The sequence below is a fragment of the Poromitra crassiceps genome, assembly GCF_964638095.1.
Source record: "Poromitra crassiceps genome assembly, chromosome: 1".
Lineage (NCBI taxonomy): Eukaryota > Metazoa > Chordata > Actinopteri > Beryciformes > Melamphaidae > Poromitra > Poromitra crassiceps.
In genome coordinates, this window is record NC_139623.1 from 47,350,356 (window position 1) to 47,422,444 (window position 72,089).

The following is a 72,089-nucleotide window of genomic DNA, read 5'->3' on the forward strand; positions in this document are numbered from 1 at the left end:
TCAAAGTTGATCAAGTAGGGGAATCATAGCATACACAAAAAACATGACTGCTTGTTGCACATCAAAACAAATATCCTCTTTATGCTCTTTATGTATTACATACAATATATATTTTTAAATTGATGGTAACAAATTGCAATTCTTGCAATGTATTGTGATGTATTGCAAGACGATTATAATCACATTAGCATAGATTCATTTTACTCTATAATTGTCAAATACCCATTTAGGACTAAAATATTACATTCAATGTGATATCATGTCATTAAGTATACAGTTGCCCCATAGTCATCCATCTTTTTTCTTTTTTCGCACCTTGTTTTTATACCATGCTCTATATATCATGCACATATTTATAATGCCTCATAATATCTGATCATCATCATTGTGTTTAAAGTCCTCTTTCCAGCCGCCACTGGGTTGGACTGAAGCCTTGCAATGGCTTTCCTCCACTGGGGGACATCTCCTGGTCGATGCTGTGCTGTCATGTCAGTCTTACGGGCACTATTAAGTAATATGTCATTAAATGTATAACCTATTTGCATTGAAATTGATTTAACTTGCACACTTGGATAGCCTGGTAGGTAACCATTAACATAAAAATTCACATGGGCCAGCAGCAGTTTGGTTCTTTCTGCATGGAAAGCAACGGGGTCACACATAAGTTCAGAGGTAGACCTACAGGGAGAGGTCAGGGGTCACACATAAGTTCAGAGGTAGACCTACAGGGAGAGGTCAGGGGTCACACATAAGTTCAGAGGTAGACCTACAGGGAGAGGTCAGGGGTCACTCAGAGGTAGACCTACAGGGAGAGGTCAGGGGTCACACATAAGTTCAGAGGTAGACCTACAGGGAGAGGTCAGGGGTCACACATAAGTTCAGAGGTAGACCTACAGGGAGAGGTCAGGGGTCACACATAAGTTCAGAGGTAGACCTACAGGGAGAGGTCAGGGGTCACACATAAGTTCAGAGGTAGACCTACAGGGAGAGGTCAGGGGTCACACATAAGTTCAGAGGTAGACCTACAGGGAGAGGTCAGTATGCACTGTGCAGCACCCCTGCTGAGGTCGGCTGACTTTGTTTTGAATAGCCCACGAGCGGGACAGACATGAAAAAGGTCGGCCATTGCTGCGCCATTCACTCTGAGCGGCGGAGGGGAAGTTCCCTCCTAGCGCATAGCGTAAACTTGGCTCCAATAAAAGCATCCGTTTGCACCTCGGCGGACAACAGGAAACCTTTGTTTATCAAAAAACATCCTCTTGTTCGACCCTGGGGGTGTGACCCCTCTTGTTGCACGGAGGCAAATCGTCATGTACTAGCCGTGGTGGAGCCCCATATTTCAAGATTTCACTTGGCCCGAACAAAGCTGCCATAACTCCCAAAGATAAACAACTAAGACGCGGAAGATATGTGGACATTTACACCGCTTTCTGCGTCAGACCCGTGGGCCTGCGTCTGTTTGTCAAAGTGCCCCTTGGTATGTGTTGTTTCACATAGCTGTAGACTCACTGTCTGACACTCCCATGGGCACCAGGCCACAGCATCCTAAAGTTAGAAGTAGGCAGTGCAATACAGCGACAACGTACAAATACAATAGGATGCACACATACCCCAACCTGGGGTATGTGTACCCCAAGGGGTACGTGGAGGTAGTATAGGGGGCACTTGAGAGAAAGGGGAAAATGTAAAAATGTAAGAATAAATCATGCAATAAATGAAACACTCGAATAAATCTGCTCAGGAGACACTAATTGCAACTCTTGCACTCCATTTCTTATTTTGTAATGTTATATTCTTCAAAAAGGTGGGTTATCGTTCATTCATCGCATCATATGCTATAGGCTACAGTAGTTTTCTCTTGCAGTTTTCTAAGCAAAATGTTGTAGTCGGGTAAAGCCAAGGGAAATCAGGGGAAGAGGGTACCGAAGGCCAAAAAGGTTTGACAACCACTGCGATAGGATATCCATTTCAAGAGTCGACATAACTGTGTCATATACAAGCAAAACAATATGCCTTTACTTATTAGAGCTCAAATAAACTAAACAGGTCTACCCACAATAAAATAGATGCTGGATTTGTTTAGTCGACCCAATCAATGGGTTTTTATTACGTTTCCAGCAACAGATCTATTTCATTCACAGTGACAGTTCAAAACATTTACATACACGTTAGATACAATAATTATATCCTCACATACATTATGCACTATATCAAATACCACAGTATTGCCAGCCGAGGAGCAGAGCAAGGCAGCGCAGCATCCACAGCACTCACAGAGCAACTATGAAGACACATGACTGGCCCGAGTAAATACGCGTTAATAAACATCACATCGCGCTATAGATAATATTGCATTGCATCCGCTAGCAGTAGATTCCACAATTATTTGGAGGCATAAAGGCTAAAACGATTGAAGAAATTACATATTGAGCAGATCTTACACAAATGTAAAATAATGTAGATTTGGGTAGATGAACTGTATGTATCGACGGAACACTACAAACCACAATGCATACTTTTGCACAGAAAATTGTGAATGATATGCAGTCTGTTTTCACATTCCCAAAGAAATGCACATGTGGAGATGGATAAATGTCTTTAAGTCAGAGAGCATGTACAGTACGAGCAGTACCTGAGGTCAAGTTTATTTAAAATGGCTTTGATATCGCTGGTAACGACATTTGGTACAACCAATCTTTTGTCAAGGTGCGTGTAGCCTACATCTCATCGTTATTCACAGTATTTCTGTGACTGCTCTCCTTTCATTATGCCTTACATTTCCCTGTTCATCCTTAACGCTTCAAACATCCCCGTCAACAGCAGAGTCTTCTCTAGTTGGCTAGTCTTCTCTGTGAAATTTATCCACGTCTTCGCTAGCGTGCGATTGGCCGCCTTGAGCGCCGGTGTTCTTGGCGCTCGCCCTGCGCTGTCGTCGTCGCCTCGGCCGGTTCTCTGAGAGCCAGTTGGTGACGGTCATGGCGAGGCGGAGGAGGCCCAGGCTGATGCAGTGCACCTCCGAGGTGATGGGGATGTCGGAGAAGAGGGCGTGGTCTCTGCACAGGAGGACGTTGCTGCACTCGAAGTCTTTGACTACATTGAGGATCTCCTGCCGCTCCGCCTGCCGCATCATCCCCCGTACGTTCAGCAGGGTGGAGACATGCTTCTTCCTGTGGAGGGGAAGGAAACACGGGGTCGGGTGTTAATTGAAATTGGGTCTGTTTGGTGGAGCTGACAAAGTTCCCCCAACGCCTTTGAGAGATGACTCATTACAGGCAGCGCCAATGATATCAAATGGTACATGAGTGTGTTCACCTCTTCTCCCTTGTCTGAGACCGTTTACCCCCTGGCCCCGCCCCTCACGGAGCTTAGCCAACTTAAGCTAGAGATCATGACCTCTGAAACTGCCTTCTTAGCTCAATCTAGTTCTAACTAAGATATCCGCTGAATTTATTTTTCCAACCACAGATTTAACAACATCTGCGAACTTTACATGTAGCTTTAACTAACTGCTACCTGTTAGCGTTAGCTCTGGTGTCAAATCTCGCGAGAGTGTGTTGCTGAGACAGAGACAGGTCTCAAACAAAGTTAATTTTCTCCTGATTTGTCTGTCTGAAAAATGCCATTTAAAAAAAGATATATGGCTTGTGAAAAAATGGGTCCAATTATTTACTTTGGTGATGTGGAGCGAAAGAATCAGTCATAATCGGTGTTCACATTCGCTTCTCCCATTGACTCCAATAGACTCAGGACCTGCCACTAGTCTCCTGAAGGGGCGTGGCAGTGCGCAAAACCCAAGTGACACAGATACAGGAATTGAATGGCAGTTGAGTCATCTCGCTCTCGGAATTAATGTCCCTGTTCACATCTCTCTGAGTCACAGCATCGGTTTCTGGGAAGGAACAGAACATTTGTTTCCGATGTTTTTCGAGAGGTGGCATCCCGATATGCGGACGAAACGCGGAGGTGGGGAAAAAGCTGTGTGTGTCTGTTTAGTGCACGTGTGCATGAACGCGGGCTCTGCTGCTGCAGTAAGATGAAGTGTCCAGCAGGGGCCGGCAGCCTTTGATCTCCTAAAAGACCAGCAGTGGGGGGGGGCTGGCCCTGCGGGTAAACAAAAGGGGTGAGACGAGCGGTGAGTTAGCATGTCTCCAGGCCTGAAGCGCCGTGTTTTGCTCTCCTCTTCCACACCTCCCCCCGCTTTGATTCCAAGTGTGGCACCAGACTGTCTCCTGCAGGGTGGCAGGAACAGGAAGTACTCGGCAGCAGCTTCCTGTCTGCTCCGCTGAGGCCCCTGCATCACACGCGGCGGCGGCCTGCCAATCGTCACCCGAGCCTTAAGCGCCGCACAAACAGCCTTGTGGGCCCGGGACTCCCCCTTGAGGCCCCTGCAGCCTATTCCACTCTCAAAAACAGCGGACCCTCGCTCCACTCCCAAAATAGCAGAGCTAATGTAGATATGTTTCCGCGCTCCTTTTCCTTGTTTTGATCCATTGTGTCAACAAAAAGACCGTACACACTCTCTTAGATTTCCCTCGCTTAGGCAAAGTGCCAAAAACAGCACGGTGAATGTGTAGCAGTAAGCATAAAATAACACAAGGCCTTCGGGGGGGGGGGGGGGGGTACAGTCATGGCATTTTGTGAGATATGGTCGCCTGATTGCCAAGGGAAAAACTCTGAACTTTATTCACTTACCTTATATCTGGAAACTCTTTCACCAGAACCGCAACCTCCATCTGGATGGAGGGGGTGTCCTCCAGGAGAATGATGTCAGCTAGGTGGCAGATGATGCTATCCAACCAGGATGAGCTTGATTCCTAAAACAGAGCGAATCAAACAGATGAGCAACAATTCAGTTATATCACGGAACAACAATCAAAAAGTCTCGTAAAAACATAAAGCATTTTAAAACATTTGAAGTGATCGCTGCATTGGGCGTTCTTTGATAGGCTGTACCTAAATGAAATCTGTTCAGTGCACAGTCTAGTGAACAATTCAATCTCCATAGGAAGCACAGATTAATAGCACTAAAGTTCAGGGGCCAAATATTCAGGTCATGGAAGTGAATAACAAAACTCCGCCCCTGTTTTTGTACGTGATGTTTTTCAGTAAGGGGAAAAAGAAAGCAGAATGCTTTGCCTTGGCACTCACTAAAAATAACGCCGTCTTTTTTAGACAGCCATTAAAAACTCGTCCTACCCCAGTTCCCAGTTCCCCCAGACAATTCCTCCTGCTCTTCGGCGAAAAAGGCCATCAAGGCCATCCCAGAGCCACATCAAAGCCAGCCAGCTGACAGGAACAGGAAGTTCCTTCTGAACACAGCAGCTTCCTGTTGTCAGCCGAGGTGACGGACACTTGTTTGAACTCGCACACAGAGAGGGGGCAAATGCCATGCTGTCAGGCCTAGTTCCTCTCAGGCCTCTTCCCCTCCCTGGCTAGTGCTAACGTAAGCCCAGCTCATCCATCTCCATCTCACTGACGGCAGCCATTTTTCAGAGCTTCCTCCTGTATCAACACTGTCTGAGTTATTTCTGACCCGGGAAACCCAAGGGTCAGGCTCCATTCAGAGCCGGCCAGTCTCTGCATTCCCTGTGCCACTTTTGTTCAGTGATTGTAAGAATCAGCATTTTGGAATATTCTCAATTTTAAGCTATGGTGGCGTCCCACAAAAGGCAATTATTACTTGTGTTTTGTGTGCGCATTCAAAAAAAGGACTGGCAAAAGACCTTCCTTAGATCAATGATGTGTAGCCCTTCCCCAGGGCAACATGATTGAGGTGTTCTACAAAGGCTGGCCAGGAAGGCTGTGCTAATTGTGTAGAAGTAGTTCAAATTCAAAGACTTCACTGTCCTATTGGTTGAGGCTAAAACAGCACTTCATCAAGTGAGCACAAAATAGATCCTTTGTGGAGTAAAGTCAGTGACACCATTGTGTCCTCCTGAACACTCGCCCAATTCATTGAAAAATATTGAATTTGTTGTTTGAAGATCAGACTCACCAGATCTTTAAAGAGTCCTTTTAGCTGTTTGGCCTCGTCTTGCAGGCGAAAAGCCATCCTCTTCCTCATCTTCAAGGATGTGCAGATGACCCGCCCCCGCATAATGGCTCGGACATACTCCACCAGAACTCGCCGGTGCACCTCACCAACCAGGGTCTGTCAATCCATTGATAGAACTAATCAATAATCAATTAACCACTACTTAAAGCCCGAATAACATACAAGAACCACATACTGCAGTTCAAATGTTGTGGGATGAAAGCAGTAATACCTGATATGGTGGAGAGTCCATCCTTCTGAACTTCTTGAAGTGTTGTTTGATACTGGCTTCAATGGCCTCAAAGGCCTCTGTGTTGTTCAGCCATTTTCTCTTTATCAGCTTGTCAAAGAAAGGCTGGAACAACAGACAGAGTTGCGATTAACAGAGTAAATAGTGGCAAAAGGACTGGCTGACATACCCCAGGGGTGTGAGAAACAACACAGTTTCCAAAGTTCACTGCAAAAAATATCTTAACAAGTTATTTGAGTAATGAGTCTTAAAATTGTATTTTTCATTGTATTTTTCATAAAACAAGTGAAAACATCTACCAAAGGGGTGGAATCATTTCTTGTTCCCATCACAAAATAATAATAATCATAATAAAATTCTCTTGACACTAGCGCGCACGCACGCACGCATGCATGCACGCGCACGCGCGCACACACACACACACACACACACACACACACACACACACACACACACACACACACACACACACACACACACACACACACACACACACACACACACACACACAGTTATATTTCTCCAACAAATTGTGAATTGAATGCGTTAGGACAACTTATATACAATAGCCTAACTGTCGGCTATTGTGAGGTCAAAGAGAAAGCCATCAGAGTGCCTATATACCAAATGGCACACATTTGATTGTAAAAGGAGTTCTTTGAACACAGGCGTATTTCTGAGGTGGGAATCTGAATCACTTGCAATGGCCTGTTCTCCAACCAACCAACAACTTGTTGGAGGGCCTGCTCTCTCTACGGGTCCCCCTATACCTCATGGGCCCCCCAGTGCGACCGCACTGCCTGCACTGTTGATATTTACGCCCCTGAATTATAAATGATGTATTCCAAACAGGAACATCAGGGAATTTGACAAATGGGTGAGTGACTTTTACAGGAATATACTAGAATGGATTTTCTGTTTCACACATTCATTGATTCATTAGTAGATGGTGAACAACAACCTATGTTCAACTTTTCGAACGAAGAAAACCAGGAAGGAAAAGATTTTCTAGGTCATGGAAGTGCTCAGACTTAGTTACGTGAGTAGTTCTGTATCATTACAAGGACGTGGCATTTGACATCAGGGTCTTGGTGGGAACTGAACCCTTTGGAAGGGAAACAAAGAAATGACCTTGAGACTGACAGGCGTGCAATGTTCTCACCCTGATGTGCTCAAACAGCCGGTCAGTCAGCACCCTCACCGACTGCTTGATGATGCGGTCCAGGGAGGAGCTGGCTCTCTGTGCCGGCTCCTCGCTGCCCTGTGGGTCACACTGCCTGCAGCGCTGCACAAAGGACCTACAGAGTGCACACAGAGTTGAAGCATTATGTACGACTGCAATACATTTCCTTCAATTGGTGAAGATGAACCTTTGTCGAGATGAACGAGTATGTTTTTCGCTCCATCACTATGTATCTACTGTACCTGAGAGGAGGGCAGCAGTTGACCAGAGCTATGGTTCTGGAAACATATCCGTCTCCTCGATCGCCAAATTCCGCCTGAGTCTCATGAAACATCTCCACCTTTCTCTGGAAGCTGGAAACACAATATAGGTGGTGTGTTAATATCTGCTGAATCTTGATGCATTACAGCCAACATTTGGGTCCGTCCTTCCTTACACACACACACACACACACACACACACACACACACACACACACACACACACACACACACTGAAAAACACTTCCCTATACTATACTATACTATACTATACTATACTATATAAAATTGAGTATGTGGGCGATATTTATGTTTGTTTGTATGTTTCAATTCTGTGTCCGGCCACAGCTACGTCGTTTCAAGCGCGATCGGGCTGAAACTTTCAGGGGGTGTAAAGGGCACCAGTAAGACCTGACAGAGCCGGGTTTTAATTAAGCTAATTAGCTAATGATGTGATGTCATCAGTGATGTCATCAGTGATTATGTCAAAAGTGACACACACACACAAGCAGGCATTGTGAGAACACTGATCAGTGATGTCACACACACACACACACACACACACACACACACGCACGCACACACAATGAGGCATTGTGACAAGACTGATCAGTGATGTCATAGGGGGGCACAACACACACACACACACACACACACACACACACACACACACACACACACACACACACACTGATGTCATCAGTGATATAATAATATAATAATAATGTGAGTTCAGTGATGATGTCATCATCAGTGATAATGTTATCGGTGATGTCATCAGTGTGAGGCTATAATAAGTGATGGGAGTATAAGCAGGTAGAATTGGGAGGAACCAGACAGAGACGATGGCTGTGCGGGTGACTTGACGGAGCCGGATTTCTTAATTAGGTGATTGCCCTAATTATGATCTCATAGAGCAGGCGAGGCAGCGACACACAGTGGTCATCAGTGATGTCGTAAGAGCAAGTGAGCTACAGTACCTAGTACTATACTCTTCCCTATATATACTCTGTGCCCTGTTTTGATGCTTCTGATAGCTTGTACTCACTTATAGAGGAAGTCGGCCAGGCCAATGAGACTGCAGCGAGCCACTCTTGCCCCCAGAAACTGGTTCACTGCTGTGGATCTGTCCAAGTCCACCTTCAGCCTCTGGAATATAGTGACATACAGACATACAGAGACATATAGTGACATACAGAGACATACAGACATACAGACATACAGACATACAGAGACATATAGTGACATACAGAGACATACAGCCATACAGACATACAGACATACAGAGACATATAGTGACATACAGAGACATACAGACACAGACATACAGAGACATGAGCAATACATCATATCATCATTGTCAGGTGAAAGCCCTCTATCTCCAAAACGTCCACTTTTCAGGGATTAAGAAAAGCTTTCGTGTATTGTTTTAGCTTGAACAGAATGCAGAGTGTGTGTGATGTGTGTGTGATGTGTGTGTGTGTGTGTGTGTGTGTGTGTGTGTGTGTGTGTGTGTGTGTGTGTGTGTCATCATGGCCAAATGTGGTCCTAGAGACACCTATTGTAGAGGGAACTACCACAGGAACGGTTTTGAGTACTTTGCCAGGCGTTTGTCTGTCTGTGGACATATTTTGCCACCACAATAGCTCACAACAGTGCAAGATGCAGTCACGGAAACTTGACACGTGTGTAGTTGCGATCACAATGAAGGCCGAGTTTGAAAATGGGTAACTCTAGTTGACTTGATTTCTGCACCTGCGACCAAATGGAAATCCACTAAAATATCTTAACAATTGGTATCCTTTCCAAATGGTTTTCTACAGTAGGCCTAAACATAAATGTATGACAGTGTACCTGAATGACAGAGCGTGCCAGGTGGGACTGATACTCCTCTATGTGCAGAGTCTGGGCCCATCGCCTCTCCTCTTCATCCAGAACCTGAATCAGTTCTGTTGTCACCTTCTCCTGAAAATCACAACCTAAAATAAGCTCTCCACTGAGTCGGATGTAAAGATTTTCAAAGGAACAACCATGCATAAACTCTTTTCTTTTACCCTGACGATACTGAGGCAGTCTTGCTCCAGCCTGTCCGCTGTGTCTTGAGGCAGAATGGGTTCCAGGGGGGCATAGTTGATGGCCATGGATGTGCTAATGGTTCCTAGGACATCCCTGATAGAAAATGACAAAATGTTACCAAACCATTTCTGTACATATACATGTTCACTGTTCAGGGTTGTAATAGCAGTTTTACTTCATTTTGAACTCAAGCTCTCACTCTACTGTAGTGCCATCTCGCTGCGCACGCAGCCATTGGAAGAATATTATTTTTGCTCCAAACATTATCTTCATATAAAACCAAACCACCTACCGACAGGTGGCGTGGTAACCCTGGGACTGAGGCGGCCACCCACATTCCTTTCCCCCGTGACAACGTCACGTCCGCCCAGATCCCAGGAGGCCACTCCTCGTTTCTTCCAGTTAGACGTATTATTGAAAGCTCCGTGTGCTAACTTAGTTTGCGCTCTCAAGCCGAGCTAATTCCGTCTTATTCGTCGCGTTCGGTGGACGAGATTCTTCAGGCTTCGGGGACCCGTTCCTGCACCTTTTCACCAGCGTCACAGCTCATCAAAGCTAAGAGTGTCTCGCCTTTTGTTGTGTTAGCACATTTTGCTTAGGCTACCGCCGTGTAGCTTGCGTGCGCAGCGAGATGGCACTAGAGTGAGAGCTCTCGTTCTCACTCGTAAAACCCGGGTTGTAGCACAACCCTAACTTTTAGTATAGTTTAGCAGTTTAGCAGTTTAATAGTTTTTTCGATTTTGCATGAGACCACACCATTGGCAAGATTCCTTTTCTGATCATTTGAGACATACCTGTTGTAGATGTTGTAGAACCAGTCCAGCAGTGAGTAGACATCAGTGATCTGTAATGGGCCATCAGTAATGCTCCGTAGACGTACGGCCACGGCCCCATGGTAGCTCTCAACGTACACCTGGAAGGCAGCGAACTCCTCGGGGTAGATGGACACCGCGTTCCTCCTCGCAGCATCCAGGTCATCCACCATCCGACTCCTCAGGCGCTCCAGGTAGGAGGCCAGCTGACCTGCCTGGGTGTCCACCTGATGTGGCAGGCTCCAGTCTGCTGCCTCTGCCACAGCCTGCCTCCACTTCAGCTTCAACCGGCGAGGACGGTGGCTGCGCTGGATGTGGGGAACCTCACGCTGAGGTTTGGTCTCCTCTCTCAGGGCCCAGGCAGCATCGGCGTGCTCCTCTTGCTGGATCACCAGCACCACCAGCCCAAGGTTGGGACCGGCGCTGGGCTGACGGAGGGACTCCCGCACCACGTCCCACATCTCCTTCTGCAGGGCTTCGTACAGGAGCTCCACATCCTTAGCCTTTCGTCGGCTTGAGTCCAGCGTGGCGTTGGGGCTGAACGGGTCATCCAGGAGCGGGGGCGTTAAGGGGATCATGTCGAGAGGGTTACTGGGACCAAAGGGGGTGGGGGTAAGGGTGGCACTGGGTGTGGTGGGCAGGTGGGACAGCACTTCGCACTCTCGCTCCAGCTCTTGAATGTGTGTGTCGGCCAGGAGAAGGTCCCTGTGGTTGACCAACTGTAGGATCTCCAGTACTGTGGGGAGGGAGAGGAGAAAGGTCAGACTATGTTTTTTAGAATGGGGACAAAGGAAGAGGGTGGAGCAACAGAGGGGAAAGGCTATATTTGTTGTTATGGTTATTGGGTCGTTCTGCGTGTGCCTGACTGACATATTCAGAAGCATCAAACTGACTTATTTGTTGCTTATTGTGCACACTCTTCTATTCCTAGCCAGGTTCCCTGTGGTGCTGTGAACAGAAGCTTGGTTGAACTTCTATCTGGAGGAGCCTGCAGTCGAAGGAAGTGCGGTCATTTCCTGATTTCACAGTCTGCTGGTGATTGAACCCAGTGACTCAGGGGTCTGGGGACCTCTCAGCCTCATCACTGAGTTGTCTAGGATTGGGAGGAAATACTGCTGAAGCTGACCAGGAAGTGAAAAGCTCCCTGTTAATAGACTACAGTAAGGAAAACTCCCTATGTGGACCTGGCAAAGGATCACTCTTCTCATCACAAACTAAACTTGGTTGATTCTGGGATATTTTCCACCTGATGTCTCCATTGACTGGTCTGAGCATGATTACCTGAGAGAGGCTCTCTGGTTTTGACCACTGGCTCCTCCTCCACTGTTTCCTCCTCGGTCCCCTGGGAGCCCCGGTCCGACATGGATTCCCTCTTCAGCTTGCCCAGGCTGACCATCCTGAGGAAGGAGGGCCGCCTGCGCGCCTCCGGCTCACTGTCTGTGCTCAGGTCCCCACTGGGCAGGCTATCTCTGCGCACCTCCTTACGCCGACCTGTGAAGCTACAGAGCAACCAGAGCAGTACAGACTTATGAATGAGTTGAGAATCTACTGTACAGCCCCCTTTCAAACACAAAACCCGTCAAAGTGCCAGATTAAGTTTTCCGGTAATGGCAGCAGTTTCTGTTGTTCACACAAGACATGCCTTTTGTGTTGGAACCGCAACGGCGGATGCCTGGAGTGCGAGAGATCGCCGGATCGAAACCCGGTCGGACGCTAGAATACTGTTGCATTCCACTGTTATTTTCTGAAAACCAGTCACCAGGATCATGCAGCAGTTATTGACTGATTATCAGAATGTTCTGAGTAGAAAAGTGTGAATATGAATTGGAGTTATGAGCACTGGGGGATGTATTGTATGGCTTAACTGCACAATGTTTGGAATGTCACATATTCACACATCTGCTAAACTGTGCTGCTGCTGCTAAGCATGAGACAATGTCTCAGATATAAATAGTTCAATTCACAGAGCACAGCAAGCACACAAAATAGTACTGGCAAACAAAAGGAGTTCCATAGATCAACAAGTTGCTATAACACATTACATAACTCTTCAGGAAATAATCACACTATAAGTTATTATGAAGCACTCAATGTTCACTGACTGGACGGGTGGTGAGTCTTTCCTCTGGGAAACGGTCTCATACACTCCCCCAGTGTATCAAAATAAAGGAGTTGTATACCTGTTTTCTGTGGCTGTTACTTTACATTACTATGTTGCGAGATATCATTATTTTTTTGCTGTTTATTTCTATAAAATGTATGTAAAATGTGTGTATGTATGAATGAAATGTATTATCATTTACCATTTTATTGCATAGGGAACAGTAAAACTATGTACACACACAAAACAGTTGTATGCATACATGGTGTAATATAGTTAAGATGTGTAAAAAGAGAATCCTAAATTGCACCCTCCTCACCGTAGTAGGGTCATAATTTCTTCAGAGCTCCTGCGTAGTCCTTTCTTCTTCTGCCTCTCTGGTGGGAGTGTCTTGGAGCCTGTGGTGTTGCTGTGGTGGGGGAGTGTCTTGGAGCCTGTGGTGTTGCTGTGGTGCGTGCTCCCCCACACGTTGCGTCCCGACATGCGCAGCCCCTTGCCCAGCTTTCCGAGGGTCTTGAGGGGCGACACTCCGCAGATCCGCTCCAAGGTTCCCCGCAGGGGCCTCCCTTTGGGGTTCCCCGCCCCGTGCCTCTCTGCATTGAGCTCGTTCTCCTCCTCCTCTCCGTCGCGGGACGTCCTGAGCTGGAGGTTGCCCCTGACCTCCCCCATGATGAGACCCATGTCACCTCCGCTCCTCTCCTCCTCATCCAGGTCCACCTCCTCAAAGGGGTTCAGGTCCCTCTTCAGCTCCTTCAGATCATTGAGATTGTTCAGGTCTTTCAGGTCCAAGTCCAGCCTGGGCAGGATCAGTTCGCCATTCACTCTGGGGAACTCGTGGCAGCTCTTCGACCTCCCTGGGAGCTTCTTTAGAATGGGCATGGTTGCACTTAAGATTCTTAACAAACTGAAAAACAAGAACATTGGGTAAGAGGCTGTAGAAAAAAAGTCAACAACTCTTTTCATTGAACACCAGCTGGACTATAGTAAAAAAAATAATGCAGCAACTTTAACTTTCACGTGCCTTTTCAACAAATGAGCAACTGGTTATTAGATCAACTTCATAAAGCATTGCTTTCTTTGAGATTTACGCAAACACTATTTACTTTAGTACACAATGATACCTTAGATAAAATATAGGTAAAAGAAATCAGTAGCAATCTTAATACTATTATTTATATGCATATTGCTAAATAAGCATGCTGTATCAGTGCACAGTACATCAATTCTGACCACTAGCCACCTGTTTAATCTACTTTACAATCTACACAGGAAACGATGCTTTGAATGCTTAACACTTATTAATTTAAGTGTCTTATTATTTCAACATAGCTCACCATTAGGCTACAGCGATGATGTTATGAGTGAAGATTGGAGATGAAATTTTGTAAACTGTTTAATACAACAGCCGTCATTGTACACAACAGACGTTTACATAACTGGAGTCCAAAACATCCTTTCACATGTTGGTTATATAACCTTCTCCACTAAGCCAATAGGAAATATGGATTCTAAATATTGCTGCATTTAGAGGATGCTGTGTATGTTTCTCTGACAATATACATGAGCTGAACTACTACCTTATATAAATATTGCCATTTTGGAGCAAATACATATAAATGGATGTTGACTATAGGTAGGTTGACTGACATGCACCTTGTGCAGAAATACTAACAATATACTAACACTGTATACTGACACTGTATCCAAAATATTAACACTTGAATGGCAGGACTCATATAAAGCTGAATATTTGCTGTAAAGGGAGTCTTTTCTATCCTTGTCCACAACAATTAAATATGGGATGCACTCTTTTATGTATCTCTTCAGATGATAGCATGGTATTTCCTGCATCATTACTTGTTATTCTTCTCTAAAACACTGTGAAATAATCAAGGATCAAGGTTTTGCTTTTCCTTTCTCCTGTACGTTTACTAAAACACACCCAAATCTAAGTCTAATCAATTCCTTTAACTGCACCAAAATTCTAGGATGAATAATAATGTTTCACCAAAATCCTAAACAAATCTGCATTGCTTAATGAAAAATAGCAGCTAAAGGCTGATGTCCTTAGACCCACTGTATACAGTCAAAGTTACATGGGGTATTTTGTCCATCTCCTTCAAGATTTCAGGGGAAATCAATCCATATTCATGAATTCATTCCGTTACACCAAGTGAGGAAAGCTACCAAACATGAACATCCACACCAGTTTGAATGTTGATCTGAGTCTCAATGCCACTTGCTGTCCCAGAATTGTACAGACTTTTCGAACTTCATAGTTGTTTTCATTAGGACCTCTCACCGGGTTATCAGGAGGCTATAATAATAATTGAATGCTACAATAGCTATTCAGACTGACTTAATTGCTAGCTTGTAACAGAACGTGCTTTTTCTTCTCTATTGACTTTCATAGCAAAAACATTGGAAATGGCGAATTCATTGAAATGTTACATTATAGAGGTTTGATGAGTCCCGTGTTCTTTGTAACCTCGGGAACCAGACTTCAAAATCATCCATCATGTCATATTCAGTACTGTGCTTGAGTATTCTGATGGGAGTCTATGATGGCACGCACCCTGACATTTGGATATAGTGTTGACTTCATCAGTAATAGAAAGAATGAAAGACATTTTGAAATGAAAATGTTATTCAAAAATCCCATTCTCTAAAGATGTCATGTGCGAAATGAATGCATTATTGCTTGGACTTGAGCCCAAATAAAGCTAACCTGATTTTGCTATTACTGTATTTGATCTGTATACTTTCACATAATTATGTTCTTTTCATTTTAAAAGACGACACTATACCTTCCATAAATATCCCTCGTGTTTGAAGGAGAGCCAACCTGAGGAAGCCAGTAGGCTAAACGTATAGTTCGCTAAATGTCTTTTTTTGTATACTTTTTTTTAAAGAAGATGAATTAAAGTGAAGCAATTCAGCCTTCTTGTGTGCGTGCGGTGACTCTTCTTGTTGAACTACTCATCTGATGTTTCCTGGCATCACCTGCACCAGGAAGTAAAGGCTGACAGCGCGGTGCACAGGGCATCTACTGTAGGCTACTTGCAAGTGCATCTTGAAATAACTTGCCCCCAAAAAAGTTAACTTTGCAAAAGGGGTCAAAACCTTTTTTTGAGGGACTGTTATTAGTGTTTTTTTTTAATCTAGCTGTACATCTTTGTGTCTCTTCACTCTAAACATGAATACCATATCAATTCCATTATAGCAGGACAAAGTTGCTCTAAGGGGCATCTTGCCCTATAAGGTCAAACGTGTCCTTTTTATCATTTAGGAAACCAAAATATTAAATGTACAAGTTATTAGGGACATCTTCTGCAACCATCTCCTCCTACATCTTCTCCTTTGTGTTTGGAATCAATAAGGGGATAAGTGATCATGGCTTTTTCCTGGATTACATTTCTCGGTTGCTTACAATTTCCATTCACCATGCACAAGATAACTGAAATGAGTCATTGTTGCAGGAGCAGAAAATAGCATAATAAATACATATTTTTATGGAAGTCATGCAATCTGGAAATACATTTTCTTTATCTGTAAAATCAAATACAACTTTTTAAAGATGGGGTTTTAAAAGAAACATCAGACTATGGCCACCTTCAGGAACACTATAGTTTTAGTGTGTTATACCTGCAACTCCAAAGCCTCCTCTAAGTGCTTATAGCAACACTGATTTGTTAGTTGTAGGTATTAGTCTCTTTTTTTCATTGGTCAAACGGCTTCTCTAGCCTTTAGGCAGGGGTGGAAGAAACTAATTGTAGGTGATTTTCCATCAGGAAATGTACAATCTTTGTTACATTTAGTCCTGTTACTACTTAATTGAGTAGCTGGACTTGTATCTTTTTGAGTATTTATTTACATTTACCTAAGTATGCTTCTGCTGAAGTACACTGACTAAATGTAGTTAGATTTCAGTTCCAAATTTCAGCAAAGTAACAGTACTTCTACATAGGGGTGTTTTAGTACTCTTGTCATCCCACCCAACCTTTGGGCTAGCACTAACCATTTTAAAATGTCTGTCATACTGTCATCTCTTGCCTCGCTTAATCACTAAAACACAACAAGAAGAAGGTGAAGAAAGAAAAATGAAAATGCAAAAACAAAAGTAAAACTGAGACCGATTATGCTGAAAACAATACTCCTACTGAAGGCAAACTCCGGTCCCGGAGGTGCCGGTGTCCTGCATGTTTTTGATCCTCCCTGACATTTAATGAGCCTCACCTGTCGTTAATGAGCCTCACCTGCTGTCAAACCTGACCTCACACAGGTGTGGCTCATTAACAATCAGTGAGGGACAAAACCCGGCAGGACACGTACACCTCCAGGACCGGAGTTTGACACCCTGCCATGCAGCATGCACAGTATCTGGTGGCTGTTCGCCTTAAAAATAACTTAATTTAAGCACAATCTCTGCATTTTGTAAGAGGAAAACCCTCAACCCTAACCCTGTATACTACCAAATTGTTGTCATTGTTTGTGGTAATTCTTTGTTGACTGTGGTTCAATTGTCTTTTTTTTTTTTCATACCTTGGGTTTATTTATGGCAGTTAGAAACAACCTTTCCACAACTGGACAATAGCATCAGCATTCTTATATTTAGCAAAGTCAGGATCAAGTTTAACCATGAGGTTTCTTATCAATTAGTAGGCTATAGCAGAAATTCAGCTTACATAGCTTACTACTACTACTACTACTACTACTTTCCCCATTTCTGGCAGCTTTTCTTGTTGTTATTGCCGTACAGTGGTTAAATCGTTAAATCAGGCCTGCTTGTTTTAACTGTGGCTGCTGTGTGCTGTGAAACATGTTGACATATTCCTCTGGTTGCATGCTATATGAGAACCCTCTGGAGAGGACAGGAGGAAATGACAGTGGAGGAGTTGATGGCCCTTCGGCCAATGCACAACATTTTCTTGAGTTGGAGAACAATGCAGCATATTAAAAATGCAGACCTCATTCCGCTGCACTGTGAGGGGGAGTCTTGATCATTAGACAATAGTCCATTGAAATGAGTGATCAGCTCACATTAAGGACAAATAACTCGTCTGGTACACTGAGGTCATATCTACATGAACAAGAAATCCATTTTATAACGCATTGGTTCTCAAACTTTTTCACGCCAAGGACCCCTAAACTGACACAAATTAGACCACGGACCTCCATTTGATATGATGGTGTCCCAGGGTCCCCCATCTGATAAGAAATATGCTTTTAGAGTTTTTATTGCAGAAAGTGTATGAACTCATGACCAAAACAATCATGCATTCTGTCGTTGTGTTACTCGTGGATGGTAGGCTATAAATGTATCCCCCTTTTTGCTGGGGACCCAGTGGAACTCCCTTAAGGAACCCCTGGGGGTCCCCAGACCTTACTTTTGCTCTAATATAACTGAGGAAACAAGTGAAGATAATTGGTTTACAAATCATCATGTCATATTAGTCAGTTTACATAAAGTTGTGATTTTTTTTTCATCACTCTAATTATGAGATAAATTACAGAACAAGACAAACTATATAGGGTTTTTTGAATTCCATCAGTGATAAGATCTCGAACCTATGTGATTGTAGACAGTCAACAAATGGCATTCTCAAAATCAAAATCAAATCATGCATAATATGTGGATAGAGAACCAGAAATCAATGTCCTCCTACACTTTGATAGTCTACAGAGCAACCTGAGCAATTGACATGGGTCATCATCAGTGTCACCACAGCTGCACAAAGTAAACCCCTCTCCATGGCCACACTGACCGAAGCAACAATAAACATTCTCATACTATAATCTAGACTCGCGTGTATCTGAATGGAGTGAATATGCTGCTTACCTGGTGTGATTGTCGTGCAGTGTTTCAGGACAATGTCATCCTCCTGGAGTGTGCTGGCTGCCAGGCTGCGGCGTGTGTGCGTGTGTGCGTGTGTGTGTGTGAGTGTGTGTGTGAGTGATGAGTGCTGTGAGAGTGTGTCTGCGAGCACTCGCTGGCTCAAGAGAGCAATGTGGCTGCCTGTGGTTTCCTGACGGGCTCTATTGTGGTAGAAGGTGATATGTTTTCCTGAGGAAACGCCCAGCCCGTCCTTTCTCCCCTCCTCCGCACGACCTCCCCTCCGAACACCCCCACCTTCCACCCTGGGGACCCTTCTAATGACACTAATTGCATTACTGGTATGGATGCCTGTCTGTTACCTTAAAATCACAACTACTTAGACAAATGAATATTTGTTCAAAAATTGTAGGTAAACCACTGCATAGTCTATATGAGTCTACATATGTCAACAGTGTATTGAGGTTAGCTAGAAATATTGCCTCAAACACTAATCATGTGTTACATGAAGAATATGAACTCCTGTCCTCTGGCAGGAGATACCTAATTCCAACTTTCAAGAAGGTCAGACTAAGAAAGTCCTTTATACATCAGTCGATCCTGAGGCTTAATCAAGAACATGGCCGAGGGTCAGTGGAGCAGTGACCAGTGCTCTCTGTGTGCTGTATGTGTGTATGTATCTTTGTATTTTTTTGTTTTGTTCTCTTTGTCATGTGTTTGTAGCCTAGGTAAACCCAGCCCCCACGTGACCTGCTCTCTCAGTTCCCAGTCACTAGAGAACAGGTCTGAGAGCAGGTCACGTGGGGGATGGGTTTACCCAGGCTAATGTGTTTGTGCATGGGACTGCTGCTGTCTTGCAAGACAAATTTCAGTGTGAACTGACAATAAAGTATATCGTATCGTATTGTATCGTATTAACCGTATGCTGAAGGAGGATAGAGTGATTCTAAACCCTCTTTGTATCGAGGAGGCTTCATTTAGTCCACATTAGAGCAATGGACCCAAATCTGAAGATATTTTTCTTATCGTTAGATGTGATTTTGTCCAGAATTCCATGACTATCTGCAATGTAGGTGGAGAGATGTCAGTGAAAACTATACGATCACAATAGTCATTCCTATACATTCTCTACAATTTTACACGTGATTCATTTTCTGGGGACCCCCCTCAAGGACCCCTGGTGGTCCCCAGACCACACGTTGAGAACCACTGCCCAACAGTGCTTTATGTGTTTGTCAGCTCTGCAAACTGTGTGTGTGTGTGTGTGTGTGTGTGTGTGTGTGTGTGTGTGTGTGTGTGTGTGTGTGTGTGTGTGTGTGACTGTAAAAACAAAAGTAGAAAATGAACAAGAGATGACTCAGTGTCCATGGCCTTGAATCTAAATTCCATTCATACACCATTAACAGTGTCTTCTTCCTCAGCGGAAAGCCTCATATGAAGCAGCTAAAATGAGACAGTTGGCACTGGTCGCCATTATATTGTCTTCACTTTACTGCACAGCAATTCAAGGTCAACGTTGTAGGCATAGTACGTTAAAGTAGTAGTAAGTTAAATGTTGCACGGGGAACATGGATGAAGTGTTTGACGCATGTGAAACGAGAAAGATGGTGGCAAACTGCAAATTGTTCTGCACATTTTCATATCAAGACTCACAAACCAACATGTCAACACTATCATCTCCCAGCAGAGACACATTTCCCACTGACTCAGTAAACTATTCAGTCGCACTCTGCCCTCTAGTGTCGAATCTAGTGTAAGACAAGAGACAGTTTCCCACTCTAGTGCACATCTGATCATCAGTGTTGGGCAAGTTACTGGGAATTTGTAATTAGTTACTCTAGTTACTTGTCTCTAAAACTAATGTAAATACTTTATAAATTACTGCATAATAAAAGTAATTAGTTAATAGGAAAAAGTAACTTTTGCATTAGGCCTACTTTTAAAAGTCTGCTTCAATTTTCTTATTAATGCAAACATTATTTTAGTGTTGTTGTGGCACAGTGTGGGATAAGATATAGGGCTCTATCAATCCCCTGGCCTTAAATTTGTGTTTATGGCTTGGCCTAGCGCTATTAGTGGGCATGGTCAGGCGCATTCCCTAATTTCTGCTCGGCGCTAAAGAAGGCACTAACCATTTAACCACGCCTTTTTAAGCGTAGAATTATTCACAACTGTGGCCATTGGTGGCCTCCTGTAAACCAATCACATTCTTCCCTTCCAAGCTCCGATCCAGGAGAAAGCGAATCCAGTCCGGTTGCAGCTGCATGCTGTCATCTCTTCATGCCAATTTGGATATCTCAGCACATCACAGATCATAGCCTGAATAAAACGATTCAACCTACAGGCAAATACAGATCTGTTCAGCAGGGCTGATGGTCTCCCTGTACAATAGGCTATAGAACGTTAACTATCGGTGACACACTCGGCTCATTCAGGGAAGGCTTAGTTTTATAACTTGTAGGCTACCTGCTGCTCCTCCACATCACAGCACAGGCTAAATGATGCAACATAAATATAGCCTACATTACGTAAAGTCATGGCATAAATGTGTTTTTATTGAAAAAGTACGGGTCAAGTAAGCTAAGTCTTGTTGGAGCGGACATCACAGTACAACCGTGTTACAGTTGTATTTGCGATGGATATATATGACTTGGATTACATGTATGTTTCACATAGGGTTGTGTTTTGATTTTTATGTTCTATTTTGTCCAATATTGAAATGTTCTAGAATTGCATGTTGTGTTAACATAAATATTATTTCTATCTACCACTTAGCCTACTTAGGCTGATTTGGTTGCTTTTTCTTGTCAAAATGTATTAAGCCTCAATGCATGCTGGGAGAGATGCACATGTGTGTCTGTGTGTGGCATTTGGTAGGGGAGCTGGCGCACTGAATAAGGCCTGGTTTTGAAAAGCGCTAACCGCAAAATTAACGCCAGTTGGGAACATTGCTTTAGGCTGGTATTTAAGGCCGAAACGCCCATTCTGGCCTATTCTGGCACTGCGGCATGCCTCTTCAGCGTAAAGCGCATTTCGGGACGTAAAAACATGACGCTATCTTCCCGAGTCAGCGGTAGGCAGGCGCAAACCAGTTTAATGCCAGTTCAGCGCCTAAGGCCAGGGGGAGAATAGAGCCCATAGTGTCAAATTTGATCTACCATTGTACCTGCATGGGATACTTGAACATTGCTTGGGAGGCTTATACCCTCCTCAAGGTCATTAGCCTCTGGGGCTTATAGCCTACTCAAGGTCATTAGCCTCTGGGGCTTATAGCCTACTCAAGGTCATTAGCCTCTGGGGCTTATAGCTTACTCAAGGTCATTAGCCTCTGGGACTTATAGCCTACTCAAGGTCATTAGCCTCTGGGGCTTATCCTCAAGGTCATTAGCCTCTGGGGTTTATAGCCTACTCAAGGTCATTAGCCTCTGGGGCTTATAGCTTACTCAAGGTCATTAGCCTCTGGGACTTATAGCCTACTAAAGGTCATTAGCCTCTGGGGCTTATAGCCTCCTCAAGGTCATTATCCTCTGGGGCTTATAGCCTCCTCAAGGTCATTAGCCTCCAGGGTTTATAGTCTCCTCAAGGTCATTAGCCTCTGAGGCTTATAGCCTCCTCAAGGTCATTAGCCTCTGGGGCTTATAACCTACGGAAGGTCATTAGCCTCCGGGGTTTATAACCTACTGAAGGTCATTAGCCTCCGGGACTTATAGCCTACTGAAGGTCATTAGCCTCCGGGGCTTATAGCCTCCTCAAGGTCATTAGCCTCCGGGGCTTATAGCCTCCTCAAGGTCATTAGCCTCCGGGGCTTATAGCCTCCTCAAGGTCATTAGCCTCCGGGGCTCTGGCTGCAGCTGCGGTGTGGCACACCTTTGCTGGGCAGGGAGGTGGCGTCTCTCCCCAGACTATAGGTCTGATGATCAGAAACCAGATAATGCTCTAAAGTTGTCGGCTATTTTCATGTCCTAAAGTAACTAGTAACTAGTAATTGAGTTACTAAATTTTAAAAAGTAATTACATTACTAGTTACTGCAAAAAGTATTTTAATTACAAACTAGTTACTTCCAACACTGCTGATAATCAATAGAACAATGGAGTGGACTAGTAACAATTATTAATAAGTTTATCAATAATCAATTAAACTTTATCTATCTATCTATCTATCTATCTATCTATCTATCTATCTATCTATCTATCTATCTATCTATCTATCTATCTATCTATCTATCTTTTCATCCATCTATCCATCCATCCATAATTGTCCATTGTGTGTCTCATTCACTTAGTTGGCTGCTGTAGTGTCTTGAAGACTATAGCATTCCTGTCCGCAGTCCCACCCCTGACTGTTATGCAGCTAAACCTGTAGGTCTGTGTTGTTAAGTGTGTGTTACCTGTATCAAAATTCCTGCTTCCTTCAACATTTTGCTCAACAAAATTGCACAAGTTTTCTTTGAATATTCAATGACATCAAGTGCAATTCAGGTGGAATGCATTCAGTTGAATGTTTCTCTTTTGAGGTTGAAGTCTATTCAAATATGCCAAGTCTTATTTGGACTAAATCTAATCACTTGGGAATTAGGACATTTGTTAATTGGATTATTCTTCTATCAGCACTTGCAGCAAGAATATTCTGAACATATTCCATCATATTTCCAAATTCTGATACATTTATCATATTCACAGCTATTTCAGGCCTACAAAACACACTTTCAGATTCCAAAACCTCTTCCCATGATGAAATCAATGGATATAGCAAAAGACAGTGAATGACATATATATTTTCAGCAGTTTCAGCAACTTGGTGAATATATTGATCATGGTATAAAGGGATACACCACTTTTTTTTAAGTTTAGCTCATTTGCCACCCCCCCCCCCCCACATAGCCAAGATACCCCCTGCCTTTACCGGCATTGTCTAAGCAGTATACAGTGAGCTACAGTCGTGAAGTTAGTAATTATCGCTATAGAATGGAGGCCGATGGTACCGCTGTTAAAAATCAGCTAAAACACACATCTCACAGCGCTGAAATACATGTTGTGCTTCGGGGACTCACCACACGATGAAATATCAATCCAAAATGCACATAGCGGTGTTTTTGGAAGGAAAATAGACAGCCGGCACTACTTTCCAAACATGGCCGCCGGGCGCACTGATCTCACACAGCGCCTCAAAGCACCATGGAAACAAATGTAATCAAAACAAAGGACAAATGGAACACAGCAGTAGTTCAGGCAGGCCACGGATGTCAAGCCCAGCTTAAACCCAGCCCACAGCTGATGAGGAGCTGATCTCAAACCCAGCCCACATCAGCTGACTGCTTAGCTGATGCATTCAATTCCCTCAACTCAAACAGGACACCCTCTTTAATTCTGCTCCAGTCATGCTGCCTAAGATGGCTGCTTCATCTACAAGCTGTTTGCAACCCACCTCCTCCCCAGCTCCTCCTTTCATGCTGTGTCTGACTTAAACAATGTCATTTCTGTTGTCATTGTTGCTTGCTCTGTTCTGTACCTGGGGGTCTTTTGTTGCTCTCCTTGCCTTAAGGCTATTCCATGTTGTTCATGGAGGGGCAAGGAGCTCCCAGAATCTGCTGCTGCTGCTCTCCCTGACTTAGGCTTTCCATGTATGTGCATGGAAGGGCGGGGAGCCTCCAGAACAGAGCCATACCGCCAAATATAACTCATGCTAATAAAAGCTTTAAATTGATCTACTGTAAGTGGTCTTGTGCTTTTGACTAAAGTGGTCCTGACTGAACTGCGATAGTTACTAATCATGGCGGACTTCGTGAGAGAGGATGATGACGATTACTACTGGACAAACCAAGACCCCGAACCTTATCTATTTGAACCAGAATATACTGAGGAAATACTACAGGCTTTAGAAGCAGAGCAGGCAAGACGAGAGGCTGAAGGAGCCAAACAGCCAGCGGCCGAGGGAAGAGAACGAACAGGTGTTATGCCGAGAAATGCCCCCCCGGCGAGAATGCCCCCCCTGCTCTATAACGAGTGAGAGCGAGTGGGGGGGAAGGGGGGGGTTGAGTAAATCTATGAAGCCTCGTTTCTTCTCAATGTCACCAGCTGATATTTATGGCTGTTTGTGAGTGACATTGAGAATTTCAGAGGGTTACACACTCCAAAAACATGTCATTTCTCTGTACTTACAGGCTAAGTAGAGGGTATGATGTGAATTTACCCTGTAAGAAGCCTACTTGTACCAAATCTGTACTTAGGTTACAGGGCAAGTGTTGTGTTGTTGTGCAATTAGGCCAAATCTGGTACCCTGTACTTATAGCCTATGTAAGATTAGTCTTTAAACAGTAGCCTAATGTTGACCTACGTTGGGAGCTGTGTCTCACAACTCAAACCCCCCCCCCCCCCCCCCCCCCCCCCGCTCTCACTCGTTATGAGACAAGGAAACGAGGCTTCATAGATTTACTCAACCCCCCCCTTCCCCCCCCCCCCCCCCCCCCCCCCCCGCTCGCTCTCACTCGTTATAGAGCAGGGGGGGCATTCTCGCCGGGGGGGCATTTCTCGGCATAACACCGGTAAAGGCAGGGGGTATCTTGGCTATGTGGGGGGGATGTGGCAAATGAGCTAAACTTAAAAAAAAGTGGTGTATCCCTTTAAACTCTAGTAACTACACAATTCAATATTATTTAGACAAGAAATTACAAGGGATAAGCAAAAGCAAAAGATCATTAAAAAGCTATGTAAGAGATGCAACATGGTTGATTCCAGTGTTGTACCAGAAGCCATATTGATTGGCATGTTGGGTATCTGCATTAACTGTAATCATTACAAAAAATAGCAAGCAACAGAATTCATGACCGCCACGATGTACAAAACATTCATGTGTATCTATTTCACTATGTTGATGGGAGTGTATCCAGAATGCTCTGGTGCAGCTAGAATGTCCATGTGTTCAGTGTATGGCAGAACATGACTGCCATGAGGCATCGCCAGCCACACTCTGGTTCAGTATGAACTCAGGCAGTGATGTTTTAAAGGCACTACGTGTCATTTCCCCTCCCTCCAGTAGATGTCGTGCAGCATCAGATATAAACAAAAACAAATCTATCAAACTACCTACCCCTTGCATCACTCTCCCAGCCGTCGGATGTGTGTGCACTAGACCAGAGGTTCTCAAATGTTTTTCAGCCAACGACCCCTTACAAGATAGCAAATATACCGGGGACTGATTTGTGATTTTGGGCTAAGCTTAATTGTTTCTTGCTTGACTTTTAAATTGATAGGTTTGTTAGATTAGAATGTAATCCATGAACCATTTTAGATTTAAAGCATAAAATATTTTCGTTGAACCATGAAGCTTTTGCAACAACAACAACAAAAGTTTTCATTTTTATTTTCCTGAAAACTTTTCGCGGACCCCCTTGCAGAGTGCCACGGACCATTCGAGAACCGCTGCACTAGACAGGCTGTGACAATACTGTGTGGACCTAAAACTAAACCACACAGCTGCCCGACTGCATTCAAACGAAAACCCAGAAATGCATGGTCCCAAGCTGTGATACAATCAGAAACAGTGGTGGTGGGGGGGGGGGGGGTGCAACACGGGCAGGACTTATTATTATTTGTTATTCCATTCCTTACAGCACCCCCTATTTAATAATAGTTCCAGCACGGCTGTGGAAATGTGGTGCCGGGTTGTGTCAAGTGTACATATAATGGCCCCCCGGCCCCTTAGGTTTCTGACAATGTGGCCCCCTGAACAATTTAGTTGAATAGCCCTGGCCTACATCATGTCCTACAGTCCTACAGTCCTACATCATGCTGCTATAGCCTACATCATGTCCTACAGTCCTACATCATGCTGCTATAGCCTACATCATGTCCTACAGTCCTACATCATGCTGCTATAGCCTACATCATGTCCTAAGTTGGAATAAGAAAATTCACGTACAAAACTACCAAATGGGCCTAGAAATACAAGGAACATCTGTAATAGCTTTTGACTGTTTGTTTGTTTTGTTGTAACAGTGATTTAGGGTGGATTTTTCCTTTAAAGATGTGAATTGGGAAGCTTGTTTTCAAGTTGAAATTCTTGAGCAACATCTCTGCCATCCACAGACCAACATGACTTCCAAGCTGGGGCCGTCTAAGTATGTGACAGAAGTTTGCATATCATGGCGGTGTGTGTGTGTGTGTGTGTGTGTGTGTGTGTGTGTGTGTGTGTGTGTGTGTAATGGCTGTGGGTGTGTGCGGGGAGGTCAGAGGGTTTGGTTGTGGCTGCGGGGTTGGTTGCTGGTGAAGTGGTAGGGCTCATGGCGGTAGTGGCTGTGGCAGATGACCGGGTGCTCGATGCCTTTGCTGTGCAGCGCGTCCTCCTTCTGAACACCCTCAAGCTTCTCCAACAGCTCTCTGACGAAGGTCTGAGGAGGAACACAGCAGCCAGAAATACAAGGGTCATTATCAGGCATCTGGGAAGATTTCATCCTTTCCAGTAAGCCCATAAATTGTCAGTACAACCACAATCCATTGATTAATAATATCCAAGCAGTCCTAACCCTTATAAGACATGCAATGGTTAACGTCTGTAATTATTGGGTCTTTTTCCTGCCACACTTCCCCTTTCTTCCATAACGGCTGACCAATTTGTGGCCTGCGGGCCAAACTTGGCCCACGCTCAATTTGTCAATTTGTTTCAATTTGATTTTTTATTTTAATCTCTGCCAATATTACTGTCTTTCAGAGGCTGTAGCAGACTAATTTTTAAAGCTAACTTGATGATACTTTTACCATATGAAACTAGAACATTTCCCTAGCCCTGCCCCTTACTGATCACGCCCCATCCCACCACCCACATCCCCCTAGACATTCCCCTAACCCACCCTTTGTATCCCAACTCTCAGACCTTCATATCCCTAGCTACAGCCCCTTTTCCCCTGCCCCATCCCCCTTCCTTGACCCCCACATCCCCTCCCCACCAGCCACATCCGCCTAGCCACTCTCTCTAGCCACCCCTTGAAACCCGGCCCTCTACGACCTTCCTATGGCACCTTTTCCCTAGCCCCGCCCCTTTCCCTCACCATGCCCCTTCCCACCACCCACACCCCATAGCCTACACATAGCATACACTCCCATCAAATCCTGACTCTCTACGACCTTCCTATCCCTAGCTACGGCCAGAGCCGTATAATAGAAGAGTTCCGACATCTCCATTCACTCCAATGGACCAGTTTTTTTCCAGGAAGTAGAAAGTGGAACTCTTGAGCAGGGGCGGACTGGGATCATAATTCAGGCCGGGCATTAGATACCAAGCAGGCCATGCCGATACGGGCCGACGCACGTGCCGGCGTCCGAAGGGCGGCGGCGGAAAATTTGGGGCGTTTGAAGCTCAATTTGGGCCGTTTGAAGCCCAATTTGGGCCGTTTGAAGCCAGATTTGGGTCGTTTAAAGCCAGATTTGGGCTGTTTGAAGCCCGATTTGGGCCGTTTGAAGCCCAATTTGGGCCAAGTCCAATTTTACAATGAGATGCACCCACTTTAAACCTGAATAAAGTAATAAAACCACTAGTAAACCAGTAGGCGGCGCCTGGCCTGCTGTTCAGTGAGTGGCCTGGCCTGGCTTGCCAAAAAAAAAAAATTTTTTTTTTTTTTTTTTTTTTTTTTTGGCAGGCCAGGCCAGGCCAGGCCACCGGGCATTTGCCCGACGTGCCCGATTATGCAGTCCGCCACTGCTCTTGAGTAAAAAAAGCAGCACTGTCGAGTTGCAGCAAAATAGACAGTTTGTGTTGTGCTTTGAAAGGGTTTTTCATCCCTTGAATCAAATTGTACATTCTCAGCTTTATTTTAGCATGCAAAAGTAGCGCGAGACCCATTCCTGTCTGTTCATTGGCTAATGAGTCTTGCATTTTGGTCCTCAGCTGACGCCACTCTCTTACTAGAGGACACTAGCTACGGCTAATTTTCCCTAGCTCCGCCCCTTTCCCTCACCACCCTCCCTCCCAGCACCCACACCCTCTACCCACCCCTTGAATCTCGACTCTCTACGACCTTCCTATCCCTAGCTATTGCCCCTTGCCCCGCCCATCTTCCTTGATGGACCAGATGGACACAGTGACCTTGAACTTTGACCTTTGTCCACCAAAATCTAACCAGTTCATCCTTGAGTCCAAGTGGATGTTTGAGCCAAATTGGAAGAAATTCCCTCAAGGCGTTCCTGCGGGATCACGTAAACGAGCATGAAATGGGCAGTCGTGAGGTTACAGTGACCTTGACCTTTGACCTTCAAAATCTATTCAGTTCATCCTTGACTCCAAATTTATGTTTGAGCTCAATTTTAAGAAATTCCGTCAAGGCGTTCTTGAGATATCATGTTAACGAGCATGAAAATGGCAGTCGTGAGGTCACAGTGACATTGAACTTTGACCACCAAAATCGAATCAGTTCATCCTTGAGTCCAAGGTCCAAATTTCATCAAGGTGTCGCTGAGATATTGCGTTAACGAACATCAGACGGACGGACGGACAACTCGAAACCATAATGCCTCCGTCCTCAGCTATCACCGTGGGAGGCATACAAATTCTTATCTAAAGGGACTTCACCCTGGAACCAAGCCAACCAGCCTGCTAGAGAATCGTGAACATAAAACATTTGATTCAGAGTTGAAAATACGAAAGAAAACATTATTTTAAGAGTAAAGGAAACTGTGAATCCCATAATCCATTCCGGCATTTCTGGCATGGTAAATGGTAAATGGCCTGCATTTATATAGCGCTTTTATCCAAAGTGCTTTACAATCAGTAGGTACATTCACCCATTCATACACCGATGGCGGCAGGCTACCACGCAGGGTGCTGGCACACCATCAGGAGCAATTTGGGGTTCAGTATCTTGCTCAAGGACACTTCGACATGCAGGCTGGAGGAGGCGGGAATCGAACCACTGAGCTCTTTCATCCAAAGCGATTAGTGACGACCTGCTCTACCTCCTGAGCTACAGCCGCCCCAGGCCAATCAGATTAGCGGCTGATTGAGCGACAGTGTTTCAGACAATGGGAGAGTACTCTGAGCGGCAGTGGGCGGGACCAGCAGTCTTCAAGGTCCGCCATTACAGATTAGCTCCATGGCCAACGTTATCATAGATAAGACGCATTTCCATGCATTAACGTGAACGAACCGGGTAACAGATTTCAAAACGGGTGCCGGTGTTGAAAGCAGCGTGACATGTAAAGGCTGACTATTACTTTCAGTCACTCAGTGGTTTGAGCCCTTTTATTCAACAAGCTGTGACCTACGTTCATAGTAGCTTAGCCAGAGATATTTCAATGGTGCCTATAGCACCCAGCGTACTCCACCAATCACAGACAATCATACAGTGAGCTCCATCTATCAAAGACGTTGATATTACATTGTCGATTTGTGGGTAGTGTAGTACTTCTCCATGAAATTAAAAAAAATGTTTTTTGAATAAACAAGGACGAGGACAGATTGGGCTGTAAGATGGAGTGGCGTCTTGGGATCTGGGCGGACGTGACGTTGTCACGGGGAAAGGAATGTGGGGGGCCGCCTCAGTCCCAAGGTTACCACGCTACCTGTTGCTGCATGCGCAGCGAGATGGCACTAGAGTGAGAGCTCTCGTTCTCACTCGTAAAACCTGGGTTGTAGCACAACCCTAACGTTTTAAATTATCAAATAAAACTTAAACTTAACCAGACTTGTTGCAAGCTAAATGATCACACGACAGTGTTTATCAGCTGGTTCTGTCAATTTAGGATTTCCCTATCTAAGCTCATGCACATGAAAACACTCATGCATGTGAGCTCATGCCCATGAAAGAGGAGTGGGTTGTAACAATTAGCCAATCACAATGCAATATGGACAGTTCCAGATTTTACAGTACCAGGCACGCCTATTTCCTCATTCATTCAAATCATTCAAAGAGGTGGTGGTCACATTGGAGTGGCATATTTCATACAGGACAAACAATAATGCTGGGGGGGAATGAAGATTTCAATCAGAGGCTACAGGCCACAAGTAACACAGTTGCAGCTGCAAAATGCAGGAAGGACAGGTGGCAAAAAAAACTGATTTGTGTGGATGCGCAAGTTAATAGCCTGCCCCATATGATTAGCCTAGATATGAATTACATCTGTGTGTAGGCTATCCCATTACATTGCTTACTGTAGATCTTTTTTGTTTACCTTTTATTTATAGAGTAGGAATCTCACTGAGAGCAATGTTATCTTTGTCAGGAGCGCCCTGTTCACATTCACACACATTCATACCTGGAAACTGACCAGTACAACCACAGTCTGATCTGCTGGCCACTGACCAGCTCCACTGGAGCATTTGGGGTTAGGGGCCTTGCTCAAGGGCACCTCGGTGGTGGTAATGAGGGAGGGGCAAGCGCTGCCTTTTTACTTTCCCCCACCCAGATTTATCCTGCCGGTCCCGGGGATTGAACCGACGACCTTCAGGTCACAAGCTCGCTTCTCTAACCGTTCGATCCTTTTCAGTTTGCCTACCGTGCTAATAGAGGTGTGCAGGATGCTACAGCCACCTTACTGAACCTCATATTCAAGCATCTAGAGGGCAGTAAGAATCACGTTAGACTGCTCTTTGCTGATTTCTCATCAGCATTTAACACCATCCAGCCGCACATTCTGGTCGAGAAATTAATCGGCTCCTTTGGTTTGGATAAGTGCCTTGTTGGCTGGATTCTAGATTTTTTAACTAATAGGTCTCAGCAGGTAAGGGTCAATGGGATACTGTCCAGTATCTTAACATCCCCTACCGGCTCGCCCCAAGGCTGTGTTTTATCTGCTTTCTTGTATATTCTATACACCAACGACTGTCGCAGCCGTTTTGCCAACAGATTTGAATATGAGCTGCTTCCTTCTGGGCTCCGCCTTCGTGCCCCCATAGTTAAAAAGAACAGATACAAAAATTCCTTTGTGCCTGTCTCTATCAGAGCGATGAACGCTGCTGGGGTACAAATGTAATGTTTCCCCATCTGCCGTTGCTGTTATTTTATTTATTTGATCCTTTTATCCTTATTTATTCTTAGGGGTACGGTACAGTACATCTGTATATTTATATACTTTCTCTGCCCTTTGGTCTGGACCATGGTTTTCCTTTGTGCTTTAATACAATGATACATTGTAGCTCTTTCTTTCTTGTAATATAAATGTGCCGAGAGTCAAGGCAGTCACTCGCCACACTGCACTTTGCTACTATGCACCTTATATCTCTACTGTGCACTTTAGATCGCTGCTACAGTTGTCATATTTGCACTTTAACTGTTGTGCTGCACTTTAAACTGCTGCTCTAGAATAAATACAATGGTGCCATTCCTGATGTATGTTTCAAGTGCCGAAAAGAAAAGGGTACACTTTTCCACTGTCTTTGGCAGTGTAGCCAAATCAAAACCTTTTGGGATGCAGTATAGAGTGTATCCAGGACATATTATCCATACAAATACCTTTAGATCCAACGCTCTTGGATTATACCCATTTAATTTTAACATCAGAAGGAGACAGAAAAGGTTTTTAGACATAGGTTTACTTTTGGCCAAAAGAGTTATTGCCGTAACATGGAAACAGGTTGGTAGGCCGGGTATCGGTAGATGGATGTCTGAATTAACTACAACTCTGCCCTTAGAAAAAATTACATATGCCATCAGGGGTAAACAGGAACTATTTGACAGCATTTTGGGCCCATTCATTTGTTATTTAGAGAGGACAGATGTGGCCGACATGATGGAAGCGCCTGGAAATGTCTGATTGACCGACTGTTTTTGTTTTTGTTTTCTTCTGCATTTCTTTATACTTTTTTCTCTCTACATTCCAATCTATAAACATGAGTAAAGATATAACTGAGCAACATTTAAGTTAGTCCAATCCCCAGTGGAAACAAGGCCTGTATGTTGGTGTGTTTTTTGTTATGTTTCTGCCTGTTTTTTGTTTTTGTTTTTCTGTTGTGCTATTGTGGGGAGGGGAGGGAGGTGGTATATGTATGGGATGTTTGTATTGTATTTTCTATTGTTGTTTAAATGTGTTAATTGAAAATAATAAATACACTGTTGGAAAAAAACTGCTGCTCTAGACTGTTTTTATTTGTCTTATTTGTTTTTTGTATGTACTTTGTATTATGCTTTTTGCCACCCAAATTGCCCTTTTGGGACACTTAATAAATCTTGAATGTTGAATCTTGAATCTTGTTTGGGCCACCACTGCCCCAAATTCTATTCTTCTGGCATCATGTATGACAATATCAGTCTCAGCTCCATTGCACACAAGGAGATGTTTATGGTAACATTTTACGCAGGTGATTTAGTGACATTTCTCCATGCACAGTTCAGCTGCAATCGGTGAGGTCAAACGTGCTTGAGAGCAAATGAAAATGGATATAAAAACTTTCAACATGGTAAATCAGCTTAATTTCATTATGTACAACAAGTGCAAGGCTTCAGTGCTCGATTAATTCAACAGGAGACGTTGATAGTTTTCTTTTTATTTTCTTTTGTGATTTGAATGCAATCTATTTTTTCTGATTTCCCCCCATTTTCTCCCCAATTGTACTTGGCCAATTGCCCCAGCTGGTCCGGCTGTTGGGTTATTTTGTAGGCCTTAGAGCAGTGGTTCTCAAATGGGGGTCCGCGGACCCCCAGGGGTCCGTGGCACTTTGCCAGGGGGTCCGCGAAAAGTTTTCAAGTTAAAAAAAAATGCTACATGTTAATTATTCCTTCTCAAACTATTTCCTACATGGTGCTAGTCTATCAAAATATCTTGGCTGTCATTGATTGTGCTGCATAGTGGTTTTCTGTACTGTTGACAAATTGTGATATTGTAAGTCGCTTTGGACAAAACAAAAGTGTCTGCTAAATGACGTAATGTAAATGTAATGTAATAAAAACAAGGCCAGGTGGAAACCTGGCATAGGGCCGGTGCATGGTAGCCTATTGCCTATTACTTATCCTACTGCATAGGCTGAAGTCAATCAATCAATCAATCAATCAGTTTAATACATGTCCCAGAATACATGTCCGGGTCGCCGCGTGCGCAGCGCCACCGCCACCCGCTAACGTTCACGTAGCATATTAATTAATTAATCGTTCGGGGAATAGCTTATTATACGCTGTAACGTTATGGACTGCTAACGTTCACGTAGCATATTAATTAATCGTTCGGGCAATTGGTTATTATACGCTGTAACGTTATGGACCGCTAACGTTCACGTAGCATATTAATGAATCGTTCGGGCAATTGGTTATTATACGCTATTATACGCTGTAACGTTATGGAGATTTCATTTAAATTACTGCCTGTCTATTGTGTTATGTTATACAACTGCTACGGACTCCACTCGCCAGCACCCCCCTCCCCCCAGCTCTTTCTAAACAAAGACAATGTCTCCACTCCGCGAGTGCATATAGTGGAGACATACCTAGCAACAAGGAGATGATAGCCTATTACTTAGCCTACTGCATAGGCTAAAGTACCTGCTAACGTTCACGTAGCATATTCATTACCCTTACTGTGGCATGTCAAGCTGCAGCGTCCTCCGTGTAACGAGCAAAAAAGTAGTGTGGAGCTGCAGCGTCCTCCGTGTCCGTGTAACGAGCTAGCCACAGTATACCTGGGCCGTTTCTCAATACCAAGAATGCATTCTTGTTCTTGTGTTCTTGGGGAGAACGCTCTTGCTAGTTGTTCTTGGAAGAATTAACTTGCTAGGTCACAAGCACACATGACGCTGTTGGCAGTTTGAGACGATGCGTTCTTGAGGGTATTGCGCAATACCAGCGCAGAGGCCGCCTGCAGTACTACACAAATAAAAAGCTCAGCTGATGTAGATGCAGCCAATTGTGGTCTGGAACTTTTTGCCATTTTTCGCCATAAATGTTCGTAAAGTGGCACTTATTGAAACCTACTACCCTGCTTGTAGGCATCAAAAGTCATCAGAAATTAATTTAGTGATGAAATAAAACTTTAAATTGTAAAAAACTTTCCGGAGCTTATGGCGTCTTCTCTGCTGCGTTCTGCCTCTGCTTATGCCGAAATGCATGCTGGGAGTGTGGAAAGACATTTAGAACCTGAATCCGTGCTCAAATGGTCTGGGCGACAGAGTCGAATGTAGGGGCCCTGCTGTGCATGCTGCACACCGGCCCCAAAAATATATATATATTTTTTTTTTGCAAAATCTTCATAGTTCAACGAAAATAGTTTATGCTTTAAATCTAAAATGGTTCATGGATTACATTCTAATAACAAACCTATCAAATTAAAAGTCAAGCACGTTACCGTGGAAACAATTAAGCTTAGCCCAAAATCACAAATCAGAATGAGGGGGTCCCCGGTATATTTTCTATCTTGTAAGGGGTCCTTGGCTGAAAAACATTTGAGAACCTCTGCCTTAGAGTACCAATCAAATATTTTCACAGAGAATCCCTTTAATGAAGGGCAGAACCAGAAGGCATTAGATAGTGTACCCTCTGACACCTGACACCTCAGATTCAGATTCAGATATCTTTATTTGCCATTGTGTAAAACACATAGGAATTTGTTTTGACATTGACAGTGTGCGCATTTCTTAATCTTTTCCACATATAACAACAAGACAACAACACAAACATAGCACAGTGCAGGAGGTATAGATATAAAGTGCAGAGTTAAGGAACATAGTGCAAAGATGTCCGGAGACACTGCCTAGGGGGCAGGGGTGGGAGGGAACCCAGAGGCATTTAGCAGCCTGGCGGCTGAGGGGAAAAAGCTCAGTCTATGGCGGACCTTTGTAGCCTTCGGCAGCCGCAACCGTCTCCCAGAGGGGAGCAGGGTGAAGAGGCCGTGGCCAGGGTGGGAGGGGTCGGCCATGATCTTTCTCCCTCTCCTCAAAGCCCTGGAGTCATGCAGGGACTTGAGGGAGGGCAGAGGACGGCCAATCACCCTCTCCGCAGAGCGTATCACCCGCTGCAGCTTGGCGAGATCTTTTGCAGCTGCAGCAGGGAACCAGGTGATGATGGAGTGTGTGAGGATAGACTCAATGATGGCTGTATAGAACCGAGCCATCATAGTTCTTGACAGTCTGAACTTCCTCAGCTGCCTGAGGAAATACAGCCTCTTCTGGGCCTTCTTTAGGAGGGCCATGATGTTGAGTTCCCACTTCAGGTCCCGAGAGAGGATCATGCCCAGGAACCGACATGACTCTACTTGGGTCACCTGAGTGCCTCCCAGCATGATGGGAGGGGGCGGGGCTGCGTTCCTCCTGAAGTCCACCACCATCTTCACTGTCTTTAGAGCATTCAGCTCTAAGTTGTTGTTGCTGCACCAACTCTGTAGCCGCTCGATCTCCCTCCTGTAGGCCGACTCATCCCCATTGGAGATGAGGCCTACCAGGGTGGTATCATCCGCAAATTTCAGGAGTTTGACGGATGGGTGGAGGGAAACACAGCTGTTGGTGTACAGGGAGAACAGGAGTGAGGACAGGACACAGCCCTGCGGGGAACCGGTGTTGGTCACACAGTGGCGAGACAGAACGGAAGATCCTGTGTAATTTATGCTTGGAGTAGTGAAGATGGTGAGCGACTTTAAATTGGATAAACTGGTGTCTGCTATTAACTGAGCAGAGTTTTACCACAGACAGACTCCTTTCCCATATAATGTCAGGTAAATCAATACCAAGTTTCCCCTGCCATGCTTATCTAATCCTCTCAGTAGAGGCCTTGGTGCAGTTGTCAAACAGACATACAAATCTAGAGATAAGAAGGTTGGAGTGAGGAGGGCTCAGCAATACATAGAAAAAAGCATGTTCATTTGGGAGCGCTTCAAAGGTGCGAATCTTGGATCGAACATAATTTCTGTTTTGCAGGAATCTGAGCAAATTCGTGCCAGGCTGAGATCCCCATTTCAACTATGAGTCACGTTTAACCTTTTAGTTATTTAACCCTAACCATAACATAACCTTAACCAAGTTGTTTTGTTTGCCTCATGTTTTGAAATTAACCCACATTTTCAATTGACGTTGGAAAATCGTGGGGTCGCAAACTCTGGAGCAAGAAACGCTGCTGTCACTTTCCCTGCTCTTGTCCCTGTGTTTGCATCTCAACTGCTATCAAGGTTCACATTTGACCCTAGAAAGACTCATTGTTCTGGAGGGGTGAAAATGAAAGGGAGAGACAGAGCACAGATAGCCATTGTTTGGGCATATCGAGTGGCTGTGGTAGGAGGTGTCAGACGCTGCTGCCTCAGTCTCGTGTGTGTGTGTGTGTGTGTGTGTGTGCGTGCGTGCGTACATGCGCGTGCGTGTGCATTTGCAGCGCTTCATCATGACAAATGTGATTTCCACTTTAAAACATACCTCTGTGTCGTTACTGCATTTCCCGAGCAGCTCCTGTTTCGAAGAAAAGGGGGCAATATTGTAACAAACCAGACACATATAAGTTGGTCTCTCTGCATCATCGTGTATGCAGGCCCGTATCCAGGGTTTCGAAATTGGGGAGGTCCAGACATGGCAAGGGGAGGCGGATTCGGCGGCGCCCTAGCTTTGAGTCCCCCCCCCTTTTTTTTGCCATATTTAGAGTAATATATAATTTTAAATATTTTTTTTATTTTTATTTTACCTTTTTTAGCCATATTTAGAGGAATATCTCATTTTTAATTAACATTAGGATACTGTTGTGATGTAATTATTCAGTATTTTCTCCTTTTCTCACTCATTCAGAGCAAAGAGGGAGATATATAGCATGATGATAATGCTCTATATCTCCCTATTTGCTCTGAATACACCAGTTAACATGACACAGACTTAACATGATAGAAATATTATCAGCAAACTTAATGACTAGACTAATTATTCTGATCTGAATGGCATATATCAAGAAACATTGACTCCTCTCTTTGCTGTATAGTGGGAGGTGCATTTTTGAGTAGGCTATTAAAATAGCATGTCAAGTTCACATTTCTTTATTGCCAGATTAAACAATTCTTATTGGTTGTTGGTTGGTTCAACACAACATGTGCGTGCATGCGCCCTTCTTCTTCTCTAGCCTACAAGCATGTAACTTCCTTGATTGTTATTGTTGATCATTCGATTTAAATAGGCTACATTTTAATTTCCCGAAACATTCTTAAACAAGAAAGGAACATAGTGCACTGCAAAATATTTTTAATTACATTTGTAAAAAAAAAAAAAAAAAAAAAAAAAAAAAAAAAAATCTTTTTTCTCTGAAATTATTAGGGAGGTCCGGACCTCCCTGTGCTCATAGCTAGATATGGGCCTGCGTGTATGTGCTTGTGTTTGGTGGAGAATGTGGACTCAGTTTTAAACCTGTTTGAATGAATCCCTCTTTCCCCTTTTGACAATCTAATCAAACCCCATCACAGGTCCTGTTACCTGCAGCTTTTTGACTCGCTCCTCGTCGTTTGGCAGGTCAATCAGGTCATCAATGTTCACCTCATCTGGCATGTCATCCTCCTGAAGCAAGCACATGAACACAGGCACCCCCCCCCCACACACACACACACACATTAATGAGTCTCATTCACACACATTGTGAAAATACATGTACTGTCTGGATTGAGTATAGATATGTACTTTTTCACACACTTGACCGATATCTGTGATGTTATATATCAAGACTGAGGCTTCAGCCCGCACAGCATGTTGTCCATCATTTCCATGTTTATTGCTGAGGGCTGAATAGTACCAATGTTGATGTAATACTCAGACTATAACAATATGGACGTCACTTAACCACCGTGACGTCACCCTTTGGTTTGTGGACTTCCGTTTTGAAGTCTCGAGTTTGGCATTTTGAACGTCGCCATCTTTTAGTCTTTTAGCCAGACAGAGCTGCAGTGCTGCCTGCTATTGGTCAGCAAAACATAGTCTGCTTTATCATCTATTTGACTCTAAATGGAATCATAATTGACAAAATTAACATCATGCTGGAATGGGGGTCTATAGTCTATATGGCTTCATTTTTCAGGAGTCACTAAAACATGCCATTTGTCTGCAGAGGAGGTGCTTGTGTTTAGACATGAGGCCACTGAGTGTAGGATTAGGCAGCTACGGGCAAGGCTGTCGTAAAGTCATGAAAAACTGAAAAAACATGAAAAACATAAGGCAGTGGCTCCCAACCTTGGGGTCGCAACCCCAAATGGGGCCACCTGGAATTCAAATGGGGTCGCCTGAAATTTCTTAAAAACAAATAAATCAATAAATCAATAAATCAATCAATCAATCAATCAATCAATCAATCAATCAATAAAACTACCGAAGAGGATTAGGGCCACTTTTGATTTTTTCCCTTCCGACTTTAAAGGGACAGCTCACCCTAAAATCCAAAAATACATATTTTCCCTATCACCTGCAGTGCTATTTATCCATCTATATCGTTTTGTGTTATTTGCCTGAGTTTTGGAGATATTGGTCGCAGAGTTTCTCTCCAATACAATGGAACTGGATGCCACTCGGCTTATGGTGCTCAAAGTGCCAAGATAAACCCAACAGCAATGTCTCTTTCCAGAAATTATGACCCAGTTACTCAAGATAATCCACAGACCTTGTTATGAGCAGTTTCATGTAGGAACTATTTTTCTTTTGACTGAACTACACCCGCTAGCTGCTAGCTAGTTCCTACAAAAGAAAATAGTTCCTACATGAAACTGCTCACAACAAAGTCTGTGGATTATCTTGAGTAACCGGGTCATGATTTCTGGAAAGAGACAATGCTGTTGACTTGCTTTTGTTTCTTTGAGTACCACAAGCCGAGTGCTATCCAGTTCCATTGTATTGAAGAGAAGGCAGCCACCTATAGCCGATATCTCCAAAACTCAGGCAACTAAGACAAAACGATGGATAAATAGCAGAGGTGAGAGGAAAAATATGTATTTTGGATTTTAGGGTGAGCTGTCCCTTTAAAGCAGCTACGAGCAACTTTTTCGATTGTTATTAAACAGTATAAATTTAATATCAATGCATCACATCTTACCAATAGTCGACGAGACCAACGCAGAGTAGTCTCGCTTGAACCCCGAGTGAATCGGCCAGAGTTAGTCTGTCTGTGGCCAGGGCAGATCAGGAAGTGAAATGAAACGGTTTGCAGCAGCCACTTCAGCCATAACCACAAAATAACTTCCAAAAAACCTGTTAGAATATAACGAGAGATGTTCGCGAGAGTATGCGTGGCTTTCACATTGTTTATGTTATGTTGCTAGGCAGCGCGAACGCGGCAGGCAGGCAGCTGCGTTTCACTTCCGGGTTTCACTTCCGCGTTTCACTTCCGGGTGTAGCCGGGCCGGCCGTAGGAGAGAGAGAGAGAGCCCCCTGTTGACGCGAGTTTAGACAGACACAGACTTAACTCATTCTCTGCCAGGGTCATTTCGGTCTGTGTGCTCCCAGTGCCAGGATTTTGAGCATATTTCCTGATCTTCCAGGACCCACAGAATATTCTGTGCTAGGAATAAAATTACACAACATATCTCACAATAAAGCAGAGACTCTCTTCTTACTCCTTGTAAAAAACTGAAACTCGACCATGTTTCCTTGTTTAGTTACAAGCAGTGGAAGTTAGTTTGTTTTCACTGAAAATGCCCTCCTTTGTAACAGAAATAGGAGAAAAAGAGGTTTTTAGTGAACGACACCGTTTCAAGCAGAACTCTCTTTTGAGCCTTTTATTTTTTGCCTCAGTGACACATCAGACATATACAGTATTTGTTTTCCCAAATAAATAAAAATAAAAATAAATAAAAGTTTTTACTGACTTTTACTTCCTGGAACTTATTTACCAGATAGTCCAAGACTGGACGGACCAAATGAACCCTTATGCTCGCTCGCTCGCTCGCTCTCTCTCTCTCTCTCTCTCTCTCTCTCTCTCTCTCTCTCTCTCTCTCGCTTGCTCTCTCTCTCTCTCTCTCTCTCGCTCTCTCTCTCGCTCTCTCTCTCTCTCTCTCTCTCTCTCGTCTCACACACACGCACAAAGGAATCACAGGCAGCTGCTCAATGGCCGCAAATGCTGCTCAATGCACAAATGGCCGCTCATGATCGTCACTCACTAACGGACTCTGTTTACTGCTAAATGGGTGACTATACTATAAATACTAAACGTGATTTAGCGCTTCCTTTCATCAGTTTGACTTGAAACAATGTCACAGGCTGGGAAAGGGTCTGATCTAATGTAAACAAGCAAAACATGAAAGTACGTCCGAGTACGTCCTTGGCACAGAACGCCATTGTAAAAAGTACGTCCGAGTACGTCTTTGGCAGAGAATGAGTTAATAATCACTTAAGGGAGCAATCTCCGATTGTCACGGCTTTGATCTCAGCTACTATTATAGGTAAGATGTGATGCATCAATATTGTAATTATACTGTTTAATAACAATCGAAAAAGTTGCTCGTAGCTGCTTTAAGTCAGGATTCTGAGAATAAAGTCAGAATTCTGAAAATAGAGTTTGAAATCTGAGTTTAATGTCAGAATTCTGAGGGGTTGGAAAGAAGTAGCCAGAATTCTGAGGAAAAAAGTCAGAATTCCGAGATTTTTTTTTTTTTTTACTTATATATTTTTTCCATGATTTTTTTATTCCATTTTTATCCCCCATTAGTGCCAATTTCCATTTATTTATCCTGGTTGCTGCTCCACCCTCTGCCGATCTGGGGAGAGCCAAAACTGGCTCCATGCTTCCTCCGATACTTCTTTTCACCTGACAGGGGAAGCTTCACCAGTAGGACATAGCACGTGGGAGGATCACGCTATTTACGAGTTCCCCTCCCTCCGAACAGGCGAGAATTCTGATATTTAAGTCAGAATTCTCAGTTTACTGTCAGAATTTTGAGGGGAAGAAGTGAGAATTCTGAGATTAAAGTCTGATAAAAAAAAGTCAGCATACATGTGACATCACTGATTATGTGATAATGTCACAGATGATATTACCAGAATTTGAATGTCCGGGGTCCCTAGATTTTTGTGACGTCAAAGTGGGGTCACAAGCCAAAAAAGGTTGGGAACCCCTGACAAAGGCATGAAATGGTGTGTTTTTAGGGAGTCTCTCATTTTTTATAAGTGGAGGTTGTGGCTTGGTAATACTGTAACATTGGCCTGCTCTTTTAGCTCCGCCTTCAAGTTACAGTTACAGTTACAGTCCTTTATTGTCACTTCATGGTACAAGTATCACGAGCAAAATTGTGCTTGGTTCGCTCTCAGAGTCGGAGAGCAAAACCGGGTCGCCATAGAACAGCGCCAGCGATTTGGATTGGACAAAGCATATAAATGAAATAACTCAGAATTCACATTATTACCAGTTAGAAAAGTAATAAAGGTACACTTCAATATTATACAATACAGATACATTTGTTGTAAATGTACAGGGTTACCAGCAGAGACAACCCACACCACGACACCAGGGAGGCTGCCATTTCGGCGCCGGTTTGGTTCTTCGTGGGAGGGAAGGGGGGTGGTGGGGGGGGATGCAAAGCGGGGGGAGTTGCTGGAGGCGGGGGGTGGGGTTTAGGGGAGGGGGCGGGAGGGGGGGGGGGGTTTGGGGGAGTGCGTGCGTGACCGTGTGTAGGCCTGTGAGTCCTTAGAGTCCATGGGTGTTTGTGTGTGTGTGTAGTCTGAGCCTCCTTCGGCTGAACACAGCGTTGCTGTGGAGATGGCCTCGTCAATTCAGTCCAGAGTTCAGGCGTCAGATGTCGGGGCGGGGGGGTGACGTTGGAGACGCAGATTGCACTCAGGGCTTCAGGAGAGTTTTGCTGCTAGTGTCCTTGACAGCTTAGCAGGTGGCCAGATTAAATCCGTTTGTTTTGGTTTTCCCCGGTGGGTGTGGGATCAACAACATTCCTCACACGAGTCAGTCCTGATCCTCGGTTTTAAACACTTCGGCGCAGCGGCAGTGATATCTCCAAGAAGTAATCCATTTTTACGATTCAGATCAGAAATCGCAATAGTCCAAGTACTCACTGCCCCGCTCATCTCGTTTATCGTGACGTGCAGCCTAGGGTCAATGACTGCTGTCTTCCCGTATCCCGCGGCGGTCCCGTCTGGGCAGAGGGGGGGTTCCCCGGACCCCACAATAATTTTGTCAAATTCGTTGAGAGACCAGCCATATAATCCATATTTGTAGTTTCGAAGAGACAAATGCAAGATTGGCTCCAGGTAGCAGAAGCAGAGGGATGAGGGGGAGAGGGAAAGGGAGTAGGAACTGGAGAGAGAACAAATGCGACCGCCTCCGTTGGAAGCTTGTGCAAAACCATTAATCCCCTCACACTCAATACATAAACATCAACCCAGCTGGACTTTCTTAGAAACACAATTCAATCTGTCAAGCTTAACAACTCTACATCATGGCCTCTGACCCTCAGTACTGGTGCAACACAAGGCTGTGTGTTATCTCCTCTGCTTTTCTCCATCTACACTAACGAGCTTAGGGCTACATCTCGCCACAACTCACTCAAAATATTCAAGTATGCGGACGACACCACTATCATTGGACTTATTAAGAAGAACAATGACGAGACTGAAACCCGCCAAGAGGTGAATTGGGCTGTACATTGGTGCAGGAACAACAACCTCTTACTCAATACCTCAAAAACAATGGAAATAGCTGTGGACTGGACTTCAAGAGGAAAACCAAGAATCAAAGCTCCGGTTCATATCTCTGACCAACCCACAACCCTGACAGACACCTTCAAGTTCCTCGGCATCTACATCAGTAACCCTCTGAAATGGAACATCAACAAAAACCACATTATCAAAAAGGCCCACCACCTTCTTCAATATCAACCAATACCACTCCATTCAAAACAGCTTCTTTCCTGCAGCAGCACTTAAACAAAAACTTGCCATAAGATCTGAGGGTGACCTAACTGACCTTGAACTCAGATTAGACTTGTTGCTCTCATATAGCAATCATTGAAATTCGGTCTGTTTGGTCACTTGATATGGTGAGGAACTGAACGAGAGACCATTTATTAATGCAAGAGCACCCGACTGCGAGTCAATTCCTGTATCTGTGTCACGTGGGTGTCGCCACTGCCCCACCCCTTTAGGAGAGGCCCTGTCTATTCACTCCAACGTGACAAGTGAACGTGAGCACAGTAGAGCCCGACCGATATATCTGTATCAGCAGATATGTTGGCCAATAGTTTTTTTTAAGTTGCAGACAGCATGTTTTGTATAATTGATCCTTTTTCTAAACTCAAGTTATATGTTCTACTGTAAAAGTCCCAAATAGTATGGAAGTATTTGCAATCTAAATGCAAGGGGTCGTTCAAGCAATTTGAGAGCATGATTTATCAATTTCACGTTCACTCAGATTTTGGACCCTTGGACTCAAAAAGCCCCCGCGACCTGCGTGTGCTTAAATTTGCTCTGCTTGTCCTCAAACTGTACTCTCACACTCAAAAGTTTTCTGCTTGGACAGATTTCCTGCACTCGTACTCAAAAATCCCCTGCTCACACTTACATTTCCTCTGTTCGCGCTCAAACTCTGTGCCTGCATGCAAATGTTCCCCCCTCCCCCTTCAAACTGCTTCTGTGCACTCTTGAAACTTCTGCTCTTGGATCTCTTCTCTTCTCTCAGATGTGTTGTGCAACAATCCTGTCAGAAATCCACAGCCAATAGAATGCCAGGATAGTGTCACATGATTGCTGGGTCGGGGATCATGTGACACTATCCTGGCATTCTATAGACAAGTTTCCCAGCGCTGGCCTAGGGCGGCGCCATAGCAGCCTTATATGTCCCCGGCTTCTGGTTAAATCCACATTGCGTCCACAGCAGCGAGCACATCAGAAGGCAGCAGCCGAAATATCCAAACTTTTTTACAACGATCGCTAACATCAGCTACACTAACCTTAGCAGACGTTATTAACAATGGGTTATTCTGGAACACATTGTGCAGTGCGTGGCTGTCACAATACACAGAAACGCCTGAACGAGTGGTTGGATCGACAGTGTTTTGAGCATCAGCACACATGATGCATATCCAATACCATCTCAAGTTGCAGCAACTAGATTGTGTGACTGAATTAATGAATGAATGAATGAATGAATGAGATTTTTATTTTTGAACATGAGATCAAAATCAAACATTTTCCACATGGTTTCACATGTTATACCAAGAAAATAAATTACATGTATGTTCAAAAAAGGAGAAGGAAGAAGCTAATGCTTGTGGTTTCCTACCCCTTTTATACATCTTAATTTTTTTGACACGGTTAGTTTGTTTATCAAAAGTACAGTCATTTCTCCAAATAATAAACTTAGTTTATCGGAAGAAGTATCTGGAAAATAAGAAACAAAATATTCTAGAAATAAGTACAAGAAAATACTGAAATATATGTCTGGATATATGCGACAGACAAGCAAAAAAGATTCAGTACGACCCCTTATATTTTATAGTTCTCTAGGGTAAACATTTTAAACTGCTTTTTGAATTGAGCGATGTGTAAACTTTCTTTGATCACTTCAGGTAAGTTGTTCCACAACCTCACCCCGTTGACAGATATGCACATGCTTTTGAGTGTGGTGCGCACCTTGGATTGCAAGAGATTCCCTCTCCTTCTTAAATTATAACCACTTTCTCTTTCTTTGAACCATTTTTGTATAGTGTTAGGGAGTAATTTGTTTTTAGCTTTGTAAATGATTAGTGTGGTCTTGAAATCAACTAAATCCATAAATTTTAATGTTTGTAAATTAAAAAATAAATCATTAGTATGCTCATAATAGCCAACATTGTTAACTATTCTTATTGCCTTTTTTTGCATGGTGCATATTGTCTTTAGGGTGGTTTTGTAGGTATTGCCCCACACCTCAGCACAATAGGACAAATAAGGAAGAAAAAGCGAGCAATAGAGTGTGTACATTGTTTTCTGGTTCAGTATGTGTCTGACTTTGCATAGTATACCAACGGTCTTTGCCAGTTTAGAACAGATGTGTTTGACTTGTGGTTTCCAGTTGAGATTGTGGTCAATCAATACTCCCAAGAAGGAGTTTTCATAAACTCTATCTAACTTGGTGTTATCACACAATACTTCAATAGCTAAATGTTCTGGAATCTTACGTTTCCCAAAAACCATAAATTTGGTTTTCTTTATGTTGAGTGACAACTTATTAGAATCAAACCACATTCTCAACTTGGTTAGCTCATCAGAGACAATCTTCAACAGCTGTTGAAGGTTCTCTCCTTCACAGAAAACATTTGTATCATCGGCAAATATTACAAATTTAAATATATTAGAGGTACCGGTATTAATAATATCATTTATATATAATATAAATAATTTTGGACCCAAAATTGAACCTTGTGGTACACCGCAGCTTATATTTGACAGCGTTGACCTTTTCTCTCCCATCTGCACAAACTGTTGCCTATATTCTAAATAGCTTTTTATCCAATCGAGCCCCACTCCCCTGATCCCATACCTTTCCAACTTCTGAAGCAAAATGTCATGATTAATTGTATCAAAGGCCTTTTTAAGGTCAATGAATACACCCACAGCGAACTTATTATCATCAATGCTGCTTGTTAGTTCTTCTACAAGGTCAATTAGTGCCAAAGATGTAGATCGATTTGGTCTAAAACCATATTGACTATCAGTTAGTATCTCATACTTATCAACAAAACTGTCCAATCTGGTTGAAAATATCTTCTCCAAGATTTTAGAAAATTGGGGAAGCAGTGAGATTGGCCTGTAGTTGGTGAAAAGGTTCCGCTCACCGGCTTTAAAGATGGGTATGACTTTAGCTGTTTTCATCTTGGTGGGAAAGGAGCCCAGCTTCAGTGAGAGGTTGCAGATATGTGCTAAGGGATCTGCTATGACTACAATTACTTGTTTAATTAAACATATATCAATATCATCACAATCCCTTGAAGTTTTGTTCTTAAATTTTTTAACAATGTCAATTATTTCAGTTTTGTCTGTGTCTCTCAAATAAATAGTAGCTGGGTTTCTTTCCCCAAAAAATTGTGAGACACCTCCCCCTTGTGGAGGGATTATCTCTTCAGCCAGCTTGGGCCCAACATTTACAAAGAATCTGTTGAAGCCTGCCACCACTTCATCATCATTATTTATTATCTTACCATTGTCAAAGAATTCATTTGGGAATCCAGCACTCGTTTTTTTCTTTCTAATAATTGAATTTAAGATATTCCAGGTGCCCTTTATGTTATTTTTATTGGTTTCCAGCAATTTACTATAATAATCTTTCTTACATTTTCTAAGAATTTCAGTTAGTTTATTTTTATATATTTTATATTTAGTTTCTTTCTCCTCAGTTCTGTGCTTAATAAAGTCTTTATATAAATTATTCTTTTTTTTACAGGCATTCGACAGACCCCTTGTAAACCAGGGGTTATCTGGACGTTTTGAGGTTTTCTTTGAATGCTGTATTGGACAGTTGTTGTGATATAAAGTCAGAAAAGTATTTATGAAAGAATTATAAGCTGAATCAACATCCTCTTTTTCATAAACATTCCTCCAGTCTTGAGCTAACAAATCATTTTTGAATTTGTTTAAAGTGTCATCCGTTCTTAATCTCCTCTGCATGTTTGTTTTGCTACTATCTAAATTCTTGTGTTCACATTCATAGATAACAAACACTGGCAGATGGTCAGTGATATCATTTATTAATAATCCACTTTCTAAATTATTGGTCATATTATTAGTAAGTATATTATCTATTACTGTTGCCGAGTGGGTGGTAATTCTACTTGGTTTGGTTATACTAGGATATAGGCTCTTAGTGTACATTGCATCTATAAATTCATCTATCGCTGGTGATTTGTTTGGGTTTAAGAAGTCTATATTATAGTCCCCGCATAAAAAGGCTACCTTTTGCTCTGTGTTTGAAACCATTACCTCGAACACATCTCTGAAGTTTTCGATGCTGGAGTTGGGTGCTCTATAGACACAGCTAACAATGACGTTCTTCATTTTACCCATATCAAGTTCAACAGTAATGCATTCACAGATGTCATCAATTACAGTCGTCATACTTTCTACAATCTTATACTTTAACCTGCTGTCTACAAACAGCGCAACTCCTCCACCCTTTTTGTTTGCTCTATTCACAAAATTAAAGTTATATCCTTCTAATGGGTGACTGGGTTTCCATCCAAATGTATCGCAACTTTTAATCGAATTTTCAGAAAGTCGGCAAAATAAAATGCGAAACAATGCGCGTTTCCACCCGCTGCTATTTTGCGAATTATAGAGCTGACAATCACCTCGTGTTTGAGGCTGTCTGAGCTGCTGATCAGCTGCTAGACCCGATATACAGCTCTGTTAAACACATCTAACGTTATTAATTTAAAGTTTCTTGATGATCTACAAGTAGACAAAGGTACCATAACGCCATTTCTGGATTACCAGGTGCAACTCGGCAAACTAACGTTATAATCCCAACCCGATCTCCAATTTAAAAAAAAAATAGCAACCTTTGTGGACCAACGTTGCTATGTTACAATTTCGTCTCCGAAATTGTAAAATGGTAATCCACGGAGCAGATAGTAAGTGAATACAATTTCATTCAAGTCTAGAAGTGAGTCGCCTTAAAGTTAATATCCCAGTCTTCTTCTGTTTACCACGGCGGGTATTGTGCTGCGTATTTACCATGATTTACCGTGTGTAGCCCTATTTTGTGGAGGCTACACACGGCATGTGTAACGGTGCCCAGAAGTGAGATCACGCAGACTCAAACGGGTGTTACACATTTAATTGTAGATTCTCTGGAAAACGCCATAAAACAGAATATGTTTCAGACAGACGATCAGTATGGCTTGTTATAATTTCCTGTACAGAGATCTCATGGGTCTGACGCGCTCGCGCGAGAGTACTGCAACCCCTGACCCTCTCTGCACAGACGCTGCTGACATAGTGATGCTGCCACCTGTTGGCGATATACTGGTGCTACAGGACTCTATACCATGAATAATAAACAAATAAAACAAATGTCGTACCCTGAAAAGCATAGCAAAACTGTTCACATCCCGACATGACATTCAAACATTCATTCCTATAATCATTCTACTTGACATGTATACATTCTGACATAACAAACAACATTCATTCATATCATTATTCAACCCATTGCGCCACACATGTCATGTTTTGCAGTGATCAAGGCAAACTGTGTTGTTTTTGAATGGAGAGACACCTAACGTTAAGGTGCTCTTATGCTCGAGCAAAGCTCCGTGGGGGTGGGGCCCCGCGAGTCTCCGTAGTCTCCGTGCAGACCTCGCGCTGGGGCAGATGCCATTATACTCAGAAAGTGATCAGCATGTATTGTACAATGGTGAGAACAGCCAGTGAAAAGTCGCAATGAAACGCTGTGCAGTACTGAGTGCGCTTTCACTCTCAAATGACCCCACATCAGCACATGAAGGACTCACCAAACTTGTTTTTACTGAAAGCCGTTTTTACTACAGCCCTGATAGCCTACTACTCTGTGCTGCTTTTAATCTCTCTCAATAATGCTCTCAACACAACACATTTACTTGGTGAAATGACTAAAAACGAACAGTTGCAAATCTAAGTTTATAGCCTACCACATGGGTCAAGAAATGTGGCGAAAACACAGCTCAGTGTTCAGGGCTCAATGGTTCAAGTACGGCCATGTTTGGAGAGAAGCTCGCGCTGTTAGAAAAAAAATCAGGCAGAACGTGAGCGGCCGCTGGAGCTAGCGCTTAACCACGCCCAACAAATTTACATCATATGACGCGCCCGCCCCTCGCTCCACCCACGCGCCCTTCACGGCAGGGTGAGCATAATTCAGCCTTTAGTCTGGCTGACTGTGACAGAGGAGAGGACTGTAACCTAACGTTAGTCTGGCTGACTGTGACAGAGGAGAGGACTGTAACCTAACGTTAGTCTGACTGTGAGAGAGGAGAGTACTGTCACTGTAACCTAACATTAGTCTGACTGACTGTGACAGAGGAGAGGACTGTAACCTAACGTTAGTCTGGCTGATGCTTCGGAGCTTTTGAGATTGTTCATCGCGTTGCCGTCCACCGCCATTGATTCCTCAAAATACGCTATAATCCTGCCTGTAGTTACGTTCGGCCATTTACACATATTATCTTCCCATGTGTCCACAGAATGATGCCAAGTTTGCATTTTTTCGGCGGTCGCTATGGCTACTACGCTAGTACGTTACGCTTCTCTGACTGTATTCACAAACACCAGAAGAGACAGACATATCGCGGCCGAGTCCGGAAGCAAACCGGAAGTGCCCAGGAAACTTGTCTATTGGTTGTGGGTTTCTGATAGGGTTGTGTCACAGAAAATCAGAGCGCAGACAAAAGATCCAAGAGGAGAAATTCCAAGAGAGAGCACACTCAGTTTGAATGCAGAGGGGAGTACATTTGAATGGAAGAACAGAGTTTGAGCACAAGCAGAGAAGATCTAAGTGTGAGCAGAGGATATTTGAGTGTGAGTGCATGAAATCTGTCCATAAAGAAAAGTTTGGAGCGTGAGCGTAAAGTTTGGAGCGCAAGCGTATAGTTTAAGGACATGCAGAGTAAATCTGGGCACACGCGGGAGCTTTTTGAGTCCAAGGGTCCAAAATCTGAATGTGAAATTGATCAATCATGCTCTCAAATTACTTGAACAACCTCTTGCATTATGATAGGTAAATAATTCCATAAAATAGACGCTGGGTGTGGCTACATGTTTTGGTAAATAAACGGCGGGCTCAAATAGACGCCGATCTCGTATAAACGCCGGGTCTGGAAAATTGTTTTGGTAAATAAACGCCCAGGCGTTTATTTGAAGTTTTCAAAGGTGGCCCCCGGCATTCTTAAGTTTGGGAACCCCTGCTGTAAAATATCGTGCCTACATTACATATCTCAAGTCTCATCAAGTCTAGGCCCTCGTTCACACCATACGCTGAAGCCACGCAGTTTCATTTTGGCGTCCTTGTTAACAGACGAGACCGTTCAGCGACACGCGTGCCACGCTGAAGCCACGCTGAAGCGATCGTTCAGGATTCTGTTCTATTTTCCAAGCATGAAGCTGCCAGGCATGAAGTCAATGCAAGCTGTGGGCGGGGCAAGGCAGTGCCGAGCGAGGCGCTGAGGAAAAGGGAGTGCTTCTTGTGTGACCAGTTTAGCGTGACACTCAGCTTCTGTTCAGCGCTGCTTCTGCATAGCGCCTGGTGTGAACAAAGGCTAAGGCCATGCTGAAGCCACAGTTTCATTTCGGCATCCTTGTTGTTAACACGCGAGACCGTTCACACCAGCCACACACCACGCCATGCTGAAGCCGCGCTGAAGCGATAGTTCAGCTTCTGTTCGGTTCAAATGTGTACGGTACCCAACCCTAGTCAAGTCATATCTTTGTCAAGTGTTTGATATTTGAGCAATCTTTCCAAAAAAGTGCGTAATATAATGTGTATAAGAATAACGCCCGATATATATCGATATCAGAATTGTTTTACTCCCTAATATCGCTATCAGCCCCAAAAATCTGAACATTCTGACACTAAAAATGGCATTTTTCAGACAGGCAAATCAGGAGAAAATTAACTTTGTTCAATGCCTGTCTGTCTCAGCAACACACTTTCGCGAGATCTGTGGAGCATATCTGATGTCGGATCTTGTACTGGGTTGATATTAGTGGTGTGAATCTTTAGCCATCTCATGAGTCGATTCCGATTCCTGGGGTCACGATTCGATTCAAAATCGATTTTCGATTCATAATCGATTCTTGATTCAGTACATAGGGGCATTTCAGGATCTACTCCAGTCCGCTGTGTGCTAAGAAAGACAACGTAGCAAATTATGCCATGAAAGCAGAAATGTATAATATTGTTTTTTTTTTATCAACCGATTGCAATAATGTAAACAAAGTACACGCAAAGGCAAACCTAAGACCAAAGGTAACATTTATTCATCCTAAACTTGCACAAATAAAAACTATATTTCTCAGGTCTCAGTGACTTCAAGAAAAATAAGTTTGAAGTAATACCAAAAAGAAAGAGAAAAAAAGGAGTAGATCCTTGGGAGTTGTGAATCGAGCCAGAATCGTGGAAGAATCGCGATTCTTACATGAATCGATTTTTTTGGACACCCCTAGTTGATACCAGATAAAAACAAGCGGGAAAATAAGTCAAGTCAAGTCAAGTCAAGTCAAGTTTATTTATATAGCCCTAATTCACAAGCATGTCTCAGAGGGCTTCACAGAAAATATGTCTAGCTAATTCTAGCTGACACAACAGTAGCAAGAATATACAGAATAATGATAACATTTTGAACAATTGATAGAGAAATATAGAAAATATAGAAATGAAGGAGAGAGCAGAGGAGAGAGCAGGAGAAGGGAGGAGAGCAGGGGGAATGTGAGAGAGTGATGGGGTGGGGAGGGAATGGGAAATGTTGGAGGGTATAGGAGGTGGGGAAGGAGCAAGAGGAGAGAGCAGGAGAGGGGAAGGGGGGGGGTGTGTGGGGGAGAAGAGAGCAGGGGGAGGGAGGAGGTGGGGAGAGAATGGGAAATGTGGGAGACGAGAGAGCGTATGGAAGAGTATGGGAGTATAGAGGAGTATGGGAGACTATATGGAGAGAACAGGGAAAGGAGGGCTAGCTGACACAACATTAACAAATTACAGTAGTAATAATAACACATCGAACAATTATATGATAGAGAAATATAGACACACATCTTGCAAACGGACATATGTCGATTTCTTAACCAAACTATGCCTAATTTAATTGGCTGCAAGCCTTTAGTAGTGAGTCCCTTTGCCAAATAAACACATGTTCACATATAGAGCTTATGGGTGCCTCGCTTTAGGGAATAATGGGTGCCATGCTTTAAATAGTGGCGGAATATTGGAGGGGATAGAATGGGTACCATGCTTTGGAGTAGAATGTGTACTATGCTTTAGAGTAAATAAGACAATCATTAAAAGTCCATCAATAATACATTGGTGTTCAAAGCTTTGTGCAGCAATAGGCTGTAATAACAGGAACAAGTTATCTGTATTTTCCATCCATCCACACAGTTCACACTTCCAAACGAGGTGGGGGGGATCGGGGGCGGAAGGGGACGAGAAGTGACCACACCCACTTAGGAGACAGGAAAGGTATAGCATTTCATACCATTGGCGCAGCAGCGTGTAATGGGTATTAAGTATCTTTGACTGAATTGTACATATCATATCATGTATATTCACTGTACATACATTTTGTGTGTGTTGTAATGGTTTATGATGCCTGCTTGTTTTCCTCTCTCTCGTTTTGCACTGGGAACTGATCTACCATGGTGTACCAAAACAATGACCACCAACACTGTTCATTCTTCCACACATACACCAAAATTTGGAACGAGATCCCATTTCACACCAGAGAAATAACCTCTATCTCACATTTCAAAAAAGCTTACAAACAACATTTGATGCTAGAAAACACCTGTATTCACTGATCCGACTCACCCTTAGGTTTTAATTTTGTGTTGCTGTCTTCGTATTTGATGAATGAATGAATGTCTGTAAATGTAATTGTTTTTGTTAGGTCTGTAATATTGTATGTAGTGAAATTGAACATGTTCTTGTATAATTATTTTTTGTTTAATGTACTGCAGAACAGGAACCTGCTGAAAACCAGTTTGTAACTGAGTCAGGCCAGTTAAATGTACATGTGAAATGTCATTTTTATCCCTTCCTGTATAAATAAAGTGAACTGAACTGAACTGAACTGTTGCGTGGCAATAATAAAGTATCTTGTGTCTTGTATCTCTGTCTGAACAAACAGCAATTGTACGAGCTCAGTGGAGGCACAGGCTCGTCCTACCCGCCCATCCACACCACCGCACACGCATTTGTATAATCAGCCTGGCACATGCAGTATTCCAACTCTATAGCCCACTAGGTCCATCTCTATACAGTGAAACTCTGACAATTATGCCCTCCTTATTACCCTTAAAACCAATAGATTATCACAGGAATGACTCCGGACTGCGGAAGACCTGGACGTTAGCACTTCTGAATCAGTCAGTGTACATGCAGTAGAATGTAGCTGGCCCAGTCCCAGTTTGGAGAAATGGAGACCGGCCGTGTCAGGCAAGTAGAGCTGTCTGCGGAGTGCGAATGGGGTCACAAGCAAAAATGTATATAAAAACAGAGAGAAAAAAACACATAAAATGCTTCCATACTGCTCACCTGGTGTAATCCAAGTCTACACAACCCCTGATATGCCAAGTTGACTTGAAAAAAAGACATCATTTTACACCCTGTTTTGAGCTGAAATCTTCACCACTTGTACTTCTTATAGCAATGTGGCTACAGTGCAGATTTCCTCTAAAAACAGGGTGTAAATGACGTATTTTCAAGTCAACTTGGCGTCTCGGGGCTTGTGGAGACTTGTATTACACCAGGTAAGCAGTATGGAAGCTTTCTTCTTCTTCTTTTTTTTACATTTTTGCTCGTGACCCCATTCACAATCAGCAGACAGCTCTACTTACTTGCCTGACACAATCAGCAGACAGCTCTACTTGCCTGACACACTCAGCAGACAGCTCTACTTGCCTGACACACTCAGCAGACAGCTCTACTTGCCTGACACAATCAGCAGACAGCTCTACTTGCCTGACACACTCAGCAGACAGCTCTACTTGCCTGACACGGCCAGTTTCCATTTCTCCAAACTGGGACGGCGCCAGCTGCATTCTACTGCATATATGTAGTACACGGACTGTATGAATGTACCTCATACAACCCCACATCAAAAACTCAGAACTATCCCTTTAATCACACATGCATTCGAAATTCCCATACAAACATCACATCGCCTTTTCCCCCTAAGAACCAGGAAGTGCAGGGACTTCTGTGTAGTCCTACATAAAGACGTCATCTCCGCAGTACTCTATAAGCTATAGGTTTACATTTCCTCTAAATCATGATAATTGTTATGATGATGTCATAAATCACCATAGTGATACACAGCTGGGTATGGACTATGCTATGGGTTATGGTTTGGGGTTAGGGTTAAATAACCAAAATGTTAAATGTGACTGATGGTTAAAATGTAGACTTTGGAAACGCTGGGGATCGAACTCGGCCCCTCTGGCGTGAAAGCCACATTTTTACCCCCTCCATCTACCCCGACCATAAAGCCCCCTACTAGCCACCACGCTATTTCGATAGCAGACTCTATGACGTGTATAACATTTACACACGTATCTACAAATGTTGATATGCAACATATTTTGGTTCACAAATATTGACATAATATAACGTATCTGGGGTTTGCAGAAATGTAAACGAACAACATTTTATTCAGGCGACCAGGCTGGGGGGATCATCTGAGTTTTTTCTTCAAGCCTCTCACAGCACATCAGCACTGCATGTCCCCAAAATACCCCCCACACACACCCACACCATCTCCCCATGAGAGGTCCGTCACACCCACACGATCTCCCCATGAGAGGTCCATCAGCTCCTCCACATCGGCCAGTCGCACAGTGTTTACCTCCTCCCGGGACTCGCACTCGCTCCTCTGTAACCTTTGTCTCATTATTCATCCCTCTTTCATGGCCTTACATGGGCAGTGAGCGTCCCCCCTAGCTCAGTGCATCCACATCCCTGAGAAGGGGACAGCGAGTGGACCTCACTTCTGGGGGGTGGTGGCCTTTTAAGGAGAACCAGGCCGGCTGCCCTACCTGTCTTTTTAATCTCCATGTTGCTACTGACATCATCGTACATCATGGATCCCACCAGACGAGCCCGCCGGCTCCAAGTCCAACCGGTCCAACCACCCACTCACACATCTGGAGTTGTCATATCATCTCAACTCGCCTTGCAGTCATCATCATTATTGTCAAGCTTTTAAAAAAAAACTAAAAAAGAAAAACTAAAAAGTAACCTTTCCATTTATATAAGGTGCACTCTGCTGATTACATGTTCCTTATTTTCCTATTTTCTTTAGGCTATATAAAAGTGAAATATGGGGTGAGGTCAAGATTTATGCAGAACACAGGCCTGATAATTATGAAAGAAAGGGGACAATGGGATGTTCTTGATGTTGTTTTAATTATTCTGTGCATTTGCCCTTTGTAGCCCATCTTATTCTTTTTGATGTATTGTTGACTTTTCTCTTATTGCTCCCGTCCCATTTGTAAAGCACTTTGTAAAGCACTTTGTAGAGTGCTGTACAAATAAACACCACTACTATCTTATTAGGGCGATTATGGATTACAAATCAACACTGAGCTACGCACACCACATTTAACAACCTTGCAGTGAACCATGCCTCGCCTGCTCTATGACATCATAATTAGGGCAATCACCTAATTAAAAAATCCGGCTCCGTCAGGTCACCCGCACAGCCCAGGGGCGGAAGCCATCGTCTCCATCTGGTTCCTCCTGATTTTATCTATACTTATTACTTCCATCACTTATATAGCCTCACACTGATGACATCACTGATGACATCATCACTGATGGCATCATCACTGAACTATAGCCTCAGCCTTAGGGCAATCAGCCTTAGGGCAATTAGGGCGATTAATCTGCCCTAATTAAAAAATCTGGCTCCGTCAGGTCACCCGCACGGGTGCCTTTTACACACCCTGAAGGTTTCAGCCCGATTGCACGTAAAATGGCAAACACAGAACTTGAAACAAACAAATAAACATTGCCCACACTCAATTTTATATATAGATAGATTGTGGGATGTATGGTGAATACGAATTTTAAAATCACGTTCACGTTCATATTAATATTTTTTCCATGCGATTTTGACACTGTCCCAGTTTAACAATATACGCTATTGTCAGTTTGACACTGTCCCAGTTTAACAATATACGCTATTCCTATTGTCAAACTGGGACAGTGTCAAAAAGGGTCAACGTTTGAAGCAGCCATCCTGAGTTTCAATGTTTTTTTTCCTCTCTAGGCTATAGTTTAGTAGCTACAGCTCTTCTTAATATTAAAATAGTATATGAGGGGCTAAGACATTTGTATCATAATTAAAAATGACAGACATTAAATGATCAGAAAGTGTCACACTTTACCCATATTGACCCTGTTTAAATAGTTATGTTGTCAGGTAGAAAAAGCACTGTTTGACTGTAAAAGACTGCTCACCTTGCCAAAGTACAGCCGGTCCAGGCTCTCGTCGATCCACTTCTCCATGTCCAGGCGCCTCTGCAGCTCTTTCACGTTGTATTTGACGGTGACCCGGGCTTGTCTCTTCTGGATGTTACAGCCATGCTCCTGAAACGATCCCAAATCTGATGAATTAACCTGGTCGTCTTCCCCGGGCGTCATCCCCGTCCGCTCGGCTGCCATGTCTGCTGTGGACTGGTCTGACTGGTTTGTATCTGTCTGCAGCTGGAGAGCAGCGCTGCAAGGGAGAGGCGGGAGAGCAGCGCTGCATGGGATAAAGGCCATGCCACTAGAGCCTCGTCAGGAAAAGGATACATATGAGATAGGAGGTTTTTTTCTTTCTCTTTTTCTTCTTCTGTGGCAGTTTATTTATAGCAGGCCCTGGAAAAGTCTTAAGTTTTCAGTTGTTGTTTATGCATAATCTTTGTTGTTTATAATAATAATAATAATAATAATAAATATAGCCGCAAGCGGCGATGACGGGGTCCAAGCATGGTCAGTAAGGGTGTAGTGGTCAGTAAGGGTGATGGGGTCAGTCAGGGTGTTGTGGTCAAGTACTTGTGACTTGAAGTAGTACTTGGATAGAAAGCAGTTTTTGTGTACAATATCCCTTTAAGTATCTGGACAGAAAGTGGTATTTGGGTAGAACATACTGTCAATACGACAAGTACTTCTCTGGCTCTGCAGATACATATAAAATGGTCTACAAAATTAAATACAACAGTCTGGATAGCTCACTTGGTAAAGCTTATGACTTATGCTAACTAAAGACCATTGCGGCTCAAAGTTCAAACCCCACGTGGGATGAACAATTTTCAACTTCAGACAGTTAAGTCAGTAACAGTAATTAAAACCCCACATGTTGCCTCCTTATTTTGCGTTGTCTCATGAACTTTTACAATGGAAATGTTAGCTGGAGATTACGTGGCTCTGTTCAAGAACGTGTTTTGCAACAGGAGAGGTTAGTTCTTGTCTCATGATGGAGCTTTTGTGTTCTGAAATCAGAATTTTCAGTTGTCATTGTGTCTTTCCCACACACACATCAAACCATAGGGCGTAGTGGCGTCCACTACAGAAGGTTGATGGGTTTTATCCCTGACATTGCTTTGGGTGACTATAGCCAGCACCATGCATGGCAGCTTGTTATGCAGTCCATTTACCATTAAGGACATTTTTGTATTACACACATAATGCACCACTTTACATTAAAAGTCTGCCCTGAATGGAGGTGTTTGAACTAATTGGTGTGGGGTGTGCTGTTACAATGAGCACATGAGTGACAAGGATAATTCAGATTTAATTCTCTTTTTGGACCTTTCACACCTGAAGACACAATAATGTATTGGAATGTTTTTCCTTTCATATATCTGAAAGAAGGCTCCCAGCAAACACAATTACATCATCATGATGTTCTGATATCATCTTTCAGTGACGTCCAGGACTAGGCCAAATCACAGCCGATTTGGGGATCATTTAGACATCTACACAGGAATGTCAAGATGACGTCGAAATATGACGTTACCATAAATAGGCATATTCAGTTATTCTGCTATGTACACAGTGTGTATTCAGCAGCGTTATACATAATTATATCCAGATTAACCTTTATTCTACATTTTCAAAAAATGAAACAGTTACCTGGCCGTGGTTTGAACCCAGGACCTCCAGCTTTGGTGTCTGCTACTCTACCCCTACAACATCCTTCCACAGCAATGACAAGGCATGGATGTAACCTTATTATGGCATAAACTTGTTTTTATTCAAACGTGGGTGTCAAGTCTTTGTGGATCGGGCATTACTGTGTGACATCTAAACCAACTATGTATTATGCTACAGGAGATGCAGAACCCCAAAACACATTAACCCCACCCAAAATGCTACATTCCAACTTCCAGTACTAGTAGTAGTAGTAGTAGTAGTAATAGTAGCAGAAGTAGTAATAGTAGTAGTAGTAGTGTTGGTAGTAGTGGGAGTGGTAGCAGTAGTAGCAGCAGTAGTTGTAATTGACCGGTTAATGAGTTGTGGGCAATTTAGTGTTGGCGTGTGTTTCATTAAAAGTTTCGAGATTTATCATTTCAAAACGGTTTCACGTATCCAAAATCCTTTAATAACTTTAGGTCGGGGTAGTCCATAGATGACCCAGAAAAAGTTTCGTGTGATTTGGCCAAACGGTCTAGGAGGAGCTCGCAAAAGTAGGTTTTTGATCAAATTCAAAATGGCGGAAAATCTACCAGACATAAATGGGCGTGGCCTAGTAGGTTAAATGCATGATGCTCCAGGGAAACCAGTAGATGTGGAATTTTGATTCTACAACTCGTGGTTCAGAAGTTATGGACCGACAAACGTGAAATTGGCTGTTATAGCGCCACCATCTGGTGGATTGGTGTAATTTTTTTACTCTGAGTAGTGGGTGATGTCGTGAACCTGTGTGGAAAGTTTGGGTGATGGGGGGTGTATGGTTTCTGAGATCCACACACTTTTAGGGCAGGAAAAGAACAAAAGTAAATACACAAAAGTTTAGACATTTATAATTTCAAAATGGTTTCACGTATCCAAAATCCTTTAAAGGGCCCATATTTTGCTAATATAATGTATTATTATTTTATTGTTGGCCTCCACTAGAGTAACTTATTGCATCAGTCATAGTTTAAAAAACTCAGTTTATCTTGTACTGGCTCTCACTGCCCCCTTCAGTTCACCCTCTGTCTGAAACGCTCTGTTTTTAGGTCCTGTCCTGTCCTAAAATACTCCAGGTGGGCAGCGCGAGGAGTTTTTGCGTTTGCAAACTTCTGCCCAGAGAGCTATCGCTGTAGAAGCGAGACTGTCTGTCTGTCTGTCTGACTATCTATCTATCTATCTATCTATCTATCTATCTATCTATCTATCTATCTATCTATCTATCTATCTATCTATCTATCTATCTATCTAGATAAGATAGATAAGATAAGATAGATAGATAGATAGATAGTCATGCATAACAGAAACAGACAGGCGATCTCTGCTATGGCTACTAAATTTGGTAGTTGTAAAAGAATTATATCAACGAGCAACGGATTGTCAAAACGAATTTGACCATCGATGAAAAACGTGACTTGGACATAAAGCAAGCTATCAATTGATTTATCAACATCCCCCTAGCTATCTACAGCTCCGCTAGGCCGGGCTGCACCCGGACATTTCCTTCGGTGGCTGGCCAAGCAGGGATTCTATTACCACGGCCTGCCATAACGTTACACCCTGCCCGGGGAGCTTCACACTAGCTAATGTAGCTAGTTAGCTAACTTCCCAAATGCTTGTGACTATAGTGTGCCTCTCCTAGCAAAGGCTACACGGACCAAACCAAAATGAGGACTTGGAGAAGTCATCAAGTTGGACTAACGTTACAAGTTCTGAAAATATGTGCCTTTCGTCATTCATCGGTTGTTCATATGTCTATAAGGCAGCTGTGCTGCTAGGCTAACATAATAGCAAGTGCTAACGTTACCCAGCCGGTAAGTAACGTTAGCGCTTCCTAGCAGCACATTGGACCGATGCTGGAATGAGACACATATTTTCAGAACTTACCACTTCAGTCCTACATCCTGGCTCACTTCCATGTCGTCTCCTTGTTTTTGCGGTCTGGAATCCGTTATTCCATGAGACTACTGTTGTAGTCCCAGACAGCCAGGCTAGAGAGAGCCTGGTGAGTGGTGACGCGGGTTACTGAAACACAGAACAGGGAAGAGAGGGGAAGGGTGGGAGCTAGCGTGCGCGCGCTGCGCGCCGGCCGGCGGCAACGCTTTGTTGCCAGGGTAACAAGTCCTTACTGACGTCACAAAAATTATGGTTCTCGCACAAAATCGCCATAAATCCATGTCATCTCGTCTACGAGAGTTCATAGGCGCGAGGGGTGGTTCATGGGGGTAACATTAAAACACTTTCACATATTTATTTGAAGCTTAGCCCATGTTTAATATGACCATCCAAGATTGTAACAACATATATATGATACAAAATTAAGAAATGCATAATATGACCCCTTTAATAACTTTAGGTCGGGTTAGTCCATAGATGTCCCAGAAGAATTTCCGTGTGATTTGGCCAAACGGTCTAGGAGGAGTTCGCAAAAGTAGGTTTTTGATCAAATTCAAAATGGCGGAAAATCTAGGCACACGCAAATGGGCGTGGCCTATATGGATAGATGCGTATTGATCCAGGGAATACAGCCGAAGTGGAATTTTGATTCTACGCCTCACGGTTCAGAAGATATGGACCATAACGCGAAATGGTCTGTTATAGCGCCACCATCTGGCCGATATATGGGTCATTTTTTGTTTCTGAGTAGTGAGGCACATTTACAATCTATGTGCCCAGTCTGGCTATGCTGAGCATTACAGTTTCTGCTGTACATACAGTTTTACCGGAGAAGAAGAAAAAAAAAAAATCAGAACAGATACAATAGGGATCCACGCACTTCGTGCTTGGACCCCTAATAATAATAATAATAATAATGTAAAATCTTTATTAGACTATTATAAAACCTCAAGTTTGCCATGTAGTTGGCAAACTACCCATATAGCCTATTTATTCCAGTGGGTGGAAGAAAAAGAAACAAGGCTAGGTCGTAACCTAGCATATGGCCAGCACGATAAAGCATTCACGAGCCTGTTGTTGTAGCAGGCAGCGAGCGGCTTTGTTAATGTGGAGGGATTTTGGTGACGTTCAAAGTTCTGATGATGTCATAGACATTGTGACATCATCAGTGACATAATTATTGACCGCTGTGTCCCAGCTTGGCCTTCTCTCCCATGCCTCGTGTGTGGGGGCGGGGGCGGGGGCCGGGGTGGGGGGCATCAGTGCTCTCCATCACTGGTCGAGGGATGCCGGTAGGTTAGAATAGCTTAGGTTAGGCGATAGATTAGCTACAGCCTAACTGTAGGCTGTAGACCTGTTATAGTGTTCAGGCTAAAATCAGACTAGAGCAGAATAGGACAAGGCTAGACAATTAGCTAGATTCCCTGTGTTCTAGTTAGCTCCGATTAATGGCTAGAGTAGTTAGATTGTCTGATTTGCTCCCCCCCCTTTTTCCTACTTTCTCCTCTCTCACACTCTAAAGCATGGCACTCATTCTACTCTAAAGCATGGCATCCCCTCCTTTCCCTGTTCTCTCCTCTTACTCTCTCTCATACTCCCCCTGCTCTCCCTCCCCACCTCCTCCCCTTCCTGAACTCTCCTTCCCCACTATTCTAAAGCATGGCACCCATTCTATTCTAAAGCATGGCACCCATTATCTTTCTCTTTCCCACTTCCCCTGCTCCTTCCCCACCTCTCCTTCCCTGCTCTCTCCTCCCCCACATTTCCCATTCCCCCACCTCCTCCCTTTCCCTGCTCTCTCCTCCCCCACATCATCCCGCTCTCCCTCCCTTCTCCTGCTCCCTCCTCTTCCCCCTTCCCCACCTCCTCCCCTTCCCTGCTCTCCCTCCCCACCTCCTCCCCTTCCTGAACTCTCCTTCCCCACTATTCTAAAGCATGGCGCCCATTCTATTCTAAAGCATGGCACCCATTATCTTTATCTTTCCCCCTTCCCCTGCTCCTTTCCCACCTCTCTTTCCCTGCTATCTCCTCCCCCACATTCCCCATTCCCTCCCCACCTTATCACTTTCCTGCTCTCTCCTCTCTCACATTCCACCTGCTCTCCCCCCTGCTCCCTCCCTCCCCGCCTCCTCCCTTTCCTGCCCCCACCTTTCAACTCTGTCTCCTCTCCACTCTGTCTACCTCTTAACTCTGTCTCCTCTCCACTCTGTCTACCTCTTAACTCTGTCTCCTCTCCACTCTGTCTACCTTTCAACTCTGTCTCCTCTCCACTCTGTCTACCTCTGAACTCTGTCTCCTCTCCCCTCTGTCCAGGCGCACGGGAAGCTATCTCCCACAAGGGGGGCTGACGCATATACCAGGACTTGCGAAGCGCGCCGCGCCGCACCAAGCACTTTGCGCGTGCACGTGCAAGGTGCGTGCACGCGCAAAGTGCGCTGCGCGGCGCGGCCTTGTGTGAGCATGCTGCATGAAGTTGGCACTTGTATTGCACATTGTCTTAAGTCAGCTGCGTCAGGAAGGTGCAGGGGCTGAGGCCGCCACCAGAGGGGGCTGCAGCCCCGGCAGCTCCCCACTTCCCACGCGGTTGCCTCTGTCTACCTCTTAACTCTGTCTCCTCTCCACTCTGTCTACCTTTCAACTCTATCTCCTCTCCACTCTGTCTACCTCTTAACTCTGTCTCCTCTCCACTCTGTCTACCTTTCAACTCTGTCTCCTCTCCACTCTGTCTACCTCTTAACTCTGTCTCCTCTCCACTCTGCCTACCTTTCAACTCTGTCTCCTCTCCACTCTGTCTACCTTTCAACTCTGTCTCCTCTCCACTCTGTCTACCTTTCAACTCTGTCTCCTCTCCACTCTGCCTACCTTTCAACTCTGTCTCCTCTCCACTCTGTCTACCTCTTAACTCTGTCTCCTCTCCACTCTGTCTACCTTTCAACTCTGTCTCCTCTCCACTCTGTCTACCTCTTAACTATGTCTCCTCTCCACTCTGTCTACCTCTTAACTCTGTCTCCTCTCCACTCTGTCTACCTTTCAACTCTGTCTCCTCTCCACTCTGTCTACCTCTTAACTCTGTCTCCTCTCCACTCTCAGTCTACCGACTCCCAACTGTCTCCTCTCCACTCTGTCTACCTTCCAACTCTGTCTCCTCTCCACTCTGTCTATCTCTTAACTCTGTCTCCTCTCCACTCTGTCTACCTTTCAACTCTATCTCCTCTCCACTCTCAGTCTACCTCTTAACTCTGTCTCCTCTCCACTCTGTCTACCTTTCAACTCTGTCTCCTCTCCACTCTGTCTACCTTTCAACTCTGTCTCCTCTCCACTCTGTCTACCTCTTAACTCTGTCTCCTCTCCACTCTCAGTCTACCGACTCCCAACTGTCTTCTCTCCCCTTTCAGTCTACCCAGGCTCTCAAATCTGTCTCCTCTCCACTCTGTCTACCCAGAGTCTCAAATGTCTCCACTTTCAGTCTACCCAGACTCTCAACTCTATCTCCTCTCCACTCTGTCTCCAGACTCCCAACTGTCTCCTCTCCGCTTTCAGTCTATCCAGACTCTCAACTCTGTCTCCTCTCCACTCTCAGTGTGTCTACCCAGACTCTCGACTGTCTCCACTCCACTCTGTCTACCCAGACTCTCAACTCTGTCTCCTCTCGACACTCAGTCTACCCAAACTCTCAACTCTGTCTCCTCCCGACTCTCAACTCTGTCTCCTTTCCACTCTGTCTACCCAGACTCGCAACTCTGTCTCCTCTCGACTCTATCTACGTAGACTCTCAACTCTGTCTCCTCTCGACGCTGTCTAAGCAGACTCTCACCTCTGTCTCCTCTCCACTCTGTCTATGCAGACTCGCAACTCTGTCTCCTCTCGACTCTGTCTACACAGACTCTCACCTCTGTCTCCTCTCCACTCTGTCTACGCAGACTCTCAACTCTGTCTCCTCTCAACTCTCAGTCTACGCAGACTCTCACCTGTCTCCTCTCCACTCTGTCTACGTAGACTCTCAACTCTGTCTCCTCTCGACTCTGTCTACGCAGACTCGCAACTCTGTCTCCTCTCGACTCTGTCTACGTAGACTCTCAACTCTGTCTCCTCTCGACTCTGTCTACGCAGACTTTCAACTCTGTCTCCTCTCGATTCAGTCTACCCAAACTCTCAACTCTGTCTCCTCTCGACTCTCAACTCTGTCTCCTTTCCACTCTGTCTACCCAGACTCGCAACTCTGTCTCCTCTCGACTCTATCTACGTAGACTCTCAACTCTGTCTCCTCTCGACGCTGTCTAAGCAGACTCTCACCTCTGTCTCCTCTCCACTCTGTCTATGCAGACTCGCAACTCTGTCTCCTCTCGACTCTGTCTACGTAGACTCTCAACTCTCTCTCCTCTCGACGCTGTCTAAACAGACTCTCACCTCTGTCTCCTCTCCACTCTGTCTACGCAGACTCGCAACTCTTTCTTCTCTCGACTCTGTCTACGTAGACTCTCAACTCTGTCTCCTCTCGACTCTGTCTACGCAGACTCTCAACTCTGTCTGCTCTCAACTCTCAGTCTATGCAGACTCTCAACTCTGTCTCCTCTCGACTCTCAGTCTATGCAGACTCTCAACTCTGTCTCCTCTCGACTCTCAGTATACGCAGACTCTCAACTCTGTCTCCTCTTGACTCTGTCTCCTCTCGACTCAGTCTACCTGCGGCTGCAATCAAATATCTTGGCCCAGAATCCGGATAGTGAAGGGCAAAACCAGAAAGCATGGGATAGTGTACCCTCTAACACCCGACAGCTATCACATAGTGGTGAGACAGAAGGGTATATCTTGTGCAACCTAGACTTGGAATAACGTAGACCAGGGGTTCCCAAACTTTAGAATGCCCCGGCTCACTTTGAAATCTGAAAATCTTCCGGGGGCCCACCCAACCGTTTAATCACAACTCTGATCAACACAAAAGACTAAGATGGTGTATTTCCCGATATGTTTTTTATAGTTTTTTTTCCCATTAACAGAGCATGTGAATTTGGGCATAAGTGAAATTAATAATCCATCCATATCCACACACAAAAACATTTAGGCAAAATACCCAAAAGCAGATTGCCAACATTTTCTCCCCCCTTACTCATCAGAAGTATTTGCATGCATAACACATTTGTTGAGACAAAATGTGATGAGCAACAACAGAAGAAATCAATCCACAAACTATTAATGCTATGCTGTGAAAAATGCCATCTTATCTGTTTAAAATACATACTACAGCATGCTTTGGGACGCGTCATCAGTGATGTTAGCTGGGGTCGTAAGGTGTTTCGGGTCTGTCAACATCATACACTCTCGCCCAGTAGACCCAGCTGAGGCCGATTAAGACCCCGACCCGCATCCCAGAAGCAGCCGCTCACGTATCAGCCCTCCTACTCTGTCTGCAACGTTGCCCGTGGAAGGGCTGATCACGCCAAATCTGCTGCAATAGAGCTAGTGCTACATGGCAGCATTGCAAGACCATTCGGTGCATGGAGGGTCTAAGGCCCTGTGGGTGACTCCCGGCCGCGCTCCTCCTCCGTCTCACCAGACCCTCCGGGGGCAAAGGCATCCAGAGGCAGAGAGGATGCCTCAAGGACGCCTCAAGAAGGCCTGTGCGCTGCACGTCATTCGCCTGCGCCGAGCACCTTGCTCTAGCCTGAAGGACCCCAGGCCGCGCCGATCTTTGCACAGATTTTCAGGAGGCTAATCCGTAGCGTTTGTGGATTTCTCCCTCACGAGAGAGCCAGGCTGGGGTGCTAAACCCATCCCGTACCGGATGACGTCTCTCCGACCGTCAACTGTCTCTCCAGCTTGTCACCAAACTATACTTGGTTGTCACCTAGTCTATTCCTAAGTGTCACTGGGCTGGCCAGGGGAGCCAGGATTCTATGTTTAAAATACATACTACAGCATGCGCTGGGACGCGTCATCAGTGATGTTAGCTGGGGTCGTAAGGTGTTTCGGGTCTGTCAACATCATACACACTCACCGGATAAAAAAGTTTTAGGTGCAAGGCACAGGAGTTTCCATAGAGCAGTAGAGAGAAGGAGCCAGCACTCGAAAATGTCCTTTTGACGGTTTTATTCCTGTTTCAAACAACAACGTACGCATTTCAGCAAGAAACTCACCCAACTCCCTCTCTTCTACCGTCCTCTCCTTGCTTCCCTCAGCCGAGCAATTTGCTCTCCTGTCCACTGACGAGGCTTCCACCACTCTTCTATCCTCTCTCTCCTCTGCTCTTGATTCTCTCTGCCCACTCACCACTAAGCCTGCCCGATCTTCTCCCCCTTCTCCTTGGCTGACTGAATCTCTGCAAACTTATCAAACTGAGCTTTGGGCAGCTGAGAGAAAATGGAGAAAATCACATCACCGTGAAGATCTCTCTTCCTACCACCTTATCCACTCCAACTTCACCTCTGCTGTCTCCAAAGCAAAAACCTCCTTCTTCATCTCTGAAATCCAGTCCTCTGCATCCAACCCCAGTAAACTGTTCTCCACCTTCTCCACGCTCTTCAACCCTCCCTCCCCTCCGCCTCCCTCCTCCCTCTCTGCTGATGATTTTGTAACCTTCTTAACTAAAAAGGTGGATGACATCAGCTCCTCCTTCCATCCTCCAGGCACCCTCACTAACACTCCCGACTCCAATCCTGCTTCCCGGCCCCCTGTCCCTGGATTTCCTTCCTTCTCTCCCCTTTCTCCCGATGAAGTGCTTAAACTCATCAGCTCGAACCGAGCCACTTACTGCCCCCTCGATCCTATCCCTTCCTCTCTCCTCCAAACCATCTCACCTAACATATCTCCCTTCCTCACTACCTTCATAAACTCCTCTCTGTCCTCTGGTCTTGTTCTGCCTGCTCTAAAGACTGCAAGAGTCAAGCCTCTGCTTAAGAAACCCTCCCTTGACCCTACTGCTATTCAGAACTACAGACCTGTCTCTCTTCTCTCATTCCTTTCCAAAACCCTCGAACGAGCAGCGTCCGAACAACTTTCTCTCTATCTCTCCCAAAATGACCTCCTGGACCCTCTGCAGTCCGGTTTCAAGGCTTCTCACTCCACTGAGACAGCTCTTCTTGCAGTCACAGAGGCCCTTCACACTGCTAAGGCCTCATCCCTCTCCTCTGTCCTTGTCCTCCTTGACCTGTCTGCTGCCTTTGATACAGTCAACCACCAAATCCTTCTTTCCACTCTGTCTGACCTCGGCATTTCAGGTTCTGCACTCTCCTGGTTTGCTTCCTACCTCTCGAACCGCTCATACCAGGTCTCATGGAGAGGGTCCCTCTCCAGATCCTGTCCTCTTACCACCGGTGTCCCCCAGGGCTCAGTCCTGGGCCCCTTACTTTTCCTTCTCTATATCAGATCTCTTGCCTATGTGATCTCTTCTCATGGCTTTTCTTATCACTGCTATGCTGATGACACCCAGCTTTTCCTTTCCTTCCCCCCCTCCAACACTCAAATCGAGGCTCGCATCTCTGCATGCCTCAAAGACATTGGCGACTGGATGTCTGCCCACCACCTCAAGCTCAACCTTGACAGAGCTACTCTTCCTCCCAGGGAAAGACTGCCCTCTCGCAGATCTCTCCATCTCCATTGACAACACCACTGTACTTCCCTCCCAAACAGCTAAGAACCTTGGGGTGATCCTTGACAACCAGCTGTCTTGCTCAGCCAACATAGCTGCCAGTGGCCTGCCGTCCATTAGGCGAACTAGGCAAATGCTAGGGGCGCTTGAGCCGTTAGAGGCGCCAGAGAGGGTAAAAATCTTTATTTTTTATTTTTTTACAAATACTTTTCATGATAATAGGCCTACTATTATTTTACAATAGTAGACAAAAAATAAGCAGAACAACGTCTTAACACGTTCACTGCCATTGGCGAGTTGACTCGTCAAAAAAAATCCAACGGTTGACTGCCATTGGCGAGTTGACTCGTCAAACTGTTTTTTCAGTGGTTTCCACTAGCTGGCGCCCTTGGGCAATAGGTGAATGTGGATCCGACCTCTCCCGCTGCCCCGGAAGTACTCTAACAAATATTTGTATATAAGGAAGGCGGGATCCTTTGTTCGGGGTGGGTTGATAGTAGGTTGGTTAGATACAGAGAGAGACAGCAATACATAGCGATTTATAGATAGAGAATTTCAGCAATTTAGCAATTTATAGTCAGATTTAGAGCGAGTTGGTTAGCGTAGTTGATTTAGTTTGTTAGTTGTTAGTACAGTAGTAGTGTTTAGTATAGTCTTTATAGTAGATTTAGTTTAGATAGTTAGTTAGCGCGTATTTACAGTTAGTGTTCATTGTAGTTAGCTTAGCTCATTTAGCGTTAGCGTTAGCGTCAGTTCATTTTAGTATTTCGCATTTATTCTAGTTCAGTTTGATCGAGTTGGTAGCCGGTAGATTAGCCTTATTTCAGTTCAGTTTGATCTAGTCGTAGCAGTAGTTGTTTTATTTCAGTTTTTAGTTTAGTTGGGAGTGGGTACGTGTTTGTGCCATGCCGGCCAAACGCAAGCGGTCTTCGGCCAAACGCAAGCGATCGGCGGATCAGCGATCATTGCTCGATTTCTTTTCCGTCCGAAATGAGCTTGTGCCGGAGACCGATTCCGAGGTCTCGGATGAAGAACGGGGTGAGCCCATGCATGTCGCGGCTGCGGCTGCTGGGCTGACTGAGTCCGAGTCGAGTGACCTCACGTCTTCCCCAGACGCGGAGGATTCTGAAGAAGAATGGGCCCCGTCCAGGAGCGAAGCTCCACAGAGCAGTGGTAAGACGATGTTTGAGATGACTTGTGTAACTTGTGTAAATGTAATTACTATGACTGTACAAAAGCCAGCAGTCAGTCAATTCATTTTACTGAATTTCAGACTCTGAAGATGAGCCTGTAGCCAGCTGTAGCGGTACAGCATCTGGTGCCACAGCCTCTGGTGCCAGGAAAATGGGTAAGATCACACTTCAGAATCAGGTTTATTTTCACATCACAGGTTCCAGCCAGAATTCCAGAAATTCTAGAACTCCAGAATTCAGTACCACACATATAAAAAACACTATTTTATGGTAATTATGTATTTCTATAATTTGCAGATGGAGCTGGAAGTGGGAAACGTCCTCAGCCTGCAGGTCCTCCTGAGTGGTGTGACATTGACTGGGAGCCAACCCACATCCCCTTCACAGCAGAACCGGGTCCGCATAGTGGTGGTGCTGCTCAACCAGTGGACTTCTTCCAGCTCTTCCTGAACGATGAGCTGCTCCAGGACATTGTAGTCCAAACTAACCTGTATGCCCACCAGTGCATCAGTCAGGTCAGTGAGGCTCTGCCACATTCAAGGCTTGGGAGGTGGAAGGACACTACAGTGGCAGAAATCAAGAGCTTCTTGGGACTATATTTCCTCACTGGGATCGTCAAGAAGCCTGAACTGTCCATGTACTGGTCCACAAATGAACTGCTTGCTACCTCCCACTTCAACAGAACCATGTCTCGCAACCGCTTTCAACTCCTAACACGATTCCTCCATTTCAGTGACAATGATGATGTTGACGATGCAGACAGGTTGTTCAAGGTCCGGTCAGTTTTGAATGACCTGTTAGAAAAGTTCAGAGCCATGTTCACACCAAGTCAAAACATCAGTATTGATGAGGGGATGCTCCTGTGGCGTGGGCGGTTGGCCTTCAAAGTGTACAACCCACAGAAACCCATAAAGTATGGGATAAAGTCGTACATACTCTGTGACTCCCAGACAGGTTACTGCTACAGTATGAAGCCCTACTGTGGTGAGCGGTCCTCCCTAGGCGAGACGGTGGAGTTCCTCCTCGGGGACTTGGCAGGGCAGGGTTACCACTTATACATGGACAACTATTACAACTCTGTTGCAATGTGTGCACAGCTGCTGAAGTGTCAGACCCATGTCTGTGGCACTCTGAGGAGGAACAGGGGCGAGCCACCTGCTACCAAGGTTACCAACCACACCGTGAAGATGGGGGAAACGGTCATGCGCCACAATGGTGGCACCATGGTTCTGGCCTGGCGCGACAAACGAATCGTGAAAATGGTTTCCACTATGCACGACGACACGATGGAGACAGTGCAGGTCAGGCAGAAAGGCAGCAGAGAGAGGGTCCCACATGCAAAACCCAAGTGCGTTGTAGACTACAACAAGTACATGAATGGGGTAGACGCGGGGCGGAGGAGGAGGAGGAGGAGGAGGTGGGGGGTGGGGGGCAGTGACCAACCTGCAACCATGCCCCGGGCACCATACCTGGACCCTCAAAGCAGGCTGCAGGTCAATCTAGCGGGCCATGTACTGGCCATGATACCAGCCACACGCAAAAAAGATGGCCCAACGAAGAGGTGTAGGGTTTGTGCAAGGAATCATGTTAGAAGCGAGACACGCTACTATTGTGTCGAATGTAGGGTCCCATTACACAGGGCTCACTGCTATGAGGTGTACCACTCGATGAAGAACTATGCTCAGTGGTGCTGAGTAGGCATGGGTCGTAAAAAAAAAAAAAAACTGCCAGGGAGGTTTTGTTTTTGATGCTCTTTGTTTGATTGTTTGCTAGCTAGCAGGAATACATAAAAAGCACCTGCCGATTTTCATGTAACTTTGTGGATGGGTGTAACATGGGCCAAGGAAGTACCCATTACATTTTGGAGCAGTTCTGGATTCGGTGTACGAGCCCAAACCGGTTTGATCACAAACCGAAAAAACCTATATATAAAAAAAAAAAAAAGCTGAGTGACCTGTGGTCTGCTCTTGTTTTGTATTTATTTTGACATTTATTTATTTTATTATTGTATTATTCCTCTATTATTGAAAACAACTATTGTTCAGATGTCTGATGTCTCACTGATGCCAAAAATAAATGGTTAAAGTGACTGTTCTGCCTGTTTGATTGAATTTCACAAATCTGCATTTTTCTCAGCTTTCCTTCTCAGACGCTGAAACCATGCTGTATTCAACGGCTAATATCTACATAACAGAACATGATAAAAACTAACTCTTTTAGACAGAGAAAGCACACATTCTATTAGTTCTTTTTAGATGATTTGTGTTCACGAAGTCCTAGCAGAAAATAATCCTCGGCTCTTGTAAGATGAGCCAGAATCCTCAAAAAAACCCTTGGCAGAAGCTACCTACAGTATTGAAAAAACGGCTGGCAGTGAATGTTTTAAGTCTTTAAATAATAGTGAAATAATTTTTCTAATTCTGGCTTTCTGGCTGCCTGGGCTACAGCACTTTCACCATGGTCCCTAACCCATACCACCCCACCCCCTGCGCGGCCGCGCCCCCTTCTACCTGCTCGGAGCTTTTTCCCAGGGTGGGGGAATGGAGCTGGAAGGTGAGTGCTGAGGGTGCTGCAGCACCCCCTGGTGGCAAGAAATGGGATTTTCGAAATTGTTGGATTTGGCTGTCTTGTGTTTATACCACCAACAAGATGCATTAAAAAACAGTGCTTCCCAGCTCTAATCTTATTTCATACGCTCTCTCTTCAAAAGTGTTTGATTTTCATCATAATCTGGTTTTCCATAATAATAATAATAAGTTCAGTGTTTATGCCTGTGTTGCTGTCTGTTGTAGTGTAAAATGACTAAAGGGAGAGCAGGTGCTTACATGAAAGTGAGTGAGAAAAGGAGAAGATACTGAATAATGACAACACAACAGTATAATTCTAATGTTAATTTAAAATTAAATATTCTTCTAAATATGGATGAAAGTCCAAAAAACGTAGGGGGTTCCTTACAGCACCCCCTACCTAAAAGTACTTCCAGCACCACTGGCCGGGAGGGCGATTCTGAACCTGCACTGCAGTGGTGGAATTAGCTGTGATATAATTTTTTTTATATTTTCTTTGGGGGAGGGGGGAGGGGGGGCACCAGCAAAAATCTTGCCTAGGGCACCAACTGATAGCTGCGACAGCACGCTC

At 44.3% G+C, this 72,089-nt stretch overlaps 2 protein-coding genes across 2 annotated transcripts; both read right to left on the reverse strand.

Annotated features, from left to right (window-relative positions):
• Positions 1–2,839: 2,839 nt before the first annotated feature.
• On the reverse strand, positions 2,840–13,595 carry exoc3l2a (exocyst complex component 3-like 2a; the record flags this gene model as incomplete). Its single annotated transcript, XM_083646045.1, has 12 exons — positions 2,840–3,167; positions 4,693–4,814; positions 5,996–6,151; positions 6,267–6,389; positions 7,447–7,582; positions 7,710–7,820; positions 8,776–8,876; positions 9,582–9,692; positions 9,782–9,896; positions 10,598–11,351; positions 11,897–12,114; positions 13,036–13,595. The coding sequence occupies 12 exons, from the start codon at positions 13,593–13,595 to the stop codon at positions 2,840–2,842; spliced, it is 2,835 nt and encodes a 944-aa protein (XP_083502171.1).
• Positions 13,596–26,465: 12,870 nt separating this feature from the next.
• LOC310787758 (protein phosphatase 1 regulatory subunit 14A-like) lies at positions 26,466–56,774 on the reverse strand. Its single transcript, XM_083649244.1, has 4 exons — positions 56,580–56,774; positions 37,895–37,975; positions 36,860–36,892; positions 26,466–26,936 (listed from the first exon to the last, which is right to left on the reverse strand). Exons 1-4 carry the CDS (start codon positions 56,760–56,762, stop codon positions 26,775–26,777), a joined length of 459 nt encoding a protein of 152 aa, XP_083505370.1. The 5' UTR covers positions 56,763–56,774; the 3' UTR covers positions 26,466–26,774.
• Positions 56,775–72,089: the final 15,315 nt, after the last annotated feature.

What these genes read in the sequence shown, in the direction of transcription:
- LOC310787758 (XM_083649244.1), bottom strand. Translation starts at nt 56,762, where the DNA reads ATGACGCCCGGGGAAGACGACCAGGTTAATTCATCAGATTTGGGATCG. An exon ending in ACCGGCTGTACTTTGGCAAG is followed by an intron (nt 37,976 to 56,579) that starts GTGAGCAGTCTT and finishes TGCTTGCTTCAG; the next exon opens with GAGGATGACATGCCAGATGA. An exon ending in AGCGAGTCAAAAAGCTGCAG is followed by an intron (nt 36,893 to 37,894) that starts GTAACAGGACCT and finishes TCTTCGAAACAG; the next exon opens with GAGCTGCTCGGGAAATGCAG.